The 71,727-nt window shown below is 41.0% G+C and overlaps 4 protein-coding genes and 1 long non-coding RNA gene across 11 annotated transcripts in view; 3 read left to right on the top strand and 2 right to left on the bottom strand.

Moving 5' to 3' along the window:
* LOC104116137 (uncharacterized) overlaps positions 1-19 on the top strand; it is a 986-nt gene extending 967 nt beyond the window's left edge. Inside the window, exon 2 of the long non-coding RNA XR_011409197.1 lies at positions 1-19. This exon is cut by the window's left edge and continues 119 nt beyond it. This is a non-coding gene — a long non-coding RNA (uncharacterized lncRNA).
* A 30,353-nt stretch (positions 20-30,372) lies between these two features.
* Positions 30,373-31,718, top strand: LOC104116131 (ESCRT-related protein CHMP1A-like). The gene is made up of 2 exons (XM_009626929.4): positions 30,373-30,790; positions 31,192-31,718. Exons 1-2 carry the CDS (start codon positions 30,536-30,538, stop codon positions 31,546-31,548), a joined length of 612 nt encoding a protein of 203 aa, XP_009625224.1. The 5' UTR covers positions 30,373-30,535; the 3' UTR covers positions 31,549-31,718.
* A 3,618-nt stretch (positions 31,719-35,336) lies between these two features.
* Positions 35,337-43,093, top strand: LOC117281450 (uncharacterized). 4 transcript variants are annotated; one of them, XM_070177806.1, is made up of 4 exons: positions 35,337-35,463; positions 35,603-35,700; positions 37,652-37,934; positions 39,595-43,092. In XM_070177806.1, exon 4 carries the CDS (start codon positions 41,342-41,344, stop codon positions 42,647-42,649), a length of 1,308 nt encoding a protein of 435 aa, XP_070033907.1. In that variant the 5' UTR covers positions 35,337-35,463; positions 35,603-35,700; positions 37,652-37,934; positions 39,595-41,341; the 3' UTR covers positions 42,650-43,092. The 4 variants fall into 4 exon arrangements, with proteins under 4 accessions (XP_070033907.1, XP_070033906.1, XP_070033908.1 ...); XM_070177805.1 differs by having other exon boundaries at positions 37,652-38,042; XM_070177807.1 differs by lacking the exon at positions 37,652-37,934.
* Positions 36,720-39,180, bottom strand: LOC104116130 (uncharacterized). The gene is made up of 3 exons (XM_009626928.4): positions 38,920-39,180; positions 38,642-38,833; positions 36,720-37,346 (listed from the first exon to the last, which is right to left on the bottom strand). The coding sequence occupies exons 1-3, from the start codon at positions 39,178-39,180 to the stop codon at positions 37,119-37,121; spliced, it is 681 nt and encodes a 226-aa protein (XP_009625223.1). The 3' UTR covers positions 36,720-37,118.
* Positions 43,094-46,447: 3,354 nt separating the features above from the next.
* LOC104116128 (F-box/LRR-repeat protein At3g26922-like) lies at positions 46,448-51,368 on the bottom strand. Of its 4 annotated transcripts, XM_070177804.1 has the most exons (5): positions 51,243-51,361; positions 50,722-50,836; positions 48,114-49,258; positions 47,836-48,027; positions 46,448-46,906 (listed from the first exon to the last, which is right to left on the bottom strand). In XM_070177804.1, exons 3-5 carry the CDS (start codon positions 49,254-49,256, stop codon positions 46,715-46,717), a joined length of 1,527 nt encoding a protein of 508 aa, XP_070033905.1. In that variant the 5' UTR covers positions 49,257-49,258; positions 50,722-50,836; positions 51,243-51,361; the 3' UTR covers positions 46,448-46,714. The 4 variants fall into 4 exon arrangements, with proteins under 4 accessions (XP_070033905.1, XP_009625218.1, XP_009625221.1 ...); XM_009626923.4 differs by lacking the exon at positions 50,722-50,836 and having other exon boundaries at positions 51,243-51,368; XM_009626926.4 differs by lacking the exon at positions 50,722-50,836 and having other exon boundaries at positions 48,114-49,278; positions 51,243-51,338.
* Positions 51,369-71,727: the final 20,359 nt, after the last annotated feature.

Genomic DNA, 71,727 nt, shown 5'->3' with positions numbered 1-71,727 from the left:
GAGTCGCAACCTTAGGAAATATTATGTTGTATGAACTGCAATTATTTTCATCCTAATGTCTTTGAGTTTCAGAGGTTTTCTATTTAGAGTTTATATTTAGAGTTCTTGTTGAAGTAGCTATTTCCATGGAGATCTTCTGGATTTTGGGCTAAAATATACGTTCCTTTTGGAAATTTATAAAGGTAACAGTTATTTAAAATTGTGTGCTTTTGCGTGGAGCAGTCCTTTTAAATAATGGTAGTCATTTTACATTATTTGTTAGTTCCAAAATGTCGTAGATGTGATTAATTGCTTAATACCAAATGTTACTGTTTTTGAAATGGATAATGAATTATGATGTTACTACAAGTCTACAACCTCTAACACAAGTATACGAGATTCTAGTAGGATAAGTTTTGCTTTTGTTTTTTGGGGTTATGTGAAATAAGCACAAAATTTTGCAAATATGATATTTATGGTTTATTTTTACAGTTAAATCTGATGAGTGGACTTACGAGAGGCATGATCCTCAGTTGTCAAGTGTCTTTATTTCAATATTAAGGAAGCAGGCACATGAAATATTATTGAGCATCAAAATAGTGCTTCTTTCTATTAAACGAGAAATTTTCATCCTCGTGATTTACCCCTAATGAACAACCAACTCGGTTCAGCCAAATGATTAGAGAAGTATATAACAGTATATCTTTTTTGTGAAAGAGTTGCCAAGCTTATCTACTACAATAGAAGAATACTGTTTATGCGTGGGGAGGATTTCTTCATTTATTGGCCCTTTTTTACTTATTTTTACTTATATATGTAGATAACCTTATTTCCTTTTTTCGATAAACATAACGAAATGTCTTTTTGCCAGTAGGTGGTTTAAATGTTGGAAAAAAAATTGAGCTTTAGTCCTTAGTGCTTCAAGATTGTTAAAAACAGTAGTATATTGCAAGCCTTATAAAAGGTAATCGACACTCATAGGAGTTAAGTATTTATGACAATAAAAAGCAAGAACATAAACTCAAATAACAGTGCAACTAAGCATTCAGGTTCCTTTCGGTAAATAACCCACCATTCAATTAAGTGTACTGTTCAAGTTTTTTTAGAGCATGAGAGTCAATAAATAATATTAAATTAATTCTAGGAATTATGTATGTAAAATATTTAGTTTGACGGAAAAATCATATGTTTACGTGCCCATAAATTAGACAGTATATCCACCCTTAGGCATCTCTATTTGTTTTTCACGTAGAGACACTTTTTCGAGGTTACATAAAAGTTATTGCCAACTTTTGGTCAGAGAAAATTGAAAATAGAATAATAATTAAATCATACATGAAGTACAATATTTAAGAAAATTAAAAAGGAACAAGAAAAAGTTTTGACAGGTTATTTCCACTCCCGTGTGGTAATAAATGATAAAATAAAAGGACAATGTAACCGAGAAAAAGTAAGTCTACCTATTTTCCTTTTATTATAATAATTCATGGACCATAAAAGAAAAAGAAAAGTAGAAGAAATCAACGCTAAGAAGAAATTGATTTCTGTTATAAAAATATTATGTTCATTTATTACTCCACTGTAGATAATTTTTTCGAAGTAGATTATCCATTTAGTAATCCATTGAAGTTTATCTCCAAGCAGTTGATGCAGGCAGGTTGCAAGCAACTCAATGAAATAACTTACAAAAATATCCTATTAAACAAGAAGGTTACGAGCAACTCATGCAAACAACTTACAAGCAGCTTAAGAAAAGACTCGCAACTACTTCCTGAAAAGTCTTGCAACTACTTCCTTTCTTCTATAAATAGATGAGATTTCGATTTATTATGTACATCAGTTTGAAGTTGAATAATATATCAATCTCTCTCTATATTTATCTTTAGTTTATTTACTTTATTGTCTTTATTTTATAACACCTTTGTATTGGGTAAAATACGTTACAGTACATAGCCACCAAAAAAGGGGACACATGGAATCAAAATCGGGAGAACGAAAAACCGGGCACAACTACCTCGTGTGTCACCGAGAAAGGCAAATCCATAAAGGCATTAAGCATGCTGCGCCCGATAGCATTTAATGAAGAATATTCTACAGTATTGAAGAGTAATGACTCATTACAGGAATTCGGGCATTTATGTTTACTGTTAGGCTTCCATTATCACATTTCAATAATTGTCATTAGTGGTGGGCCCGACAATTACACTCACTGAACTATAAATAATAGGCTCAACTACCATTGTAGGCGACGATTTTTCTAGATTACATTGAATACATTCTTCATAGCATTTGGATACCTTTTTTCTCTCTCTTGTTTGTTGGTCTTATCAGCATTGTGCCCGGAAACCTTATTTCCGGGCTCTTAAAATCTATCGTTTCATTCATATTTTGAGCTAAGTATCTTGCATCCAAATCGATTAATTCATTATCTTTTGGGATCAAATTGATTCATCTATCTAGAAACCACGAACAAATTCAACTGTACCGTTTTCCGAGTAAATAGTTTGGCGCCCACCGTGGGGCCTAGACAATAGTGTGGTTAGGTTGATCCTTACCTCTTCCACTCAAAAGTTTTGATCGTTCTTATCTTAGGAAAATCAGAAAAAATGGCAATCAATACCGTTAATAACGCTCGCAATCCTGAGGTTCAAGGGGAACACCCCCATTTTGAGGACTCAATCAGCGACACTCGCAATGAGGGGGAAGATGCCACGCCAATATATGACGGACGGTACCCCAGACAAGTACGGGAGACGACTCCAGATGGTGCTGGCCAGGGGCAGGTAGCAGATGCGGTAAGGATCGTGCAAGAGCAACAGGCAACCATTCTAGGCCACCTCATGCGGCAGGATCAGGTTATGATAGAGTTAAAACATGCGCTATCAGGCGCTTCAAATAATGCAAGCAGGCGAGATCCGGTTCCCCCCATTTTTCCTGCAAACCAAACGGCGTAGAGGATCGACAACAATACTCCCAAGGGTGAAGTTGGCTCCGACGAGGCTGGGGGGAGTAGATCTGGCCTCAACAACGATAACAATCCATTCAAGGAGAAACTCTTGTGGTTCATGAAGGAAGTAAATGCCCGCATGGACCAAATCCCGGGCGCACCCCAGTATTGAAAGGCTCAAGCTCGAAGAAGTACATCCAATTACCGTACAAACCGAGTGCGGCCCCAGAATTAATCCCAAAACGATTAAGAATGCCCGAAGTGCCAAAATATGATGGGACCTAAGATCCACAGAAGCGCATCACCACCTATACAACGATGGTGAAAGGAAATGATGTGGCTCCTCACGAAATTGAGTCCGTGTTATTGAAGAAATTTGGTGAGACTCTCACGAGGGGAGCCTTGACATGGTACTCATTATTTCTAGAGCATTCCATAGATTCCTTCGAAATACTAGCGGATTCGTTTATCAAGGCCCATGCCAGTGACAGAAAGGTACAAGCCCGAAAAGACAACATATTCAGGATCGCACAGGGAGAATCCGAGTTATTACGAAGATTCGTTAACCGGTTCCAGAAGGAAAGGATGTTGTTACCAGCCATCCCGGATGAATGCGCGGCTGAGGCGTTCACTAAGGGTTTAAACCCGAGGAGTTCGGATGCTTTCCGGAAGCTGAAGGAAAGTCTGTTTGAGTTTCAAGCAACAACTTGGGCGGATGTCCACAACCGGTACGAGTCAAAAATAAGGATCGAAGACGCTCAGGTTGGCTTTGCGTCATCGACCAAAGGACCGGAGAGGAACAAGGAAAAAATAAAATATGGTATTGACACGGATAGGCTGACCTCAAGGGGCTGGTTTCTGCCCTACGAGCAGACGGAAGGTCGTAACAGGAGCTTCCGAACACCGGACAAGTTCACCGTTGACAGGAGGACCGATGGTTGGCGGAACAACAGATCGTTGCAGGATAGAGAAATCTCGGGACCATGAGGTTCTTCTTATCCAAAGTTATCAGAGTATAATTTCAACATCAGCATGGTGGAGTTAGTGTCGGCCATGAGAGATATCAAAGAGGCACGATCCCCGAGATCTATAAGGTCTGACCCCAGATAGAGGGACCCAAATCTATGGTGTGAATACCACGACACTAATGGCCATCAGACTGGGGACTGTCGGCACCTCTGGGAAGAAGTGGCAATGTTGTTAAAAAATGGTCACCTCAGAGAACTATTGAGTGACCGAGCCAAAAACAATTATGGTCGGGACAGGGGCGACGCGCAAATCTCGAAAGTAGGAGAAGAACCTCCACGCCAAATGATCAACTTGATCTTAGGAGGGAACGAGATTAATGGGATCACCTTCTCGGCTGCAAAGAAGACTAAAGTATCGACAACCCATAGTAAGAGATTCCGGGAAGATGATATCACATTCACGGATGAAGAGGCGAACGGATTACTACTACCGCACAATGACGCACTGGTAATTTCTTTAAATGTGTTAAATTTCAAAATTAAACGTGTTTTAGTGGATCCAAGAAGTTCCGCCAATATCATACAATGGAGAGTTCTAGATCAAGCTAAACTCACCGAAAACATCATCCTGACAATAAAGTTCCTTGCCGGATTCAACCTCGCAAGCGTGATAACCCGAGGGAAAATTTTCCTATTTACGGATGCCGAGGGCGTAACAAAGACAGCTCTCTTCAAAGTAGTAGATGGGGACATGGGCTATAATATCATCCCGGGAAGGCCATGGTTGCACGAGATGAAAGTTGTGCCTTCGACGCACCACCAATTTCTGAAATTTTCGACATCCGAGGGGATCAAGCAAATAAGAGGTGATCAACCGGCAGCAAGAGAGATGAATGCGATCTCAATCTCTCATAGCAAGATAAAGGAACCTGCGGCATAGCAGTTATCGGAACCGGCTTCCGACCCCGAACCAGAGGAAGTTTCCTCGGGGGCAGTAGAGTCGAAGCAACATCATGTACCAAGGTATTTTCAAGTACCGGAAGAAATAAACGCAAAGAAATCTATGGCAGAAGAACTAGAGCAAGTTGCATTGTTCGAAAAATTCCCAGAAAGGAAATTCCACTTGGGAACGCTCAGGTCCGATTGTTTTGCATGGCCGCACGAGGATATGATAGGAATCCCAACGGAGATAGCCGTGCACAAGTTAAGTTTGGACTCGAGCATACCTCCGGTAAGGCAAAAAAAGCGTCCTATTGCAGAAGCAAGGAATAAATTCGTCAGAGAAGAGGTAACCTCTCTACTTAAGATTGGTTCAATCTGAGAGGGAAGATGTTCGGACTGGCTAGCTAATGTGGTAGTAGTTCCTAAGAAAAACAAGAAATTTTGCATGTGCATAGATTACAAAGATCTTAATAAGACATGCCCAAAGGACTCGTTCCCCTTGTCAAATATCGATCAAATGATTGCTACGACCGAGCACGAGTTAATGAGTTTCCTCGATGCCTATTCCGGGTACAATCAAATCAAGATGATCCCTGAAGATTGGGAAAAAACTTCATTTATAACAAATTTTGGTACATATTGTTACAATGTAATGCCCTTCGGACTAAAAAATGCCAGAGCTACTTACCAACGGCTCGTAAATAAGATGTTCGAAAGATAAATAGGAAATACTATGGAAGTATATATAGACGATATGCTCGTTAAATCTCTGGATGTAGGTGACCACCTAAGGCGTCTGCAAGAAATGTTTGACATACTGAGGAAGTACAATATGAAGCTTAACTCCGAGAAATGTACGCTCAGGGTCAGTTTAGGTAAAATTTTAGGATTCCTGGTCTCACAAAGGGAAATTGAAGTAAATTCCCACAAAATCAAAGCCATAAAAGACATCTCGGATCAACTATTCAATGTAAAGGAAGTACAGAGACTCACAGGCAGATTAGCGGCTTTGAGCAGGTTCATTTCTTGATCATCGAAAAAGTGTCACCACTTCTTCACGCTGCTCAAAAAGAAAAACAATTTCGCGGAATACTTTTCAAGCCCTCCGTTGCTCTCGAAACCTAAAGAATGAGAAACATTGCTAGTCTACCCGGCGGTCTCAGAAGTTACGATAAACGCAATTTTAGTCCGGGAGGAAAAAGGTACGCAATTCCCCACATATTACGTTAGCAAAATTTTAACGGGAGCAGAAACCCGCTACCTACATTTGAAAAAGTTGGCCTTAACTCTCGTGGTAGCCGCCCGGAAGCTTAGGCCCTACTTCCTATGCCACCCGATAACAGTGGTGACTGCTTTTCCTTTTAGGAATATACTCCATAAACCCGAGCTCTCGGGTAGATTAGCCAAATGGGTCGTTATAATGAGCTAGTTCGACGTAGAGTATAAACCAAGGACAGCAATTAAATCACAAGTCCTGGCTGACTTCGTGGCCGATTTCAGCCCTGGATTATGCCTCTGGCTACCAAAGAGGCAACAATGGTGTCAAAGCCGGCATCTGGAGTCTGGACCTTATTCACATATGGAGCTTCGAATGTAAAAGGGTCCGGGCTCGGAATAGTCCTAGTCACACCTTCGGGGGAAACCTTAAGGCAAGCCATCAAGACGGTTACTTTGACTAACAATGAAACAGAATACGAAGCTTTGATTGCAGGGCTCGAATTGGCTGGGGGGCTCGACTCCGAAGCCATCAACATCAAATGTGACTCGCAGTTGGTGGTAAATCAGGTCTACGAAATTTTTGACTACAAAGATGAGCGAATGCAATAATATGTGGTAAAGGTTCAGGCCTTATTATCATGATTGCGGGAGTGGTCAATCACCCACACCCCGAGGGAAGAAAATGCGGAAGAAGATGCATTAGCAAATCTGGGCTCATCAACAGAGATTCAAGGACCGGAATCAGGGGCGGTAGTTTAACTGATGAACTCAGCCTTAGACACGAATGGCTACTATGAGGTGAATTCGGCCAATCTGGTCTGGGACTGGAGAAACGAGATAATTGATTATCTCGAGCACGGGAAACTGCCCAAAGACCCCAAAGCATCGAGAGCGCTGCGCACTAAAGCCGCGCGATACAACTTCGAGAAAGGCCAATTATACAGAAAATCCTTTCAAGGCCCGTTGGCCCGGTGCTTAGGAGCATCAGAAGCCAACTAAGGGAAATCCATGAAGGGATATGCGGCAACCACTCATACGCAAATTCTCTGGTACTGAAGTTAGTCCGAGCAGGATATTATTGGCCCCGTATGGAACAAAATGCCAAACACTTTGTACAAAAATGTGATAAGTGCCAATGGCACGCACCACTAGTACATCAACCAGCAGAACCACTACATTCAATCCATTCCCCATGGCCATTCACGAAATGAGGGATGGACATCATCGGGCCACTACTACCGGCTCCGGGGAAGGTAAGGTTTATTCTTTAATTTTCACTAACTGTTTCTCCAAATGGGTGGAAGCAGGTCCTTATCGAAAGATCGAAGAACTCGAAGTGGTCGACTTCCTGTGGGAAAAATTAATTTGCAGGTTCGGAATCCCGAAAGAGATCGCATGCGACAACGAGCCACAATTTATCGGACATCTAAGTGCAAACGGACAAGCGGAGTCAACAAAAAAAATATTGTGCAAAACCTAAAGAAAAGGTTAGAAGCAGCAAAAGGACGTTGGCCCGAGGAATTACCCGGGGTACTATGGGCCTATCGAACAACGGCCAAATCGAGCACAGGCGAAACCCCTTTTTCCCTTATGTACGGCGCCGAATATTTGATACCAGTGGAAGTAGGGGAGCCAACCTTAAAGTATTTCCAGGCAGACGAAGAATCGAACAACAAGGTAATGCTAATCAACTTTGAACTGCTCGAGGAATGCAGGGAATTAGCGTATGCCAGACTGGCAGCGCAAAAGCAGAGAATGGAGCGATATTACAATCAAAGAACCAACCTCCATTATTTCAAAGTGGGAGACTTGGTCTTAAAGAAGGTGACTCAGAACACTCGAGAACTCAGCACCGGCAAATTATCCTCTACATGGGAAGGCCCTTACTGGGTTTTAATTATCACCGGTAAAGGGTCATACGAGTTGGAAAACCACAACGGAGACAAGCTGCCTAGCAACTGGAACATGGCTCATCTAAAAAAATATTACTGCTGAAAAACAACGGTCAAATAAAAAGCAAGGTTTTTGATGAGGCAAACAAGCAAGTCTCCACTAGTGGTTGGTCAGATAATCTTTGATTTAATTGCAGATTCCCACCGGGAAGATAAGTTTGATACTTAACAGAGGTTACCCAACCGTTCACGAGTACAAACCACTAGAGGATTGTTAGGTATCCTTTCGCTCGATAGCATGAATTCCTAAGGGAAAGCAAAATATGTTACCGAGCAAAGGGATACATAGGAATTCATTGGTGGAACCTTCGAAGATACAAGACTTCCAGTGTTCCAGCTCACATTATTTGTATTAGAACACTGGGAGGGGGGGATAATGATATGATTACAAGGATACACTAAATATCACGTCAACCGGGAACAAAAATCCGGCAAGGCAACACTGAATGCCACGTCAATCGGGAACAAAAATTCGGCAAGGCAACACTGAGTGCCACGCATCATTGGGACCGGGGACTGCATAACCAGCCCCGTAGAAACATGTTTCACAAGATATCCACAAGTCATGGAAACTTAGCAAAATGGCTATATAAACTATGAAAATAGAAGGAATGAAATCCTGTTGCTTTTATCTTGTTTCTTGTCTGAACGATGAGCTAATTTTATCATTTGAAAGTTAAACAAGTACTTCAAATGCTAGTGTCGTAATGAACAGGAGATGTCCTCTTCAAGAGCACCGTAAACATAAGAATATAAAAAAACCCTCCCGTTAAAGGGTTGGTTCCGAAAGAATATATACCCGGAACCAAAAATGCTATCGGGAAAAAATACACCCGAAGCCATATATGAAAAAGACGCAAAAGGCTGACTTGCACAAAATACTTATAAAAAACCCTCCCGTTAAAGGGTTGGTTCCGGAAGAATATATGCCCGGAATCAAAAATGCTATCGGGGAAAAATACACCCCAAGCCACATATGAAAAAGACGCAAAAGGATGACTTGCGCAAACTCTTATAAAAACCCTCCCGTTAAAGGGTTGGTTCCGGAAGAATATATGCCCTGAACCAAAAATTCTATCGGGGAAAAATACACCCGAGGCCACATATGAAAAAGACGCAAAAGACTGACTTGCACAAATACTTATAAAAAAACCCTTCCGTTAAAGGGTTGGTTCCGGAAGAATATATGCCCGGAACCAAAAATGCTATCGGGTAAAAATACACCCGAAGCCGCATATCAAAAAGACGTAGAAACCTAACTTGCTCAAATACTTAGTGAAACCCTCATGTAAGAGGGATAATTCTCGTAGACAGAAGCATACAGGAAAATATGCACAGATATTCAAGCAAAAATAAGACTTAAAAAAAATATGTCTTCATTTACAAGAATGTGCCAAAGGAAATACAAAACAGGGAAAGAAAAAGTTAAGCTACAGCATCACCGGAACGAGGAGGAAGAGAAGTATCCACATTCTCGGGAACGGTGGAAGTTTCAACCGATGGCCCAACATCTTCCCCAACTTGGTCTTCGACATCATCGCCTTCCGATTCCTCTTCAGTGTCCGAAATCTCAAAATCGGAATCAGAAGAGCCTGGAACGTCAGACCGTGCTAGGAGTCCATTTTTTGCAGCCAACTCAAGCTCGCGTGCCTTAGCAATTTTGGCATCAATATCAGTAATGCCAGCTTTGGCTGCTTCCAAGGTTTTTCTCCTCATGTTGTACATGGCATAAGTCTTTTCAACAACGAGGGAAGCTTCTCGGCGCCTGTGTTCTTCTTTGAGTTGAGTGATCTCGACATAAAGATTTTCCCGGGCAGACTTAGCAGATTGGAGACTGACATCGAGATCATAGATAGTTGAGCTATAGATCCTGTTGTGCTTGATAGTTTTCTTATACTTCTCCTCCAACCGGGCATACCTCGCCTACGCAGCAGTAAGCTCTTCGGCCTTAGAATTCAAGGTTGCTTCTAAATTAGCTACCCTTTCAGCAGCAGCAGCCTCACAGTCATTGGCAACAAGAATGGCGTTCTGGACTTCAGCCCATTTAGCCTTGACTTCATCAAAGCTAGTCCTCAGTGGCCCAATTTCCTTCCTAAGGATCTCTACTTCCTGCTCACTTATCTGCAAGCGGGTTTCCAAAACAACGGCCTCAGTGGCCCTAGTTTCTATTTCTGATAGGCGAAGAACAGTCTGGTCCCGTTCTGCCAAAAGCTGATCCCGTTAAGAAGAGAGTTCCTCCTTCTCGCGGATTAACCTTTGTAGGCCCTCTGAAGCAATAAAATTGGCCTGCTAGATAAGAAGAGGTAAAACTTAAAATGCACTCATTCAAAAGTTGAAAAATATCAGAAAAAGAAAGAAACATACCGTAACGGCATTATACGTGGCATTGTTCAACAAACACTCTCCCGAGAGTGTCTAAATCTTTTCTCAATCTTTCTCCGAAGCCAAGGGCTTCAGATAATTAGCAAACTCCACCGGCCGAGAAAGAAGGTTGCACCCGGTAGAGACCGAAAGGGTAATATTACTCATCCTCTGAGGATCATCAGAAGGGGCAGCATAATTTTCCCCAAATTCCCATGAACAGGAGACTGGGGAAGAGGAATGCCTTCAACACGGTCAGATGCGGGAGATGATGTTGTTAGGGGAAGCGAGGATGAAGATGGAAAAGATGTAGCAGTTGCTAGTGGCGAAGAAGGTGGTGATAAAGCTAGTAAAGCACTAGTTGTTGGGTGCTCACTAACCAAGGATGGAAAGGACCCGACACTCTGCCTCGCAGTACTGGGCACAATGATTAGGGCCCGAGAACGGGAGTTGACATTTTCCACCAAATCAAACTCTCCCCAAAGTGCCGAGATATCTTCCTCGGCGGATGTGACTACATCAATAGGTTGAACATCCTGTTGAGAGTATAAGGATCGTTGTCTTCTATGAAGAGAAGCTCCATCATCACTATCTTCTTCATCATCAATCACTACGGTGTCTATGACCGGCCCGGAGGGAGGACCGACCAATATCGCCACCTGGGATGATTCGGGGGCATCAATCTTTGCCTCTTATTCTTCTCCCATGCCGCAGAGGAACGCCTTTTTTTGGTTGCTTGTTCTCTGGCTGGGGACTCTATGAAGAAATATTTGTGACCGAAGTAGAACTGGAGGCACCTGTTTGAGCAAGCGCCTCCTGGAGCAGCCTCGCCGCATCAGCAGGGTCGGCCAAAACATCCTTTTCGGGAATCTCGACTGATCTCGGGGGTAGACCTAATTTGACAAACAAGCCAGGAGATTCAACCAAATTCCACATATACAAAAACTAAAGAAAGCAAATTATAGTTACCATAATTTTTGGCCTTCCACCCGTATTTAATGGATAATTCTTTCCACAAGCGGATTTCAGGCGTGGTGATATCCAAGATCTTTTGAATCCACCGGTCCAAGCCTTCTACCACCGGTGGGACCCATCGGGTCGCTATAACATACAGAAGTTGAAAGATCAATACAAGTGTAAAAAAAACATTTAGGAGGGGAAAACATATAGAAAGAAACATACGGGAACGATTCTAAGCAACCGGAAAGGATGAGGCCATTGTTGGACTAATGTCACCGGAGGTAACTGCAATAAACTGTTCCATCCACCCTCGGTAATTGTCATCATCCATGCTGAATATCAAAGCATGGTTACTACGCTTACAAAGATTTATCATCCCCCCGCGGAAGACCTTGGGGGAGTATAGATTTATCATGTGAGCCAGGGTCAGCTCTTCTATGGTTTCAAAGCACAGGCGCCAAAGGCAAGCAACCGTCCTCCAAACAAATGGGCTTACCTGTGCCAAACATACCTGGTAGCGGAGACAAAATTCTGTTATCATGGAATCAATCTCCCCACTCAAAGAAAACGTACCCAAGGTAAAAAGGTACGTGTAGAAATATGTGAAGCCGTCTCTGGGAAGGGTCACTCGCTCTGATAGGTCGGGAGCGATGATGTCCAAATTTGTGCAGCAGCAGTCTTCTTTCATATTAGGGATACTGGAAGGATGAATGGAAGATGGGTAGCAGTTAACCGCCCATGTACGGGGGGTTATCAATGGGAAATTTCTCCTCTAAATCCTTCAAAGTATTGAGCCTTTTAGGGATTATGGAACTTACTAGTGGAGGAGCATAATCTTTGTTTTTGTTCTTATTCTTCGAAGAACCAAAACGTTTAGATGAAGAATCCATTGGAAGAGGGGAAGAAAAAGTTCTGTGTTTGGAAAAATTTAGAGAAGAGATGTAGAACATGAATTCAGGTTGGAAGTTCAAGCAACTGGTAAACTAATAAGAGAAGGGAGTTGATATGTATAGGTAAAATTTTGGGCGGCTAAAATACTTGGCTCCAATTACCTCGATAACTGGCAAAATGCGTGCTAAATTGTAGGAGGACGCGTGTTCAAGGCATTAAATGCAGAGAAACAGACGTCTAATCAACCGTCAGTAACCTTCAAAAGGAATTATAGTAATTCCCGCCAAAAGAAGAATCTCACCAACTTCCCGATAACATAAATTTATGTTACCAGAAAGCAGGGGGACTATCTGTATTGGGTAAAATACATTACGATACGTGACCACCAAAAAAGAGGACACGTGGAATCAAAAATGGGAGGATGAAAAACCAGGCACAACTACCTCGTGTGTCACCGAGAAAGGCAAATCCATAAAGGAATTAATCATGCTGCGTCCGGTAGCATTTAATGAAGAATATTCCACATCATTGAAGAGTAACGACTCATTACAGTAATTTGGGCATTTATGTTTACCGTTAGGCTTCCATTATCGCATTCAATAATTGTCATTAGTGGTAGGCCCAACCATTACGCCCACCGAGCTATAAATAATAGGCTCAACTATCATTGTAGGGGACGATTTTTTTGGATTACATTGAATACATTCTTCATAGCATTTGGATACCTTTTTTCTCTCTCTCGCTTGTTGGTCTTATCAGCTTTGTGCCCGAAAACCTTATTCTCGGGCTCTTAAAATCTATTATTTCATCCACATTTTGAGCTAAGTATCTTGCATCCAAATCGATTAATTCATTATCTTTTGGGATTAAATTGATTCATATGTCTAGAAACCACGAACAAATTCAACTTTACCATTTTCCAGGTAAACAATCTTATCAGCATGAGACTCTGCCATTTTGAGCACTTACTTCGAATTAATTTCTATTTCAGTATCCATCTCCAATGTAAGGATGCGCTCTTATGTCCGTGGTTAGATCTTATTTACTCCGAGCATCGTAAGGCAGATTATATCTTTAAGGTAGTGAGCTTTTCTTCTTGACAGTGGTAATATAGATATCACTTATGTCTGGAGTGGCCAAATTTGTGAAAGTAATTTGAGCTTTTTGCTTATATTTGGTTTAATATCTTTATCGTCACTTGCTTGGTTATGTTCTACGTATACAATACTTATTTTGGTATTTGTTTTCATCCTAGTTATCTGAATAAAGGATTACAAAGTGGATAATATTGTTAGATCCACTTAAACTCTAGCAGAATTTGCAAGAAATATACAACTACCAGAAGTGGCTATATTTCGTATATATCACTATAACTAATTTTGTCAACCACCATAAGTGGTTTATGCCTATGACCACCAGAAGTGATAATTTAGGCTTGCTATGGTTTCAATTGAAGAAAAGTTAGAGAAAAATCCTTTATATTACATGTATGTCTCAGAGTAGTAATATCTTAAAGAGGTTCTAAGCTATCACAATTTGATATAGTTAATGCACGTTCAGTTAATGTAACGACTCAGGTAGTTGTTTTGAGAGTATTAGCCCCGAACCCCTATTTACAGCTCCCTCTATTTCATTTTATGGTTATGTGACTTGCCGGGAGGATTTATTTTTGGTTTCGGAGTGATATGGGATACATAGTCTCTAAATTGAAGGTTTAAGTCGTAGGAATCGACTGTAGTTTGATTTGTGTATAGATGACTCCATAATGGAGTTTCAACGGCTCCAATAGTTCCGTAGGGTGATTTTGGTCTTAGGAGCATGTTCGAATGTTGAATTGAAGGTCTGTAGGTTATTTTAGCGTTAATTGGCGAAAGTTGAAAAATGGGATGATTTTTAGGAAGATTGACCGGGAGTGGACTTTTTGATATCGGGGTCGTATTCTGATTCCGAAAGTCTGAGTAGGTCCATAAAGTCGATTATGACTTGTGTGCAACATTTGAGTTCAATCGGACTTGATTTGATAGGTTTAGGCGTCAGATATAGAAGTTTAAAGTTTTAAAGTTCATTAGGCTTGAATCGATGTGCAATTCATATTTTAGCATTGTTTGATGTGATCTAAGGGCTCAACTAAGTCTGTATGATGTTTTAGGGCTTGTTGGTAAGTTTGATTGAGGTCTCGAGAGCCTCTGGTGGATTCCGGATGGTTAACAGATAAAATTAAGACTTGTGAGAAGGGCTGAAGGCACCGGATCTGGTGTAATCGCACCTGCGCAAGATTGACCGCAGGTGCGAGCCCACAGAAGAGGCATGTTGATCATAGAAGCGGGATAGAGCAGTGTGCCCAGAGGTCGCAAATGCGAGGAAAATTCCGCATCTGCGAGACCACAAATGCCGACAAGGAGGTCGGAGGTGCGCTGGAGCTGCAAAAGCGAACTGCTTCTCGCAAAAATGTGTTTGTAGAAGCGGATAGGAGATCGCAAAAGCGGAGGTAAGGCAACCTGGGGAAAACCGCAGAAGCGGTGCATTTTATGCAAAAGCGGGACCGCAAATGCGCTCAAGTGATCCACAGAAGCGAAAACACTAGGCATACTCTATTAATTCAAGGGTTCGAGATTTTTATCATTTTGGACATTTTAAGTTCGGGTCTTGGCGATTTTTGAGAGCATTTTAGAGAGATTTATTTAGTTAAGTCCCTTGTGTTTATTTTTTATCAATAATCTTGTTTCCCCATTGATTTTCCCACCTAGTTAGTGTGTATTTAAGGTAGAATTTGGGAGTTTGATGCTAGGAATTTTAAGAGTTTAATTTGGGAATTTGAGTGGCAAATTGGTGTCATATTTTGGTAAAAATGGTATGGTTGGACTCACGGTCGAATAGGTGTTCGTAATTTGTAACTTTTACCCGATTTTGAGACATGGGCCCGGGTCGACTTTTTGGGCCGAATTTTTGATTCTTTGATAAAGTCATACTTTCATTATTTAAATTAATTTCTTGTAATTATATTTATAGTATGAAATTATTTTGGATAGATTCTAGCCGATCAGAGTTGGAAGATCGAGGAAAAGACATACTACTTGACTGCTTGAGCAAGATTTGAGGTAAGTTACTTGTCTAACCTTGTGTGGGGGAAATTCCCTTAGGATTTGGTAATGTTATGACAAATTGTAATATGTGAGCGTCGTGTACGCGAGGTGACGAGTGCGTACATGGGCTAATTGTGAAAATTTCGGTTCTTGCTGAGTTGTCTTCTTTTAAATTCCTTAACTGAGTTGCCTTAGCATATGTAGTGATTATGTTTAGCCTAGCATCGCATGTCTATGCGCCTTAACTCTTACTTGAAATTTGTGCAACATGCTTAGTTGAATTACCTGCTTCCCCTAATTGGAATTAAATCTTTTACTGTAAGATTTCTTGTTGTAAACTCGTTATTCCTTTGGTTATCCGCTGCATATTTACTTTGGGACTACGAGGCGGTTTCTCGGGAGATCCCTCTGTCTTGCATATTTACTTTGGGACTACGAGGTATTTACTCGGGATATCCCCCTGTCTTGCATATTTACTTTGGGACTACGAGGCGTTTACTCGGGAGATCCCCCTGTCTTGCAGATTTAATTTGGGACTACGAGGCGGTACCTTGGGAGATCCCCCTGTCGTGCATATTTACATTTGGGACTACGAGACGGTACCTCGAGAGCGCCCCTGTTATTTACTTCTAATTGATGTGTTGTTATTCTCTGAAGTTTCTCGTTGTTTCAATTCTCAGTCATTTCAAATATTATTATATCTTTTGCCTTATATTTCTTTTAAACTAGTAGGGCCCTGACCTCGTCACTACTCTACCGAGGTTAGGCTTGGCACTTACTGGGTACCGCTGTGGTGTACTCATACTGCATTCTGCACATCTTTTTGTGCAGATCAAGGTTCTTCCTACCAGACTAGATACCAGTGAGCTCGACGTCACGTGGAGACTTCAAGGTATATCTGCCAGCGTCCGTAGACCTTGGAGTTTCCCTCTATTCTTATTATGTTGTTTCCTTATTCTCTTTAGACTTTGATGTATAGAGACACCTTGTATTTTCTTTTAAAATCTTGTGACTTATTTCTACCAGGTTTTAGGAGTTGTAATTATTTAAAATGAGGTTTCTATTTATATATCATGTGTTGAGATTTGAGTTCCTATTGTTATTCAGTTATTTCACAAATTGTTAGGCTTACCTAGTCTTAGAGACTAGGTGCTATCACGACATCCTATGGAGGGAAAAAAAGGGTCGTGACAAGTTGGTAGCAGAGCTCTAGGTTCATAGGTGTTATGAGTCACAAGCAGGTTTAGTAAAGTCTCGCAGATCGGTACGGAGACGTCTGTACTTATCTTCGGGAGGCTATGGAACTGTTAGGAAAAGCTTCACTTCTTTGATTGTTTATCGTGCGAGATTTTGACCCCGGATTCTAAAATTTCTAACTTTCTATTCTCTCATAGATGGTGAGGACATGTACAACTGGATCAGATGACCATACACTCGCACCCCCTGCTAGAGCCGCGAGAGGCCGAGGCCGGGGTAGAGGCCGAGGACGTCCACGGGGTGCAGCAAGGGCACCCACACGAGTTGCTACAGAGGAGCCACCAATAGCTCCAGTTGGAGGGTAGGCACCTGAGATGCCTGTTACTGCACCAGCCCTCCAAGAGACTCTAGCCCATTTTTTGAGCATGTTCAGCACCTTGGTGTAGACAGGATTGATACTGCTTGCCCTTGCCACATCTCAGGCCGGGGGAAGAGCACAAACTCCCATCGTCGGTACCCCCAGTGTAGCGGTTCAGGTAGACCAGGATCTATAGATCATACCGATGCAGCCGGTAGCTCCAGTACAAGAAGTACCACCCTCCTACTTTCAGTCGCTTGGCGTCAGAGGATGCCCAGGAATTTCTTGAGTAGTGCCATCATATCCTCCGTACTAGGGGTTTTGCAGAGACTAGTGGGGTTTCTTTCACTATGTTCCAGCTTAGAGGAGTGACCTATCAGTAATGGCGCGCATATGAGTTGGATAGTCCGGCTGAGGCAACTTCACTCACTTGGACTTAGTTCTCATATATGTTTTTGAGGGAGTATGTTCCCCAGAGTCTCAGGGATGCTTGGCGCATAGAGTTTGAGTAGTTACGCCAGGGTTCTATGACCGTGTCAGAGTATGCGGTCCGATTCAGTGATTTGGCCAGGCATGCACCAGCCTTGGTTTCTACTATTTGCGAGCGGGTTCGTCGGTTTATTGAGGGGCTCAACCCCAATATCAGATTGGGCATGGCCCGAGAGTTGGAGATGGATATTACGTACCGGTAGGTAGTAGGGATTGCTAGGAGGTTGGAGGGTACGCTGACTTGGGATAGAGAGGAGAGAGAGGCCAAGAGGTTTCGAGAGTCTGACATTTACAGTAGTACTCGTGCCCCAACGGCAGCTCGTCAGGGCAGGGGTTATATGGGTCGCCCTATTCATTCAGCACTTCCAGTCGCCAGCGGTGCTCCAACCACTACTAGGCCCCAGGATCCTTATTATGCACCGCCAATGTCTAGTGTGCCTCCTATACAAGGTCCTTTTAATGGTCCGTCCAATCGATTAGGCCCGAGCCAGTCGCAGCAGCCACGTCCTCCAAGAGCTTGGTTTGAGTGTGGCGACACTCGTCATTTTGTGAGGGATTGCCCCAGATTTAGGAGGGGTGCACCTCCACAGATATCTCAGGCACCGCGTGCTCCACCTGGTCCTCAGGCTATAATTACAACACCAACTGCCACTCCATCTGCACCTCCAGCTAGGGGTGGAGGTCGGACAGGTAGAGGTCGCCCTAGAGGTGGAGTCCAGGCCAGATATTATGCCCTTCCTGATAGGATGGAGGCAGTTGCATCAGATTCTGTTATCACAGGTATTCTTCCGGTCAGTCATAAAGATGCATCAGTCTTATTTGATCCAGGCTCCACTTATTCCTATGTGTCATCTTATTTTACTTCATATTTGGGTGTATTCCGTAGTTCTATGAGCTCACATGTCTATGTGTATACACTCGTGGGTGATTCTATTATTGTTGACCATGTGTATCAGTCGTGTTTGATTGTTCTTAGTGGTTTTGAAACTAGAGCCAATTTATTATTGCTAAGTATGGTGGATTTTAATGTTATTTTGAGCATGGACTAGTTGTCGCCCTATCACGCTATCCTTGATTGTCATGCCAAGATGGTGACGTTGGCTATGCCACGTCTACCGCGACTAGAGTGGATAGATACCTTAGATCATATTCCTAGCAGGGTTGTCTCATTTCTTAAGGCTCAACGAATGGTTGAGAATAGGTGTGATGCGTATCTGGTCTATTTGAGAGATGTTAGTGTTGATACTCCTACCGTCGAGTCAGTTCCGGTAGTGAGAGGTTATTCAAATGTATTTTCGATAGATCTTTCGGGTATGCCGCCCGACAGAGATATTGACTTTGGCATTGATTTGTTACTGGACACTCAGCCCATTTCTATTCCACCTTATCATATGGCCCTAGCAGAGTTGAAAGAATTAAAGGAACAGTTGCAAAAATTTCTCGATAAGGGCTTCGTTCGGCCCATTGTGTCGCCTTGGGGTGCTCCTGTCTTGTTTGTAAAGAAGAAGGATGGTTCTATGCTAATGTGTATTGATTATCGTGAGTTGAACAAGGTTATAGTGAAGAACAGGTATCCATTACCACATATTGATAACCTATTTGACCAACTTCAGGGTGCCAGAGTGTTCTCTAAGATCGACTTGAGTTCAGGCTATCATCAGTTGAAGATTCGGGAGCTAGATATCTCGAAGACTGCTTTTAGGACTCGGTATGGTCATTATGAGTTCCTTGTGATGTTTTTTGGGCTGACAAAAGCCCAAGCAGCATTCATACACTTGATGAACAATATGTTTCAGCCATATCTTAACTCCTGACGACATTCTGGTGTACTACCAGAGTCGGGAGGATCATGAGCAACACCTGAGGACTGCGCTTCAGACCTTGAGGGAGAAGAAGTTATATGCAAAATTTTCGAAGTGTGAATTCTGGCTAGATTCCGTAGCATTTTTGGGTCATGTATTATCTAGTGAGAGGATCAAGGTAGATCCGAATAAGACTGAAGCACTGCAGAGGTGGCCCAGACCGTCCTCAACTACAGAGATCCTGAGTTTTCTTGGCTTGGCGGGGTATTACCGTCGATTTATAGAGGGTTTCTCGTCTGTTGCAGCACCTATGACCAGATTGACCTAGAAGGGTGCTCCGTTCAGGTGGACCGAGGAGTGTGAGGAGAGCTTTCAAAAGCTCAAGACTGCTTTGACTACAACCCCAGTGTTGGTGTTGCCTACTGGTTCGGGGTCATATACAATATATTGTGATGCGTCACGCATTGGTCTTAGCTCGGTGTTGATGCAGGATGATAGGGTGATTGCCTACGCGTATAGACAGTTGAAGGTGCATGAGAAGAAATATCATGTCCACGACCTCGAGTTAGCAGCTATTGTTCATGCCTTGAAGATCTAGCGGCATTATTTGTACAGTGTCCCTTGTGAGGTTTTCACCGATCATCAGAGTCTACAACATCTGTTTAAACAGAAGGATCTTAACTTGCGGCATCGGAGATGGTTGGAGCTACTTAAGGATTATGACATCACCATCTCTATCATCCCGGGAAGGCCAATGTAGTGGCCGATGCCCTGAGACGCAAGACGGAGAGTTTGGGCAGCTTAGCATATCTACCAGTAGCAGAGAGGCCTTTAGCCATGGATGTTCAGGCCTTGGCCAACCAGTTCGTCAGATTGGATATTTCTGAGCCGAGCAGAGTGTTGGCTTGTGTGGTTTTTCAGTCTTCTCTCTATGATTGTATCAGGGAGCGTTAGTATAATGACCAACATCTGTTTGTCCTTAAGGACACGGTTCAGCACGGCGATGCCAAGAAGGTCACCATTGAAGATGATGGTATATTACGGATGCAGGGTAGGCTATGTGAGCCTAATGTAGATGGGTTGCGTGAGTTGATTCTCCAGGAGGCTCACAGCTCGCGGTAGTCTATTTATCTAGGTGCCGCAAAGATGTATCAGGATTTGAGGCAGCACTATTGGTGGAGGGGGATAAAGAAGGACATAGTGGAATATGTGGCTCGGTGCCTAAATTGTCAGCAGGTGAAGTATGAGCATCAACGACCGGGTGGATTGCTTCAGAAGTTAGAGATTCTAGAGTGGAAATGGGAGCGGATTACTATGGATTTCGTTGTTGGGCTTCCACAGACTCAGAGAAAGTTCGATGCAGTTTGGGTGATTGTGGATGGGTTGACAAAGTTAGCTCATTTCATTCCTATGGTTACTACTTACTCTTAGGAGCAGCTGGCTCAGGTTTACATTCGCGAGATTGTCAGGCTTCATGGCATACCGGTAACTATCATCTCTAACAAGGGTACGCAGTTTACATCGCGATTCTGGAGAGCCGTACAGCGTGAGTTGGGTACTCGGATGGAGTTGAGTACAACATTTCACCCTCATATGGACGGGCAATCCGAGCGCACTATTCAGATATTGGAGGATATTCTTCGTGCGTGTGTGATGGATTTTGGGGGTGCTTGGGATCAGTTCTTGCCACTCGCGGAGTTTTCCTACAATAACAGTTATTACGCGAGCATTCAGATGGCCCAGTATGAAGCTTTGTATGGTAAACGGTGCTGGTCTCCAGTGGGTTGGTTTGAGCCGGGTGAGGCTAGACTATTGGGTACAGATTTGGTTCAGGACGCTTTGGAAAAGGTTAAATTGATTCAGGATCGACTTCGTATAGCCCAGTCCAGGCAGAAGAGTTATGTGAATCGGAAGGTTTGCGACATTGCATTCATGGTTGGGAGCGGGTCTTGCTCTGGGTTATACCCATGAAGGGTGTTATGAGGTTTGGAAAGAAAGGCAAGCTAAGCCCTAAGTATATCGGGCCTTTTGAGATTCTTGAGAGGGTTGGAGAGGTGGCTTATATACTTGCACTACCACCTAGTCTCTCTGCAGTTCATCCGGTGTTCCATATTTTCATGCTCTAGAAATATCACGGAGATCTGTCTCATGTGTTAGACTTCATCTCAGTCCAGTTGGACAAGGATCTATCTTATGTTGAGGAGCCAGTGGCCATTTTGGATAGGCAGGTTCATAAGTTAAGGTCAAAGAACATCGCGTCAATGAAGGTGCAGTGGAGGGGTCATCCGATCGAGGAGGCGACTTGGGAGACCGAGCATGATATGCACATCAGTTATCCTCATCTTTTCACCACTTCAAGTATGTCTCTATATTCGTTTGAGGACGAATGTTTGTTTTAAGAGGGGAGGATGTAACGACCTGGGCCGTCGTTTTGAGAGTATTAGCCCTGAACCCCTATTTACTTCTCCCAATATTTCATTTTGTGGTTACGTGACTTGCCGGGAGGATTTATTTTTGGTTTCGGAGTGAAATGAGATACATAGTCCCTAAATTGGAGGTTTAAGTCGTAGGAATCGACCGTAGTTTGATTTATGTAAAGACAACTCCGGAATGGAGTTTCGACGGTTCCAATATCTCTATAGGATGATTATGGTCTTAGGAGCATATTCAATGTTGAATTTGAGATCCGTATGTCATTTTAGCGTTAATTGGTGAAAGTTGAAAAATGGGATGATTTTTGTGAAGTTTGACCTAGAGTGGACTTTTTTATATCAAGGTCGGATTTCGATTCCGGAAGTTGGAGCAGGTCCGTAATGTCGATTATGACTTGTGTGCAAAATTTGAGGTCAATCGGACTTGATTTAATAGGTTTCGGTGTCGAATGTAGAAGTTTTAAGTTTTAAAGTTTATTAGGCTTGAATCGATGTGCAATTCGTATTTTTAGCGTTGTTTGATGTGATCTAAGGGCTCGACTAAGTCTATATGATATTTTAGGACTTGTTGGTAAGTTTTATTGAGGTCCCTGGGGCCTCGGGCGGATTCCGGATGGTTAACGGATCAAATTTGGACTTGTGAGAATGGCTGAAGGCACCAGTTCTAGTGTAATCGTACCTGCACAAGATTGACCGCAGGTGCGAGACCGCTGAAGCGGCATGTTGATCACAGAAGCGGGCTGGAGCAGTGTGGGCAGATGTCGCAGATACGAGGAAAATTCTGCATCTGCGAGACAGCAAATGCGGACAAGGAGGTCGCAGGTGCACTGGAGTCGCAAAAGCAGACTGCTTCTCGCAGAAGCGTGTCCGCAAAAACGGATAGGAGATCGTAGAAGCGGAGGCAAGGCAGTTTGGGAAAAATCGCAGAAGCGGTGCATTTTTCGCAAAAGCGGGGCCGCAAATGCGGTCAAGTAATCCGTAAAAGCGAAAACACTAGGCATACTCTATTAATTCAAGGGTTCGAGATTTTTATCATTTTGGACATTTTTAGCTCAGGTCTTGGGGATTTTGTAGAGCACTTTCAAGAGATTTCTTTAGGTAAGTCCCTTGTGCTTATTTTTTGATCAATAATCTTGTTTCTCCATTGATTTTCTCACCTAGTTAATGTGTATTTGAGGTGGAATTTGGGAGTTTGAGGCTAGGGATTTGGAGAGTTTAATTTGGGGATTTGAGTGGCAAATTGGTGTCGGATTTTGGTAAAAATGGTATGGTTAGACTCGCGGTCGAATAGGTGTTCTTAATTTGTGACCTATACCCGATTTCGAGATGTGGGTCCGGGTCGACTTTTTGGGCAGAATTTTCGATTCTTTGCTAAAGTCATAGTTTCATTATTTAAATTAGTTTTTTGTAATTATATTTATAGTATGAAATTGTTTTGGCTAGATTCGAGCCGATCAAAGTTGGAAGATCTAGGGAAAGGCATACTACTTGACTGATTGAGCGAGATTTGAAGTAAGTGACTTTGTCTAACCTTGTGTGGGGAAAATTGCCTTAGGATTTGGTACTGTTATGATAATTTGTAATATGTGAGCGCCGTGCACGCGAGGTGACGAGTGTGTACATGGGCTAATTGTGAAATTTTGGTTCTTGCTGAGTTGTCTTCTTTTAAATTCCTTAACTGAGTTGCCTTAGCATATGTAGTGATCATGTTTAGCCTAGCATCGCATGTCTACGTGCCTTAACTCTTACTTGAAATTTGTGCAACATGCTTAGTTGAATTACCTGCTTCCCTTGATTGGAATTAAATCTTTAACTATAAGATTTCTTATTGTAAACTCGTTATTCCTTTGGTTATCTGCTGCATATTTACTTTGGGACTACGAGGCGGTTCCTCGGGAGATCACCCTATCTTGAATATTTACTCTGGGACTACGAGGCATATACTCGGGATATCCCCATGTCTTGCATATTTACTTTGGAACTACGAGGCGTTTACTCAGGAGATCCCCCTGTCTTGCATATTTAATTTGGGACTACGAGGCGGTACCTTGGGAGATCCCCCTGTCGTGCATATTTACATTTGGGACTACGAGGTGGTACCTCAGAAGCGCCCCTGTTGTTTACCTCTAATTGATGTGTTGTTATTCTCTGAAGTTTCTTGTTGTTTAAATTCTCAGTCATTTCAAATATTATTATATCTTCTGCCTTATTTTTCTTTTAAACCAGTAGGGCCCTGATCTCGTCACTACTCTACTGAGGTTAGATTTGATACTTACTGAGTACTGTTGTAGTGTACTCATACTACACTCTGTATATCTTTTTGTGCAGATCCAGGTTCTTCCTACCAGACTAGATACCAGTGAGATGGACCGCACGTGGAAACTTCAAGGTATATCTGCCAGCGTCCGCAGACCTCGGAGTTCCCCTCTATCCTTATTATATTGTTTCCTTATTCTCTTTAGACTTTGATGTATAGAGACATCTTGTATTTTCTTTTAGAAGTTTGTGACTTATTTCTACCGGGTTTTTAGAGTTGTAATTATTTAAAACGCAGTTTCTATTTTTATATATCATGTGTTGAGATTTGAGTTCCTATTTTTATTCAGTTATTCCGCAAACTGTTAGGCTTATCTAGTCTTGGAGACTAGGTGCCATCACGATATCCTATGGAGGAAAATATAGAGTCGTGACAGATAATTATGTTCCATTCCTAAAGGATGAGAACTTTTGATGAATATTGATCTATTCTCTGAAGTGAATATGGAAATATTAATTAAGTTTATAAATATGAACATGCCCTTGATTGTTTGATTGTGAAGATTTTACAACTCACCTTCAGAAGAGGTAAAACAATTAAGAGAATACATCCTCAAAATCTCATACTTCAAAATTTGCTCCTGAAGTAGTAAACAATTGAAATTTCCTCCTTGAGCAGAGAAATATTATGAAGTGGTGTCTTCTTGTGCTTAAACAAAATAATTAGCTATTCAAAGGTATGTATAAAGCACATTCAAATGATTAAGTTTCATTCCCCGAAGTGAATAAAGAAATACCACAACTCGCCTCCTGAAGAGGTAGAATAACAAAGGATATAGATATTATTTTGTGCTATAACGATCATTATTGCACGTACTCGTCGTACGTCGGAACATCTTGAATAATTTGTTAGGTATCATGTAAGGAAAAAGGATACATACCTTATAGAATATTTTCTACTATAACCATATTGATATATGATAGTTAGTTGTTATTGATTTCTCCGAAGAAAATAACAATTCATGTATCTTTCCCTGAAAGTTGTAATAACTATGTGCTGGTGTCTTGATACAAAATATTCAAATGTTAGTGACATTTCTCCCTAAAGGATATATCTACCATAAAGTTAGTAGTAGAAATACTGAAATTCTTAATTTTCGTCGTTTATGAATTTAAAATTATCTTTATATTGTTTATTTGATTATGATTGTCTCTCATGACACCAAACGTGTCAGAGCAATATTTGGTAGTACATAATTTATCAAAAGCTCCTGAAGAGCTAATTATTTGTCTAGAAGACACACGACACAAGTAGTGTCTCAATAATATTTGATTGTGAAAAATACATTGAAGGCTCCCGGAGAGCTTATATGCAAATTTGTAATTATTATGGTCAAAATATATGTTAAGTTTACTAATACAAATAGTTATCATACTAAGACTACAAATGGTTGAAAGATTGAAAATCTTCATGTTTTCACAATCATAGGGGTTAAAATAATATGTAAGTGAGAAATTATCTCCTTTATTCTTTAATTTGTACTACATCATGTATCACAGTAAACTAGAAGTTTACTAATACAAAAGCAGTCACAGTAAACCAAAATTTTTACCGAGGCAAAAAATAGCCACAGTAAACTAGAAATTTATTGATACAAAAGTAGCCCCAGTAAATCACAAGTTTACTGATACAAAAGTTTATGCCATAGTAAACCAGAAGTTTACTAAAAGGTATCACATGCCATGATAAACTTGAAGTTTTCATTTTCCATCTAGTTTAAATATGATGAGCTAATTGAGAATACAGATAAGCATATACTAAAGAACTAGAAAATTCTTCAAGAATTCTCTTGTGTTGCTTGTTCTCAAAATAAAAATTGATTATACCAGCTAAAGTTGGGACTAAGACCCCTGAATTCTGGAATATATAAAAGGTAAATATGGGCTCATTCACCTATCATGTGAACCACTTATAGATCTATATATGAGATGGTTACATGTGTGTTTATTGTCAACCTGCAGTTCGGCATTTGAAAATGCTTTTCTCAATTAAGAGCATAATTTTCAGATTATGAAATCATGACAGTTCATCTTGATCATGCTGGTTTATATCTAAGCTGGTTTAGCATTGAATACCTCCTATTAATATCTAAACTATTGCTTATGAGAACAAAGCTTCCTATGTTGGTCTATGATTTTCTAAAATGCGTACAATAACACTTGTATGCATCAAACCAACAAGATATGAAGTCCTCCCCTCACAATTGGTTTAGGATCAGAAACTAAGTATTTTTACTTTCTAATAACTTTTGATGCATGATATGTGATTAATTTCTCTACCACAACACATAAATATAGGTTTCCCAGAGAAGATTGGGGATATATATTAGTTTTTTTTAACATTAGGGGGAAGAAATAAGTAGCTGAAAAATATATTATATGAATCGAATTATCATTAGTATGATCCTCATTAAGAAGATAATTCAAGTCAAATACCAGAAGCATTTATTAATCCAAAATTAAATATCATATTTCAGCTGCAAATGCTCATATTAAAATTAAAGCCCCTGAAGGATAGAGCTCATTGCACGCATGAAGCATGGTAGACCAATCGGTTCTAAAGGTAACAATCATTGAAAAGGATAGGAGCAAATGATCATAATAAGGAAGGAATTAGCTCTAGAAGTGCCCATGACATAATATTTCATGAAACGCTACCTGAAAATAAAGAAAGTGATGAGAACTCAACAAGTTATGTCGCTTGTGAACCGATACAAAATAATCACTGACTATATATTTGATATAATATAGTGTACAATATTGTAAAAAATTATGAGGATCGGACCTGTGGTCCAAACACCTGAAGATGTCATTTAAATGTAGGTCATAAACTATATGACTCATTTGATAAAATTTATATGAAGATCCCTGAAGGTTTTAAAATGCTTGAAGCATATAATTCAAAGTCTCGAGAAATATACTCGATCATATTACAAAAATCTTTGTACGATTTAAAACAATTAGGCGCATGTGGTATAATCATCTTACTGAATATTTGATGACATGAATCTCATAGGAACTCCAAAAGAGATCCAAGAGGCAAAACTTTGTCTTAGTCTGCAAATTGAACAGTTAGCAGACGAGATCTTTATCCATCAATTTGGATATACAAAAGGGGTCTTAAAACGCTTTAACATGGACAAAGTGCACTAATTGAGTACACAAATGGTTTTTCAATCACTTGAAGTGAATAAAGATCCATTCGGATCTCCAGAAGTGAATGAGGAACTCCTTGGTCCTGAAATACCCTATCTTAGTGCAATTGGTGCACTTATGTATCTTGCTAATACTACAAGGCCTGACATAGCATTTTCTGTTATTTACTAGCAAGATATAGCTCTTCTCCTACACGGAGACATTGGAACGTGATTAACCATATATTGCGATATTTAAAGAGAACCCTTGATATTGGTTTATTTTATACTAACAAAGGAAGTGCACATCTTGTTGCTAAGCAGATGCATGTTATTTATATGATCCCCATAAAGCTAGATCTCAAACTTGGTATGTGCTTACATGTGGAGGTACTGTTATATCATGGCGCTCCGCAAAGCAATCTATTGTTGCTACTTTTTCAATTCATGGTGAGATAATAGTTATTCATAAAGCAAGTACGGAATGTGCATGTTTGAGATTAGTGATTCATTTCATTTGAGAAAAATGTGATTTGGAATGTGATAGAAGACCCACAATTTGATACGAAGACAATGTTTCATGCACAACCCAATTGAAAGGAGGATTTATAAAATGAGATAGAACGAAGTATATTTCACCAAAATTATTCTACACACATGTTCTTCAAAAAAATGGTGATATTGATGTGCAATAAATCCATTCAAGTGCAAATCATGCAGATTTGTTCACCAAGTCTTTGCCAATTGCAACCTTCAAGAAGATGGTATATAAGATTTGAATGCGGAGATTTGAGTATTTGAAACAACGTCTTTATCAGGGGAAGTAAAGTATGCACTGTACTCTTTTTTCCCTTGCCCAAATTTTTTTCCACTGGGTTTTTCTGGAAAGTTTTTTCATGAGGCATCTTGCAATGTATATTCTTAGCGTACTCTTTTCCTTGACTAGGATTTTTTCCCACAGAGTTTTTCCTAGTAAAGTTTTAACGAGGCACTTAATTATGAACATACAAATGAGAGTGTTATGAGAATATTATTGTGGATGTTCATTTATTACTGCACTACAGATAATCTTCCTGAAGAAGATTATCCATTTAGTACTCCATTGAAGTTTATCTCCAAGTAACTGATACATGCAAGTTGCAAGCAACTCAATAAAATGACTTGCAACAACTTCTTATTAAATAGGCAGATCGAGCAGTTCATGCAGACTTCTTACAAGCAGCTCAAGAAAAGCCTCGCAGTTGCTTCCTGAAAAGCCTCGCAACTGATTCTTTTCTTCTATAAAATAGAGATTTCACTTTTTTATGTACATTAGTTGAAGTTGAATAATATATCAATCTCTCTCTATATATTTATCTTTGGTTTATTTATTTTATAACAATTTCTTAAATACTACGCAAGGAAGAAGATGGTAAGGTTTTGGTGGAAGAGGCATGTATCACGCGTAGATGGCAGGAGTACTTCCATAGGCTCTTGAACGAGGAAGGGGACAAGAACATCGTGCTAGGTGAGTTGGAGAATTCAGGGAGTTAGAGGAATCGTGCTAGGTGTAAGGCTATTAGGCCAGACAAGATCCTAGTGAAATTTTGGAAAGAAGTGGGTCGGGCAGGCTTAGAGTAGCTTACTAGTTTGTTTAATGTCATTTTCAGGATGAAGAAGATGCCCGAAGATTGGCGTCGGAGTTTGATGATCCCGTTGTATAAAAATAAAGGTGATATCCAGGACTGTAACAACTATAGGGGTATCAAGTTACTGAGTCATACTATGAAAGTTTGGGAGAGGGTGGTGGAGATGAGGGTGCAGCGTAATGTTACTATTTTCGAGAACCAGTTCGGATTTATGCCGAGACGATCTATTAAAGAATCCATTCACCTTGTGAGGAGGTTGGTGGAGCAGTATAGGGAGAGGAAGAAGGATTTGCATTTGGTATTCATCGACCTAGAGAAGGCCTATGATAAAGTCTCGAGAGAGGTCCTATGGAGATGTATGGAGGCTGGCGGTGTCCCGGCGGCGTATATTAGGGCGATTAAGGACATGTATGAGGGAGCGAAGACCGGGTGGGGATTGCGAGAGGAGACTCAGGATCATTTTGCAGTGGAGATGGGTTACATCAAGGATCGACTCTTAGCCCGTTTTTGTTTGCCTTAGCGTTAGATGTGATGTCGCAACACATACAATAAGAGGTGCCATGGTGTATGCTATTTGCTGATGACATAGTCCTAATTGACGAGACGCGAGGCGGAGTTAATGCTAAGTTGGATGTTTGGTGGCAAACGCTAGAGTCTAAAAGTTTCAAGTTGAGTAGGTTAAAAACTAAGTACTTGGAGTGCAAGTTCAGTAATGGGATACATGAAGAAGAAGTGGAAGTGAGGATTGGTACTCAGGTCATCCCTAAAAGAGATAGTTTCAAGTATCTTAGGTCTATTATTCAAGGCAACGAGGAGATTGATGAGAAAATTACTTATCGTATTGGAGCGGGGTGGATGAGATAAAGGCTCGCCTCGCGGTTTTTGTGTGATAAGAATACGCCACCTGGACTTAAGGGCAAGTTCTACAGAGTGGTGGTTAGACCGACTATGTTGTATGTAGCTGAGTGCTGACCCGTCAAGAAGTCCCATGTACAGAAGATGAAAGTAGCTGAAATGAGGATATTGAGATAGATATGTGGGCATACTAGGAAAGACATGATTATGAATGAAGTTATTAGGGACAAGGTAGGAGTTGCATCTGTAGAGGACAAGTTGCGGGAATCGAGGCTGAAATGGTTCGGGCATGTGAAGAGGAGAGACATAGATGTTCCGGTCAGGAGGTGTGAGAGGTTGTCCATGGCAGATTTAAGGAAGGGAAGGGGTAAGCCTAAGAAGTATTTGGGAGAGGTAATTAGGCAAGACATGTCATTGCTTCAGCTTACAGAAGATATGACTCACGATAGGAAGGTGTGGATGTCAATGATTATGGTTGTAGGTTGATAGTAGTGTGTTCCTCCTAGGTCGACCAGTAGTACTATGACTATTTTTGTAATTTTCTATTTATGGTCCTTTATTATGTATGCTGTGACATTCACGCCTGTTACCATGGTACATTGTTGTTAATATTCTTTGCTACTTGGTTGCTTTATCTTCACTGTTTCTTGAGCCGATGGTCTATCGGAAATAACCTCTCTATCTATGAGATAGGGGTAAGTTTTGCGTACACACTACCCTCTCCCGACCCTATTTATGGGATCAAAAATGGGTTTGTTGTTGTTTTAAATCCTAGTACAAAAATGAGTAAGAATAAGCTTCGAAGCTGAAGTCATATTTTTTGGGCCCATCATATTCGTGATCAGAGATCGAACGGCTTCATTTGTTCCTGGCCCTACAAGGTGAGTTGCATATCCAAAATCGAAAAAGAGAAGGGAATACAAACCCTAACTTATATTGATCCAAGGGGAAAATTTGTGAAAACAATCGATTTCCTCTCGATAAATCACTAAATCGAAAGGCTCTTTCATCAAATCTAAGAAAATGGGGAACGCTGAGAAATTGATGAATCAGATCATGGAGCTGAAGTTCACATCGAAGAGCCTTCAACGCCAAGCCCGAAAATGTGAGAAGGACGAAAAAGCGGAGAAGCTTAAGGTCAAGAAGGCTATTGAGAAAGGAAACATGGACGGCGCTAGAATTTACGCCGAAAACGCCATCCGCAAGCGCAGCGAACAGATGAACTATCTTCGTCTCTCCTCTCGCCTTGACGCCGTTGTCGCTCGCCTCGATACTCAGGTAAAACACCGATCCGAAATATAAGCTGTCGAAAACTTGCATTTCACTATCTCGATCTCGGAATATATTATGTAATATTTGAAATTAAGTTTATATTTGTGCATAATATGTGTAGTTTCGACCCAGGACTGTCTATATACAAATATTGTAAAATATCTGATAATAGTTAGATATTAAATTTAGAGAAAACTTTTTAAAATAGTATATTTACTGTCTGAAATTCCGATATGTATGTGCACACATTATATGTCGTAAATTAAAAATAAATAAAGAACGTGTAATATTGATCCTGGACTACATATGTAATATCTCGATTGTAAGTTTTAAGATATTTTAGTGTGTATATATATATTAAGAGGTTTCTTTACTTTCTTGAAATTGGGATATGTCTGTGTACGCAGGCGAAGATGGCGACTATTAGCAAGTCAATGTCGTCGATCGTGAAATCACTAGAATCATCTCTCAACACAGGGAATTTACAGAAGATGTCGGAGACAATGGATTCATTCGAGCGTCAATTTGTTAATATGGAGGTTCAAGCTGAGTTTATGGAGAGTTCTATGGCTGGAAGTACTTCCCTGTCAACTCCAGAGGACCAGGTCGGCAGCCTGATGCAGCAGGTGGCTGATGATTATGGGCTCGAGGTGTCTGTGGGGCTTCCACAACCAGCTGCCCATGCTATATCTTCTAAGAACGAGGAGAAAGTTAATGAGGATGATCTGTCCAGACGTCTGGCTGAGCTCAAGGCGCGTGGGTAATTGAGAAACTAAAAATTCTTGTGTTAGTACAGAAGTGGGGGTATTGATGTAACATGATATAGTATGTGAAGTTTTATTTGATGCTCACTCAAAATTGAACAGCTTTAATGTACATTTTATTCTCCTGTGATTGTGTAGTCAATTTGCTTCTATCTGACGAGCTTATGACATTTGTATCTTTGCATTATTGTGTGCTTGTTGATAGTGTATAGACAATTCGGCATCATCTTAAGACCACTCATTTAGGTAGGGATTCATAAAAAGAAGATACCTTTAGTGTGGGAAGAAAATAAGAATTGTTGCATTTGGTTTATTATAAGCTTGAGTTTATCATGTCAAACTAATTAGTTGTAGTAGTTTGATTGGCCGTCCACTTTTTTTGACACTGTATCTTTTGTGAAATATGATAATATGAAAATTTAGTGATATTGTATGAATTCTGAGGGCTCTCTTCATTTTTGTAGTGGGAGGAGATATCATAGTTGATAAATTTAAGAAAGTATGAAGTGCGACTCTTAGTTTATCATGCATGGCTTTGGACTACTGCAGAAGTGTTTGATATTGGGTGAAGCCCTATAACATTGCACGGGGATGGTTGTGAATACAATTTATTATCATTTTGACTAGAAAGAATCAGATATTGTGTTGATTTTATCATTTGCCTTACTGGATTGAGCTTGCATGCATGTGACAGGAGTAGATAACATAGTCCTGAGGTGCATATTCCTTCGCTAAGTGTAGAAATTGGAAGATCTTTAGGTTGACTCGATAGTAATTCTGTATCCTGTTAATTTATTTTCTGAGAGAGCACTGTATGTTCTCAAACTCAGCAAGGTCTATAGCATCATGCAAACAGGTGACTGATAAGTGACAAATATTACTGGTACTGGGTTTCAACCGCCCGCTTGGCATGCTGTATTTGCAAGAACACCTTTCCTATCTCATGAGTCACCCTGCTTGGTTACCCTCAGTTATATAACTGTATGATCAGTTTAAGGTTTAATGCAGTAAAGAAGATGTGCAATTCTGTCTGAGGATGAATGATTTGTGAACCTTTATCTCTTATATGTTTATGCATCTCGTTAGTGATAGCCTATTGCTGTGGGTTGCATGCATTTTCATGTTTGAGTATTCACAAGTAGATTTGGGGATGTGGTGCATGCTAAACCCTTCTTCATAAATAGTCGGGGATGCTTAATGTTTGATGCGAATTGATACTGGCTGACATTGTTGAGAATCTGTGATACTATGCTATCATGAAGATACATGTAGTACATGGAGTCTAGATCTTTTTCCTGATGGCCTTTGTTTTTGTAAAGGAATACTAAACTGAACTGACTTCATAGTTGCAGAACTGTGGTTCGCTTTGGGGTTTCCTCTGTTGTAGATAAGATTTTGAGTTCTGTACATCTAAGTTTCTAATGCTTAATTCATCAAAAATAGAAGTTTCTAATATGTAATTTTTGATACATCGGTGAATGCGCTCTGAAGAAATTGAGAGAGGTTTGAGGTTAAACGAAGTTGATTATTGAGCTTGATACTCACAGAAGGTGAGAGCTGTTTAATTAAATTTGTGTCATCCCTAAAGCTCTCTAAACCCAATGATATGAACTTCTGAATTAGTTGTGGTGCTTGGGGATGATGAAGACCGTTTACAGTTCCTATATGTATTGGGGTTTTTTCCTAAAAGTCAAATGGTCTGTATTTCGTTACAGTAGGCTCTTGGGGAGGCATGAGACTTTTTATAACATTCCCAGTAGATTTGGGATGCTCTATCAGCTCGCCAAGTAATCAATTTGAGTTTAGCCCAAATGGGTTTATGTTATTCACATTTAAAAAGCTGTCGTGTTATACACGTTAATGTTTTGATGGACTAGTTAACAAGGATACAAAAATGCTCACACTTATATATGAGCAACTCCAGTACCAAATCAATCCAATAATTAGAGTGACAAATAAGTTGCACACTTTACATATATAAACATAATATAATAAACATAAAGATGTTATGGTATTTGTATAAAATGGAGTTGCTAATTGTCAATGCACAGCCACTCTGTATCAAATAGAAGTTCCAACAGCTGCCTCTGTCACTAAACAAGGGATCAATATCTAGGGGCGGAGCTACGGTAGTGGGTGCGGGTTCCGGCGAACCCAGTGACTTTTTATTTGTATTGAAAAATTTACTGATTCTATATAAATATATCATGCCGAACCTAGTAACAAAAGGGCTCTGGGTTCAATGATAAGAGTTCTGGGTTCGCTTGGAGAAGGCGCGGGTTCGAATCACATTGAAAGCAGTGAGCTATTTTATTATTTTTTACAAATTTTTTTTTAAGAAAGCATAAATTAAACGACATCGTAATTCCGAAAAACTCCAAAGTCCAAACGACATTGTGCCTTCCTTTAAACTAACATTTATACTTTGTAATAAATAAACGGAAAAGGGTCAAAATTGTCCTCGAACTATCGAAAATAGCTCAAATATACCCTCCGTTTATTTTTGGTACCAAATTTGTCCTCGCCATCTAAAAATTGGACCATTATTGTCAAAAAAAAAAACTAACGGTTGCCACATCAGCTTTTGGACATACTTAAATATTACGGAAAAGGATCAAAATTGCCCTCGAACTATCGAAAATAGCTCAATTATATCCTTTGTTTGTGTTTGGTACCAAATATGTCCTTGCCCTCAAATCTAACGGCTGTCACATCAGCTTTTGGACCTATTTAAATATTATAATCATGTTGACATGCCAATGCAACATGACAAAAAAAAAACCTTCTCCACCCCAAGAACCCATTTTCTGCGAGGGTTTGCTGCATTTCCCGTGAAGGCGCAGTGAAACACTTCAGGTGGCCTGCTAGCTAGGCAAGTGAGGAGGGGAAGGATTAGGTGGTGTCTACAAAGTGTATCTTTTTATGAAGTTTTGGGTCTAGGTCTTATTTGCGGTCGGTCTTCTTTTCCTTTCTGTTGATGAAGGCTGGAAGTGGAAGGGTATAGTATTTTAGATGATGGTCTCATTCTAATGGTTTTCGAGTTTTTTATGAGAGTTGTTTTTAAAAGGATATATCTCTGCAACTAATTTGTGACCTTTTTGAGCTATGAGCTTAGATAGCTAGCCATGGGAATACTGCAATATGCAACTTTTGTTGTTCTCCACCATTTTTGTGATAAGATTTCTGATTTTAAATGATAAAAGTTGGTATTTTATTTCTTGTGTAGTATATTGAATTTTTTTTTTACATATTTGTGAATCTTAAGAATAGCCCAACTAAATTTCTCATAATAAGATTGGTGTACCTTTAATTATTTGGAAGGAGCAACACTTAGATGAGTCAACGAATGAAAATGGAGAAAGAAATTTTATCCGTGGGGACTTTTGTCAAGATGGAGGACAGTCTGTTGGAGATAGACTTTTATTGTTCACATGAGCTCATGTGACAACCGTTAGTTTTTAGGGCAGTAATGGTCCAATTTTTAGACGTCAAGGACATATTTGGTACCAAACACAAATGGAGGATATAATTGAGCTATTTTTGATAGTTCGAGGGCAATTTTGATCCTTTTTTCATAATATTTAAATATGTCCAAAAGCTGATGTGGCAGCCGTTAGTTTTTAAGGCAATAATGGTCCAATTTTTAGACGGCGAGGACAAATTTGGTACCAAAAACAAAAGGAGGGTATATTTGAGCTATTTTCGATAGTTCGAGGACAATTTTGATCCTTTTTCCAATAAATAAAACATAAAACCTTTCTTTCTAATAAACAAATCCTTCTCTAAACAAAAACACGTCTTCTCATCTTCTCAATCCCAAATAAAAAAAGCTAGGGTTCTGCCTCTGTTGATCGCTGGCGCTACTACCATAATATGCCGAATCCAGACACCTTTCAACTCTCGTTGTGTATCAATGTATGCTCTTTCTCCCTTAGAAGTTAGACCCTTCTTCCTTCTTCAATTCTTCTTTCTTGATTTTTTTCCTTCATGTTTTCCTCTTACATTTTATATTTGACAATTTAAACAAAATCTAATTTTTAATTTTTGATTCTAGGGTTGTCCCACGTTTTGAACTTCATTCTCTTTGTCAATTTGTGCTTTGGTTCTTTCCAAAAGTTCATACTTGGAGTGTCCGACAAGCCGACAGACAAGGTATGTGGTTGTTGTCCTACTTTCTTGTTTTTAGTTTCTTAGTGAGACCAACTTGCATTCATATGGAGTGGCCTTATGCGCTTGTTAAGAAGAAAACTTTCATATATAGTCAGGGCGGAGCTACAATAGAGCTACAGTAGAAGAAAACCCGGTGACTTTTTCCGAGACCCTGTATTTATAATTTAGAATTCATACACTTTCAATCATAGCTCCGCTTCTGTCAATATCTTAATATTTGATACAAAATAGAAGAAAACCAGTGACTAATTTGCACTACAATAAGTCAGCAAACGCGCAGAAGGGCATAAGACAAGACTGTAAAATAGATTATACGTTAAAGTTATCAAAGCAGGCCAAAAAAGAGAATTCATTGCTCTTTTTCCACGAATTTATTCTTAGGAGCAAGATTTCACTTACTTTTTGATTTAGACTGTCACCATATTTGCTATTTATATAACCCAAAACTCATCAACCAACAAGTTGCAATGAAAAGATGCTAGTTCAGATTGAAAACCGTAAGATGCATAACTGAAAGAGAGATCCAAAGCTGCAATTTGAAACTTCAAAAGTAGTGGCAGAGTCAGGAATTCTAACGAGAAGATTCAAAAAAATTACAAGAATGGCACATTCGAACTTGCTACCCGAAGCAAATTTTGACTTTGAGTCATATTTTCGACCATATAGCTTCGTCCTGTTCACAAAGGTGAATATGGAAATTGACAGCAACTTTTCCTCAGCAGAGGCCTCCCAAAACTTAAACACAAACTAAGGCATCACAGACGCCATAAATATGTTTAGCATAGTAGTTGAGGTCAAAGATCAAGGCAGTAAGACACTATTACAACCCATACTAACTATAGAAGTTTTTATGAAAGGTCACGTTTTACTCGCTGCATAATTTCTACTCTTCTCAAAGAAACAATGATGTCTGCTCTGGACCAGACTCTCTCTAATCTGTAATCTCTCTCAGTTACTCGGATTAATACTAAAAGCCACTCTCTCTAATCTCTTTGAGTTTTTCGACTTGCTGTTATGTTCTTCCATTTATTGGCTGCAGTTTATTAGTGCTTCCACATCTTGTATCCAATGAATAGTTGTTGGCCACAAGTACAACCAGCACAGATATATGAACAAAATGCATATCCAAGTGCAATGATGTGACTTCCACATACAAAAATAAGAACATGACACTCAAACAGAGAATGCTCTAGGATAATTTTGCATAACATTTGGAACTTAAAAACCCAAAAGAATATATTAACAAAACAAAAAAACACAAATAAGAAGAACAAAAACAATATCATTGCAAACAAATGTCGCCCCGCAGGAGTTCTCCCATCATCAAAACAGGTCATGAGCAAATTTATTCAACAAATAACATTACCTAGACGCAACTACACCGAAGGAACCATGGAAACTTATGTAAGGTAGATCCAGTGAAATGAAGTATAAATGTTGCATCCTGTTGGATCTTCAATTATCTCCGGTGTATTATTTGTATTTGTGAGAAAGTAGTTTCTCAACTCCTGCAGCTCCATATTTTCAAAATTCTGCAATTTAACATTCTTTAACTCATGCCTCCAACATTTCCAAGGTAGAGATGCACAACAAGGTTTCTCATCTTCATCTTCATCTCTGTATGTAAACTACAAAACCAAGAAAACCACAACAGGAACTAAGGTAATATTGAAAGGTTCAAATTCTTTGGTATCAGCTTATAAATGATGTGAAATCCCCCACCCCACCCCCAACCAAAAACCTGGGGCCAAAGAAGAAAAAAAGGAAACAGTGACTGTGAGGGGAAGGGGAAGCTTTATACAATTAGGTATATCAAAACAATTTTCAGTTTGAGCAGATAACATGTGTATATGTCATGTATAGTGTAGAATATTTGTCCCTACTTTTCCATTATTATGAACTAAATCCTTGTGTTTAACATTGTTTCCTGAAGGTGACCAAGCATGCAACAACAACAACAATTACTAATACGCCTCAATCCCAAGAAAGTTGATACGACTATATGAATATTTGCTGACCATGCCGCTCCAATTAGTTCATCTTAGACCCAATCATAATCTACACCTGATTGAATCCATGTGCATGAGATTTTTATAGACTGGGGGCAATGAGGTGACTAAGAAAGCATAATTAGCTTGGGAAAGAGTTTGCTATCCTAAATCAGCCGGAGGTTTTAATGTTATTGATATTTGCCATCTGGAACAGGGCAGCAGTGAGTAAGCATTTCTGGAACCCATGCAAGAAGGATAGATTGTGGATTCACACCTACTATGTTAAAGTCAAACAATTGTGGGAAATTAATCCTGCACCAGGCTTCTTGGATGGTGACTACTAGAAGTTCTTTATATTTTCTACCGACATATATATCTTAGATAGGATTAAAAGACTCCTTACAAACATAAGACCTAATAAACGTACTATCTTGACTAAAGTATAGTCCCAACTAATAGGTCGAGCACACAGAAGTTTAAATTATCCAATGTGATACATTTTTTTCTGAAGTGTTTACACATCATCCAAGAACTCCTGACCCTTAACCAGTCAATAAACCAAATATTTCTGCAAAAAAAGGTTTATATAAACAACTTTAAGGGGCTATAGAGAATTTTGTAACCTTGCTAACCTATATAATAGACTTCAAAATGATTAGTTAGTAGGTGATGCTTTTTTGCTTATGGTGGGATTCACTAACTATTACTTTTGGCTAATCTGCTAGTACTATTGGAGTCATGTTAGGTAAATAAAAAAATCGAAACCAAGTATGAAGGATTTGTCACTAAAACAAAGAATTAAGGGCATGTAAAAAAGTGAACTAATTGCAAGGAGATCATACATAAAGAATAAATGTGCAAGAAACATTAGTAACCACTAATTTTTTCTGTACATACTACAAAGTTAGTGCCTTGAAAGAAACACATATTACCTTGATCAGGCTCTTTAAATCTCTAGTCTGGTCAAAAGATAGGGTGTCCAGTTGAGGAGACATCCAAAGCAAACAATCAACAACGTCCACAGCTGAAAAATTATACCGATTCCTCATTTTTATGTGCAAAATCTTAGTAGCATAAAGTGGAGGAAGCAAGTTTTCTCTCATGTATTTGGGTAAAACTATCTCCTGCACAAACAAAAAGAAGAAATATGAGAAATCCAGAACCACTTCTTCAAGCAGGGGCAAGTAGACAATTTGTTGCACGTATATACCTTGTCATTCTCACAGCGCAGTGCAATAGCCTTGGAATGATTAAAGTTACCAAGAGACTTCATGAGCTTAGTGTACCAGTGAGTGTCACGGGTTTGTGGGATCAAATTGAGATTAGCTTCCAGCAGATGTGAAGCTTTCATTTTGAACGTTGGCAAGGGATCAACAATATCTTTTCCATAATGAACATCAGATGAGAATCCTTTCGGCCACAGGATATAAAACATCACCAAAATTTGAGGAGGGGAGGGAAGTCCAAGCATTGTTACAAGCCTTGGACAATACACTTGTTGTGAACCGGCGTGACCCGGTATGGGATTATGAGCCAGAAGTGTGCAACAAGGCCGATCCAGTTAGTAGTATAGTTGGTAGTATTGGGCTTGGAGCTAAATGGAGAAAAGAACCAATGACTAAACACCCGAATAGAACGTTAAGGCATTATATTTGGGATCCAGACAGTATACAGGCAATGTGTATTGTCATCATGCTTAGGCAAAGTCTGCTTTCTCACCTCCTCTTCTGAATATGTCTAATTCCTCATCTCTTTCTGATTACCTATCATATTTCTTAAGTTGTTCTACAATTACTGTTGTTGTTTACGTTCTAGAGCTGTAATCTTACAGTTGTTGAGAGCAATATAGTATATAATACTTTAGTATTTGTGTTGAGTAATTCAGGTTGTAGCATTGGTGATTTCATCTATCGGACTCCAACAGTGGCGATGTTTCTACCTAGATTCAGTGGCGACGGCAACCCGGAGAGTTGGATTTTTCGGGCCGAGTTATACTTCACATACCTTGGCTTCGCCAAGAAGGACTAGCTGCCTCTTCCAACCTTCTATCTAGAAAGTGATGCCCTCGCGTGGTTCAATTGGTTATTTCGCAACCACCAATTTTATGATTGGAACCATTTCAAGGAGAAATTTCTTATGCATTTTCAGAAACGGACCTTCATTAATTCGAGAATGGCAGATATTTCACAAGCTGGGGTTGACTACGTCAATTGTGCTACATTGGTTCGATCGGCGACCTATGAGTCTGCATCTCCCGAAATTCATGAACTCAACGCTCGTCTAGTTGATGGAGAAAAGTATGCGACTATCGTAGATGAGGTGTTTGATAAAAATCCCCAAAGTAATGAACCTGTTGTGCATTCTCAATTTTCAAAGGATGAAGCTCAATTAGTTCCTCTTGTTGGACGAGATTATTTCATGCCTCAAGAGATTGAACAATTTGAGATTTTGTCTATAGACTCTGAGGGACTTTTAGATGCAATGAAGATAAACTCTGATTCCGACGATGGAAAATCAGAGGAGGACCAACGAGGCTGCACTAAGGTGGAGGAAAATTCAAGCAATACTGCAGCTCAGGTGTTTGCTACAAATACCACCACACAACTCAGCCATATTGCAACTATGATTTTGGATCCCTTTTCTAGCTTGATCCCAGATGTTAAGTTTCCTGTTGGTCGAATACTTGTTGTGCCTGTTAGTGTCAATTTGGACGATTGTCGTATGCTTGATACTTGTTATTGCTGTCAAACGAGGGCTTATGCATCTCTCCACTATGTGTCTAGATCAACTATAGGGACTATTCTATTTTATAGTTGTGTGGACAATTGGTTCGACACAGGGCAAGATTTCAAGGCTGATGTATATGTACTTTTATCTTATTTTATAGTTGTGTGGACAATTGGTTCGACACAGGGCAAGATTTCAAGGCTGATGTATATGTACTTTTATCTGTTCAATCTGAAGATCTAACTCACATTTTACATGAGGAACCATGGCTGCTACTTTTTCTTAGTTGTGAGTTTGTCCTGCAGCATGATAAGAAGTTCACGATGGCTAATGAGGTGATAGTTTTGAGTTGCATAGTATTGCATTTGGAGTGGCTAGTGTGGCAGATTGTTGAGGTTGTAGGAATTTCTAATATCAGCTATTCATGTGATGCAATTGGTTTACTCGTACGACGTGGAAACCTTGAATGGCATAGTGGACCATCATCTTCTGAGGACATGTTTTCTATGCACCTTGTGCTGGAACTTTGGGCAGGAGGGGACCTGTTTGATGGAACCATTGCCCTCGGATATTCGTTAGTCAAAGAAACTACTGATATTTTTGGACAGCTTCTAACTGTAGTCCGTAATTACCATTTCATGGGTGATGATCGTTGGAATCAATCATTGGCTGGACACTCCGGAAAAGTCTACCCTCAACGTGGACTTGAGCTTGCTCAACGTTTGGAGGAGTTGCCTTGTACTCTTTCCGCTTGCATTTGTGACCAGTTTATAAAGAGAAGTACATTTGACTCATGTAGTGCACTTGATCATGCTACACCTCTTATAGATTTACATCAATTTTTCCTTGATCAGTTCGGATTATAGTTTCCATTTGATCCCGGTGAGTCTGTTCTTCCATCCATTATGTTCGAAAGCTTGGATATACATTTCAATATACCCCACAACTTGCCTAGTGCATTGTATTCTGTTGCAGTTGGCCTCAATGGTACTATGGAAGGTGGCAAGCTGTCTAATGAAATGTCCAGTTGCATGATGGATGTACAAACTGTTCCACCTCGGCCACCACGACCACTTCCAAAATCGCATTTCTTGGCCCAAGTCTCGCATTCTGTTGCAATAACAACAAACCTCAACTCTAATGGGCTTGTCATAATTGGTGTGGATGATTCCAATATATATGCTCGTCTTCTTGCTGCAAACTTAAGTAGTAAAACGCAACCTGCAGCAACTGCATTTGCTGCCATATTACAGGAGCGAAAAGTATTAAAATTAAGGAGTGGCTATAAGGTGAAGCTTCACTCTGTGCACCTTGCTGCTTACACATTTTATGGTGTCATTAAAATGATAGAGTTGGTTGTACATCATAGGTTTCATCATGGCTTAGGGCATGCATTAGTGTATGTTATCCTCTTGAACAAGTATGTGATTGCAGGGCAGGTTATCATTGAACTCAATTTGATAATGCTGATAAATTTTACTGTAAACCAAATAGAACATGGTTGGTTGATAGCAGTAGCAATGGAGAAATTTGGTGAAGAGAAAACTGCTAAAATTGTTCATCTGTACTTCAAGATGGATAATTCTAGCTTCGACGGGTCCGAGCATGTTAAGAAGTGTTGTATGTCTTATGTTTCACATGCTTTTGGAGATCCTTTTGATCATAGTAGTACTCTTGAGAGATTTCTTGGCATCCAATTATCTGAGACTATTACTAACATTGTGGCGTATCATATGACTATTTCATTTGATAGAGAGGGAAATGCCTCTACTAATACCAAGAAGGTTTTCAATTGGCCAGCAATTTCGTCGGTGCAAGCTAGTCCACTTGTTCTTGTCCTTTCATCAGGAATTGATGCTGAAAGAGAATGGAGTGAAAGGGGCATTGCAGCTATTGTTGGCCATATATGTGCGGCGTTGTTAGAAAGTACAACAAATTCCCCTCATGTTGCTGAGAAAGTTTATGGGACAGGCAATATTGCTTCTAAGATCAGAACCATGCCATATGAAAGCTTGAATGACATCATTAGGTGCTTTGTGTTTTTGAACACATCTCCAATTATTACACATTGTTGTCATGTTATCTTGAACAAAGTGGTTATTCTACAGAAGTTAGGCGATAATGATGAAACCAAGTCGACACTACCCCCAAGCTGCCAACCAAACTATGATATTGTTCCTAGTGGTTTTTGCCTATCGCAGCCATGGATTTAGCTCTCGAAGTTGCCTTCCTGACTTGAACCTTAGAGGACAAGGTTCTTTTTGTGGGTGGAAGTATTGTTGTGAACCGGCCGTGACTCGGTATGGGATTATGGGCCAGAAGTGTGGAACAAGGCCGATCCAGTTAGTAATATAGTTGGTAGTATTGGGCCTGGAGCTAAATGAAGAAAATGCCCAATGACTAAACACCCGAATAGAACGCTAAGGTATTATATTGGGATCCTGGCGGTATACAGGGCATGTGTATTGTGATCATTCCTAGGCAAAGTCTGCTTTCTCACCTCCTCTTCTGAATATGTCTAATTCCTCATCTCTTTCTGATTACCTATCATATTTCTTCAGTTGTTCTGCAATTACTGTTGTTGTTTACGTTCTAGAGCTGTAATCTTATAGTTGTTGAGAGCAATATAGTATAAAATACTTTAGTATTTGTGCTGAGTAATTCAGGTTGTAACACTAGTTTTGGCAGCATCTTTAACAACAAGAAAAGACAGAATGTGCTCCAAAATTGGCACCGGCAGTTCAGGAATTTTATCTGTCCCTTCCAACGTTGCCTTAATATTTTCTATAACCTTTAATAAAAGGAGTTACCTGACAAAAGAATAAATAAATAAAATAATATTTGTATGAGTGACATGCATCCTAAACCGAATAGTGAAAGGATTCACAAAGTGTAAAGAAAAGAATAGTTAACGGATTGAACAAGTGTGAAAACCAAATTACCCACAAGAAAAAGGGAAAGCCAAAAGCAAGAGGAAGAAAGACAAACCATATATATTATACAGAGTCCAAACAACTCTGCTCCTTCTTAATAGGTTAAACTGCCAAAAGATCCAGAAATCTCTGCCATTTTTAATAATTGACCCCCTTCTCTTCCTAAAGTTTTATATTGACCCCCGTACTGGATTTTCCTATTGAGTAGCGAAATTTTTGCATGCGGATTTTTTTCCTATTGGACGAGGTAACGGAAAGGGATAACAATAATTTTTTGTAAAAAAAAAAAAATTGGTTCAATTTTGCAAAAAAAATCAAATACATGCTTCAACTTCAAATGAATTCTTCCTCTTTTATTTTTTTTAATCAAAATACATTTGTCCTTTAAAGTATCAATCATCATCTATGAAAATTATTTTGTTATGTGATATCTTAATTATTTTTTAAACAAGTGCTTCCATATAATTCAAATGTTGTCATACAACAACATACCCAATGAAACCCATATGTGAGGTCTCGGAGGGTAGTGCGTAAGCAAACCTTACCCCTATCTTGTGAAAGCAGAGACGTTGTTTCCGATGACTCTCGACTCAAGAAAAGCATAATTTCAGCAGTCATGAAAAAGAAATACAGCTGTGGAGAAGCCACGAAAAAAAGAAGCAATAACAACAAGAAAAATAAAAAAATCAAAGCAAAAAATAATAGGTAGTAGTAGAAAACTAAGAATAAGAAAATACGGGAGTAGTACTAATACTATCGGTATATGGGAAAGAAAAACACGCGACTACCTACTAACTCACTACCTTAATTCTCGACCTCTACACCCTCCTATCAAGGTCATATTCTCAGTAAGCCGAAGCCGAAGATGTGTCATGTCCTACCTAATCACGTCTTCCCAATACTTTTTTGGCCTACATCTCCCTCTCCTTAGACCCACTATTTCTAACCTCTTACACCTCTTTATTAGGGTATCTAACGCATCTCCTCTTCACATGCCCGAACCACCTCAATCTCGCATCTTGTCCACTACAGAGGTCACTCCCACCTTGTCCCAGATATCCTCATTCATAATCATATCTCTCCTAATATGCCTGCACATCCATCTTAACTTCTTCATTTTCGCTACTTTCTGTATAATCCCATTAGTGGGGTCTGGGGAGGGTAGTGTGTATGCAGACCTTACCCCTACCCTGGGGTAGAGAGACTGTTTCCGATAGACCCTCGGCTCCCTCCCTCCAAGAACTCCCCACCTTACTCTTGAGGTGACTCGAACTCACAACCTCGGGTAGAGAGACTGTTTTCGATAGACCCTCGCCTCCCTCCCTCCAAGAACTCCCCACCTTGCTCTTGGGGTGACTCGAACTCACAACCTCTTGGTTGGAAGTGGAGTGTGCTTACCACTAGAGCAACTCGCTCTTGTCTCAATAGGACTCATTGTATCATTATCAATAAATAGATTTTTCTCCTGTGCATTCTCACATGGTATCAGAGCTTCAGTGAGAAAATTATCGTTGTGCGTCATTCCAGTGACATTCGGGAAGAAAGATCTCATCGCCGTGCAATTTTCCGGTAACTTCGCCTTGTTCCCAAGGTTTATCACTGCTACAGTGGTACTGTACATATATCAGTACCACTATCAGATACGAAACCCTTGTGCGACCAAACCCTAGAAATTCCAGTCTCATCGGAAGTCACCGTGCGTCTTTTCGGTTGACGACTCAAGATTGATTTGCATTATTTACTCATCGGTAAGTATTGTGCGAAAACCAACACTACTATCTTGTTCGAAAAAATCAGGCTACAAAACCCCAGGCTAGAAATTATTTTATAAGTTTATTATAAAATCTATCACGACATTACAATCCTTCCATTATTAACGATGCATTCCAATCCTTACACAACCTGCGTCAAAACCAAACAATCCTTTACAGATCGACAAAATAAACATAAACTTGTTTCGTATTTGTATTGAATGGAGTTTCTAATTTTCAATACACAATAACTCCGTATCAGTAAGACTGTCACTACATCCCAAAACAAGGAATAAAGCAATGCGTTCTAGCAATCGCCTCAGAGTTGAGTCATGACTCATGAGCATATAATTTATTTCATTAAAAAGATCCTTTTTAGTCGTTAAGATGAACAAGAAGTCAGAGAAGAGTTATCACGAAAAGATGTTTATAAACCCGGACAAGCTATTCTAAACAAAAGATTCAACAGTTCTAGTGAGTTTTTTTTTCAAAAATAAGTGTTTGTTTGAACTGTTGTTGCTACTTATAAATTTGCAAACTCTATTTTTGGAAACTTCAGAAAAAGAAAAAACCGCCTAAATGTGCTTCTTCTGAGTACGAGAACTGAATGGAGACCCTCAACTCGTGGTTTGCAATCTCTTCATATTAAATTCCCTCGAAGTCTACAGTTGATTGAATAACGGAGTCTCCTTATAACAACTCAAAACTGAAGTTACTAAACAAGATGGAATCTCATGGAGTTGCTTGTTACTTTGCATTACTGTTGATCAGTAAAAGTCTGTATTATCACCAAATCCTCTTTCCTTTCCTTTCCTTTCCTTTTTTTTGTTGTTGTTGAGTCCCCATGTATTCTTATTAATCAGGTCTGGAATGCTAACAGTTACTGTACAAAAGCTTCCAGAAACATAATAAAAAGGTCTTTGACAACAAAAATGTCAAGTTGTAGCCTACTTGTATAACATGCAGACCAATATAACCATCTCAGTAAAGCTACTAAAAATGGAAGTACTACAAATGCTGATGAACAAAAGTATAGCAAATGCAAAGATGTGATTTCCACTGCATAATTACCCTTGTTCTCAAAGAAACAATCTTCAGGGAAAATCCAAGCCACCTAACAAAACTTTGGACATCAAATCCCCACTTAAACAAAACCAAGGGGCTCCATAAGTTCATGAATCACGAAAAAATTCGGTACGCCTGGCCCTTTCTAACCTCAGTTGTTTCTCCGCCAGTTCATTTGCCCAAAATTGCACCAGAACAATCATACACTGAATGTTCCATAATTTGAATAAGGTTTGAACTTCAAAAGCAAAAAGAAAAAAAAAACAATAAGAAAATAGAAACAATAACATGGCAGACAAATGTCCAAGTCCAACATGAGATTGCCCATCATCGACAAGTACATAAGACATCAGCAAAAAAGGTCATGAACTAATTTACTCAAAGCATAACATGAGCTAGACGCAACTACACAGAAGGAACCATGGAAACTTTAGTTAAAGGAAATCTACTTAAATGAAGTACGAAGGCTCAATTATGGCGGATCTTCAATTATCTTCTCCAATATATCTGTATTAGGGAGAAGGCTCCTTTATGGTGGAACTTCAAATATTTCCTCCAAAATGTCTGTATCTGTGAGAAGGTAGTTTCTCAACTCCTGCAGCTCCATACATGTAAAGTTGTTCAATTTAACTTTCTTTAGCTCATGCCTCCAACATTTCCAAGGCAGCGATGCACAACAAGGTTTCTCATCTTCATCATCAGCTGCATCTCTGTATGTAAACTACAAAACCAGGAAAACCATGACAGAAACAAAGGTAATAAATATCTCCATGAACAATCAATCATGAAACTAACATAGAAAGGTTAACAGTCACTGTGAGGGAAGAGGAAGCGTCATCGAATTAGGTATATCAAAATAATGTTCAGTTCGAGCAGATAAGACGTGCATATGTCCCTGCTTTTCCAGTATTATGAACTACATTCTTGTGTTTAGATTGTTTCTCGAAGTTGACCGAGCACACAACAACAATAATAATAACCACCACAACAACAACTAAACCTCAACAACAACAGCAATAATAATAATAACCACCACCACAACAACAATTAAACCTCAACTGAAAGCAAGTTGGAATTGGTTATATGATTCTCACTTACCATGCCGTTCTGATTAAGTTCATCTCAGACTCCTATTTTACGAGAATTCTCTATATTTTCAAATGGCATGTACATAAATCTCATATAGGATTAAAAGACTCCTAATAAACATAAGACCTAAACTAAAGTGGCTAAGTCTTAACTAATAGACCGGCGACACATAACTTTAAGTTTATTAACTTGGCACAATTTCTCTAACCGTTTACAAATCAATCGAGAACACCTGGCCCTTAACCAGTCAACTGACCAATACGTTTGCGGATATTAATGGGAAGTAATTTATACAAACAACTTTTATAAGGGGCAACAAAGGGTTTTGTTACCTCGCTAATCTTTATGTATGTAGGTGATTGCAGTTTTGCATATGTTGGTTGACTAACTGTCAGGTTTTGGCTAATCTGCTCATAATTGTACTATTATGTAAACAAAAGATCTTAAACCAAGTATGAAGGTTTTGTCACCAAAAAAAAAAAAAAAACTCAAAGACATGTAAAAAAGGGAACTAACTGACAGAAAACCACACATGAAGAATAAAGGTGCAAGAAACCTTACCTTCAGGGTCTTTAAGTCTTCAGTCCCGCAGCCAAAATATAGGCTGTCCAGTTGAGGAGAAATCCAGAGCAAACTATCCACAACGTCCACAACTGAATGATTCAATGGATTCATAATTGTTACACGCAAACACTTAGCATCATAAAGTGGAGGAAGCAAGTTCTCTCTCATGTCTTTTGGTATAACTATCTCCTGTACAAACAAAAAGAAGAATTATGAGAAATCCAGAACCACGTCTTCAAGCAGGGGCAAGTAGACAACGTGTTGCACGTACGTACCTTGTCATTCTCACAGCATAGAGTGATAGCATTGCAATGATTAAAGTTACCAAGAGACTTTATCAGCTTAGAGTACCAAGGATTGTCAAGGGTTTCTGGGATCAAACAGAGACAAGCTTCCAGCAGACTTGAAGCTTTCAGATTGAATGTGGGCAAGGGATCAACAGTATCTTCTCCATAACGAACATCACATAAGAATCCTAGTAAGTTAGGAGTATCTAGATCAACCTCAATCAGATTATTGCACGCAGTTACTTGGAAATACTTGAGCCGATCACTTGAGATATTCACGGTCTTCAACGACGAGCAACAAGATAAGTGAAAGATTTCAAGGTTGGGTATATTTGGAAGAAGCTCCTCTAACCATTGGTCAGTGACAGCCTCAACAGTCAAGAGCTCCAAATGCTTTAGGGATTTGCAAGCAGTTATCTTAATTACATGTAGGTCCTCACAAAATGAGCTAATTTCAAGGTCTTTAAGATTAGGTGCTGCAATATCAACCATCTGAAATTGATCTGGGCAATCTTCCAAATATACCGCCCTTAGTTTAGGTAAAGTTCCTGCTACTTGTAAACTGATTGGTCCATGAAATCCACTTAAAGACAAAACTTCTAAATTGCTACAGCTTGCGCATAGAGCTTGAAGTAATTGCTCGTCCAAAAACGAGTCAGCAAGGTATAACTCTCGCAAAGATGAAAATTTTATGCCATTAGAGGGTAGTTCGAGATTAAATCTGCCTAAACGAAGCACGTTTAGAGATTTGGAAGCGAAGATTGCTTCAGGCAACTTGATGTAAGTGTGTGTGCGTTCAACCTCTATAGACAACTCTTTGATATTACAGGCTACCAGTATATTAATCCAATTATCCACGTAATTAGAGGTTAACGAAGCATATGGTAACTTTACCATGAACCTTTGTATAGAGATGTTCTGCTTTTGCCGATCTGCTAGAATTTGACTCACAATGTTTTTTGACTTGCTGAAAATATCATCACCAAAATTTAAGCAGGAGAGGGAAGCCCAAGCACTGTTCCAAGCCTTGGACAATGTACTAGTGTTCAGAGCATCTTTAACAACAAGTAAAGACTGAATGTGCTCCAAAATCGACACTGGCAGTTCCGAAATTTGATCTGTCCCTTCCATTGCTGCCAAAATTTCTATAACCCTTTAACACAGAATAAAAATAAAGAATAGGAGTATATATGTGACACATACATCTTAAACATATTAGTGAAAGGATTCGAGAAGTATAAGGAAAGGGAAAGTTCCCTTCCAAAACCAGGCTGTTAAAAGATTTAGGTAAGTGTAAAAGCCAAACCCCACAAGAATAAGGAAAGCTAAGAGCAAGAGGAAAGATTATTTGTTTCAACAAATGAGTTTGCAGCACGCTCACTTTGAATCGAAATGATGTCAGTTGCAATAATTCACCTGAGCTTTTTGTGGGTTAAAATTATTTATTTTTTTCCCAGTTTTGCTTAAATCAGATTCCTGCTTCAACTTCAAACGATAAACATTCTTCCTCTCTTTTATCAATCATCTATGTAAATTATTTTTGTATTATGATATTTTAATTAATTTTGTCACAGTACTTTGGATATAATTAAAATGATGTCAAACTATATTTTAAAATTATTTTTAAGTCATTCAAAAAATATAAATTGAAAAATTAGTTCATGAAATTGTTATAAAATCTACCTATATTTTATATAACTTTCATTACATATTCGAGCCCCTCCCCCCCCCCCCCCCCTCTCTATCTTTTGAATTCAAACTTTCGAGATATAATTTTAGTTTTTATCACTACATTACTTATGTTAAAATTTATTAGATATATAAGTAATTTCATTAGTGAAAAATATATATATGTAGTCCAAAACCAATAATTATAAGCATGAATAACACATATACAGACAAAAAAATTGAAAAAGAATTACGATAAAATGAAATATTAATTGTTTAGTGTCGCCTTTTTAGGATTACACTCATTGGCAAGGAAAAATATGCCTTAGAACTTTGATGCGACGCTAAAGCGCCCCCAAAGCGAGGCGAAGCGCTCAACATGTTTTGAGTCTCACTTCAGGGCTTAAGCGCGCCTTTGACAACACTATAAAACACGAGAGCGATGTTGGATATATAAGTAAACAAACCTTAGACTCTAGTGACGCATTTTAAAGTCGCACGGGCATGGACCCAAAGCGCACAATATCATTAGTGGGCTGGGCTTTTACATATGTTATCAAAGCCACTCCACGTGCAACCTTGAACAGTGGTGGGGCAAACCTGGCAAACCTAAGCGAGGACGCTGAGTCCCTACGAGGGGGTGTATGTGACATAAGACGAATCCCACATCGACAAAACACAGAAGAGATTCTGGGTGTATAAATAGACATGCCTTAGACTCTAGTGACGCGTTTTAAAGTCGTACGGGCCTAGGCCCAAAGCGAACAATATCTCTAATGAATCGGGTTGTTACATTTGACAACTATCTAAACTGGCAATAGGTTCCATAATAGCGCCAAAGATATGCTTAACAACAAATACAGGAAAAAACAAAAGTAAAGGAAGGTCACTCAGTCATACAAGAAGCTAACCTCTTCTACACACTCACATTCAAAGCAATTAGTAACACGCTTTTTTTAATAACCGTGGTGTCCAGCCAGCTTGATCGCACCTTAATTTCACCAGCTTGATCGCACCTTAATTTCACAAGTGCCTGCTACCTCCTACCAGCACAGTTACTCGATAGCTCAGGAGCAATTAGTAATAAGCTTTGCAATTATATTATGTTTTTTCTTGTAATAAATGAAAAGAAATTATTCGTTCTGCATGCACTACGGCCCAAATTCAAAATAGCCAAGCAACAAATAAAAACAAAATTGAAAAGAATTCAAACACAATCACCATAAGCCAATTTTAACGGCCCAGAAAATCCGAAAAAGACAACACATCCAATTATTTAACAGTAGAAAGCCCCAAAAAATTCACAAATTCCAGATTAAATTGGAGAAAATCGAACATAAACTTGCATTTCCGTGAGGTAGGGGGACGGGGGAAGGAAGAAATGTAGAAACAGATGTCAGATGGTGAAAGAAAGAATCGAACTACACTGAAGAATTGGAGATTTGGTACCAGCGATTTGTACGAGGTTGGCTGATTCTTCAATGTTCCCTACGTCACTGGGAGTGAGTCATGAAACCGGGGTAGAGGTTTTGCTGTTTCGAAAAAGAAAATAAGAATGCTTATATCAGAAAAGGGCCTACGCCAAAAAATAAATACGGGAAAAGGGCCAAATTTAGTCCTTTTACTTTCGAATATTGGCTATATTTACCTTCTGTTACACTACTATTTACCAAATGGTATTTTGATAGTAGCTCAACTTTTATTTGTGCTATACTATGGGCATATAATTCAAAGTGTTGCGCCACCAGCTTGCACCAATTCAGGCTCAAAGCAGCACACTTGAGTTGGCCCGGCTATTTATTTTGTACTTAACCTTTTGTACTAGTTAGCCATTCTTTATTAATATAGTATAGTGGTTATTCATTTAGTAGTTAGCTAATTTTACATTGTATAAACAAAGTATAAATAGAAAAGGCCCCCGCTATTAATAGTTGGCCGGTTATTTCTCAACACTCTAGAAAACCCAACCTCCAGTAACGACCTGATCGGTCGTTTTGAGTTCTAGCGCGTCGTTCGGCGGTTTGATTCATTGAGTAGTTTTTCTTCATGTATTTATGACTTATACGTGTAGTCGGATTTGAATTTCGGAATTGATTTGGAAGAAAAATTCTCAATTTGGAAGCTTTAAGTTAAAAGAGTTGACCAAGGTTTGCCTTTTGAGTAAACGACCCCAGAATCGGGATTTGAAGGTTCCAATAGGTTCGTATGATGATTTTGAACTTGGGCGTATGCTCGGTTTAAGTATCGGATGGTCCGGGAGCATTTCAGCACTTATTATGGAAAGTTAGCATTTTGAAAGTTTTAGAATTTCCTAAGTTTGATTTGAAGTGGACTTTGGTGTTTATCGATGTCCGTTTGGGATTTCGACACTTGGAATAGGTTCGTATTGTGATTTGTGATTTGTAACTTGTACGTAAAATTTGGTATCATTCTGGAATGTCTAAGTGGGATTCGGACGCGTTCGGTGAAGCATGAAGGTTTGAAAGTTAAGAGAGTTTAAGAAATTGAGTTTGATCTTTAATACTTGATTTTGATATTGTAATTCGTGTTCCGGGCCTTTGAACAAGTTTACACAGGGCATATAAACTTGTTATAATGATTGGACGGGATTCATCGGACCTCGGGTGAGTTTTGGGATGGTTTCAGACCACTTTTAGGCCCTTTTAAACTGTTGATATCTAATGCTAGGAGTGCTCTTCGCGATCGGGGAGGTCTGGGCCGCGATCGCGAAGAGCAAAGTGTTGTTCCAGGCCTTGTGAATCGCGATCGCGGAAAGAAGGTCGCGATCGCATAGAAGGAATTTATGCTGGTAGTGGTCTAACTTCGGGAGTTTAGCATTTTTTAAAGTTTGAATTGGAAGGTGATTCGTGATTTTAGCATTTTTTTTATGTGATTTGAGAGCTCGACTAAATTCGTATGGTATTTTAGGACTTGTTGGTATGTTTGATTGAGGTCCCGGGGGCCTCGGGTGAGTTTTGGATGCTTAACGGATCACTTTTGGACTTTGGAAGATAGCAGATTTCTGGTGTTCTTTTGCAGGCATTTTCGTGCTTCGCGTTCGCGATGGACATCCCGTGTTCGCGAAGGGTCAAGCTGAGTGGTCTACGCATTCGCGACATGTGCATCGTGTTCGCGATGGAGGATTTTGGGCCGAAGTAAATTGTACTTCACGAACGCGAGGGTGTGGCCGCATTCGCGAAGAAAGACGCGTCTGGGCAGTATTAAAGTTCCAAAAAACGGAGGTTATGCCATTTTTATCAAAAGTTTAAGTTGGGAACTCGGATTTTGGACGAGGGATTGAGGCCTTTTCAGAGATATCGATTGGGTAACGATTCTTAACTCATTTATGGTTATATTCCACTAATATATGCTTGAATTCATCGTTAAATTTCGGATTTGGGGTGAAAAATTGAGAAAAATTCTTAGGCCGAATTTTGGGGTTTTGATCGAGATTTTGGTATCGGATTTGAGCAATTTTGGTACGAGTAAACTCATGAGTGAATGGGTGTTCGTATTTTGTGACTTTTACCCGATTACGAGACGTGGGCCCGGGGTGACTTTTTTGGGTGTTTTTCCTAATTTTATGCTTTAGCTTTGAATTAATTAGCTAAATTAGTTGCGTGTAGTTATATTTACATTATGCAATTTATTTAAATAGATTCGGGTCATTTGGAGTCGGATAATCGTGGCAAGAACGTGTTATCGAGGTAATTTGAGCAGTTCGAGGTAAGTGGCTTACCTAACCTTGTGTTGGGGACTTTTTCCTTAGGATGTCTTGATATTATTTGGTGTGTGGGTGCCGTGTACGTGAGGTGACGAGTACGTACACAGGCTGTTATTGCAAAAATTCTGTTTATCCTTTTTAAATCATAAATTGCTTCTCTTATTAAATTGCACTAATATGCTTAATTGTTTAGTTTAGACTAGAAGAGCATGCTTACGTGTTTTAACTGCCTATTTGATATTCTGTGCACCATGCTTAGTTAAATTATAATTTTCTTTGTCTGTGTTCAGTATAAACTGTATAACTCGATGCCATACCTGCCATTTCATCTTGTGTTGCATATTTAAATTGGGACTACGGGCGTATTCCGAGAGATCCCCCTGTCTTGCATATTTACTTTGGGACTACGGACGTATTCCGGGAGATCCCCCAGCACTGCATATTTACTTTGGGACTACGGACGTATTCTAGGAGATCCCCCAATACTGCATATTTACTTTGGGACTACGGACGTATTCCGGGAGATCCCCCAACACTGCATATTTACTTTGGGACTACGAACGTATTCCGGGAGATCCCCCAGCACTGCATATTTACTTTAGGGACTACGGACGTATTTCGGGAGATCCCCTTGTACTGCATATTCATTCGAAACTACGGGACGGTATCCCGGGAGATTCCCCATTGTGTTTACTTTGTTCTGAGCCGAGGGCTCCCTTTTCCTGCACATGTTTTCGTGTGCAGATCCAGGTGCGAGCTATTAGCCTCGGGGTTAGTACGTGCTGCTGATTTTAGGAGACTTCAAGGTACTACTGCTTGCGTCCGCAGATCTTCGGAGTCCCCTTCTACTCCCTCGCCGAGAGACTTTCTTTGTTATCTTTAGACTTTTGTACAGAGCTACATAGATTATAACAGCTTGTGACTTAGTGATATAGTCTTGGGAAATTATTTTGTATATGCCGAGTGGTACTATTCTTGGCTATTTATAATATGTTGTTTATCTTTAAAATATTGTGTTTTCTTTATATTTTTCGCAATATTAGGCTTACCTAGTCATAAAGACTAGGTGCCATCACGACACCTTACGGGGGGTTAATTTGGGTCGTGACAAGTTGGTATCAGAGCACTAGGTTCGTAGGAGTCGCGAGTCACAAGCCGATTTATTAGAGTCTCATGGATCGGTGTGCAGACGTCCGTACTTATCTTTGGAAGGCTATGTAACTGTTAAGAACAATCATATTTCTTTGATCTCCTTGTCGTGCGAGTTATTGACATCAAAAATTCTAAGATTCTATTATATTCTTTCTCACAGATGGTGAGGACCCGTACCGGGAGGACCGACGATCAGGCACCCGAGCCCCTTGCCAGAGCCGCCAGAGGCCGGGGTCGGGGTAGAGGACGACCACGCGGTGCAGCCCGAGCACCTGCGAGAGCTGCGTCAGAGGAGCCCCCAGCAGCTTCAGCTGGAGGGCCGGCACCGGAGATCCCTATTGCTACTCCAGCCCTCCAAGAGACTTTAGCTCAGCTCTTGAGCATGTTCAGCACTCTGGTTCAGGCTGGACTATTTCCGATAGCTCCCGCTACATCTCAGGCTAGGGGAGGGGCACAGACTCTCGCATCCCACACTCCTGAGCAGAGGGTCCAAGTTGATCAGGCCCCAGAGTATATTCTTATGCCCCTAGTGGCTTCGGTTCAGCATGAGATCAGGGTAGCTGCTTCTGAGGCAGAGCAGCTCAGACTTGAGTGGTACAAGAAGTACCACCTACCTACTTTCAGCGGACTAGCTTCAGATGATGCTCTGGGTTTTCTTGAGGAGTGTCATCGTATTCTCCGCACTATGGGCATTGTGGAGATGGGTGGGGTTTCTTTCACCGCTTTCCAGCTAAGGGGAGCGGCATATCAGTGGTGGAGTGCCTATGAGCTGAGTAGTCCAGACGAGGCAGCCTCACTCACTTGGACTTAGTTTTTAGAGATGTTCTTGCGTGAGTATGTTCCTCAGAGCCTCAGGGACGCTTGGCGCGCAGAGTTTGAGCAGTTGCGTCAGGGTGCTATGACTGTGTTGGAGTATGCAGTCCATTTTAGTGAGTTAGCTCGCCATGCGCAGGCTCTGGTTGCTACAGTCAGAGAGAGGGTTGGTCGCTTCATTGAGGGACTCCACCCCAGTATTCGGACCAGTATGGCCAGAGAGTTGGAGATGGACATCACTTATCAGCAGGCAGTGGGCATTACTAGGAGAGTGGAGGGCATGTTTGCCCGGGACAGGAGAGAGAGGCCAAGAGGTCTCGAGATACTTCATTATTCAGGAGCTCGTGCACCAGCAGCACGCATGGTAGGGGATTTGTGAGTCGCCCTGTTCATTCAGCTCTTCCAACAGCCAGTGGTGTTCCAGCTCCTCCTAGACCTCAGGAGCCCTATTATGCACCACCGGTATCCAGTATGCCTCCTACTCAAGGTGCTATTACCAGCCAGTCCAGTAGGCCAGGTCCGAGTCAGTCTCAACCGTCGCGCCCTCTGAGAGGTTGTTTTGAGTGTGGTGACACTCGTCACTTGGTTAGAGATTGCCCCAAAGCCAGGAGGGGTGCACCTCCACAGACTTATCAGCCTCCACGTGTTCCACCAGGTCCTCCGGCCATTCTTCTAGCACCAGCTGCCACCCCACCTCCTCAGCCAGCTCGAGGTGGAGGTCGGGGAGGTCGAGGTCACCCTAGAGGGGGAGGCCGGGCTAGGTACTATGCCCTTCCAGCCCGTTCAGAGGCCATTGCTTCAGATTCAGTCATCACAGGTATCATCCCTATCTGTTATATGGATGCATCAGTATTATTTGACCTAGGCTCTACGTATTCATATGTGTCTTCTTATTTTGCTCCACATTTGGGGATATCTCGGGATTCTTTGAGTTCCCATGTTTATGTATCTACTCCTGTGGGAGATTCTCTCATTGTGGAGCGCGTATATCGGTCGTGTTTGATTACTCTTAGTGGTTTTGAGACTAGAGTCGATTTGTTATTACTCAGTATGGTAGATTTTGATGTTATCTTGGGCATGGAATGGTTGTCGCCTTATTATGCTATTCTTGATTGTCACGCTAAGAGCGTGACGCTGGCTATGCCAGGCTTGCTGAGATTAGAGTGGAGAGGTACCTTAGAGTATACTCCCCGCAGGGTCATTTCATTTCTTAAGGCTCAGCGAATGGTTGAGAAGGGGTGTGATGCGTATTTGGCCTATGTGAGAGATGTTAGTATTTATACCCCTACAGTTGAGTCAGTTCCAGTAGTGAGGGACTTTCAGGATGTGTTTCCAGTCGATTTTCCGGGCATGCTGCCCGACAAAGATATTGATTTCGGCATCGATTTGTTGCCGGGCACTCAGCCCATATCTATTCCTCCTTCCCGTATGGCTCTTCCTGAGTTGAAGGAGTTGAAGGAGCAGTTAAAGGAGTTTCTTGATAAGGGTTTCATCAGGCCCAGTGAATCACCTTGGGGTGCTCCGGTCTTATTTGTGAAGAAGAATGATGGTTATATGCGTATGTGTATTGATTATCAGCAGTTGAACAAGGTTACAGTGAAGAACATGTATCCTTTGCCTCGCATTGATGATTTATTTGATCAGTTACAGGGTGCCAGGGTGTTTTCCAAGATTGACTTGCGTTCTGGCTATCATCAGTTGAAGATTCGGGAGCCAGATATCCCGAAGACTGCTTTCAGGACCAGATATGGTCACTATGAGTTTCTTGTCATGTCATTTGGGCTGACCAATGTCCCAACAGCCTTTATGCATTTGATGCACAGTGTATTCCGACCCTATCTTGATTCCTTTGTCATTGTGTTTATTGACGATATCCTGGTATATTCCCGGTCTCGGGAAGATCATGAGCAACACCTGAGGACCGTGCTTCAGACTTTGAGGGAGAATAGGTTATATGCAAAATTTTCTAAGTGTGAATTCTGGCTTGATTCAGTGGAAATTTTTGGGCCACATAGTGTCTTGTGATTGGATCAAGGTAGATCCGAAGAAGGTGGAGGCAGTGCAGAGTTGGCCTAGACCATCATCAGCTACAGAGATCCGCAGTTTCCTTGGTTTGGCGCGGTATTACCATCGCCTTGTGAGGGGATTTTCATCTATTGCAGCACCTATGACCAGGCTGACCCAAAAGGGTGCTCCGTTCAGGTGGACCGAGGAGTGTGAGCAGAGCTTTTAGAAGCTCAAGACAGCTTTGACTACAACCCCAGTATTAGTATTGCCTACAGGTTCGGGGTCCTACACTGTCTATTGTGATGCCTCGAGGATTGGCCTTGGAGTGGTATTGATGCAGGATGGTAGGGTGATTGCCTACGCGTCTAGACAGTTGAAGGTGCATGAGAAGAATTATCCGGTTCATGATCTCGAGTTAGCAGCTATTGTTCATGCCCTGAAGATCTGGCGTCATTATTTGTATGGTGTTCCCTCTGAGATTTACACTGACCACCGGAGTTTGCAGTACTTGTCCAGGCAGAAGGACCTTAATTTGCGTCAGCGGAGGTGGTTGGAGCTACTTAAAGACTATGATATCACTATATTGTACCATTCGGGGAAGGCTAATGTAGTGGTCGATGCCTTGAGTCGCCGGGCAGAGAGTTTGGGGAGTTTGGCATATCTTCCGGTAGCTGAGAGGCCTTTAGCCTTGGATGTTCAGGCCTTAGCCAACCAGTTCGTGAGATTGGATATTTTAGAGCCTAGCCGGGTATTAGCTTGTATGGTTGCTCGATCTTCTCTTTTTGACCGTATCAGGGAGCGCCAGTATGATGATCCTCATCTTCTAGTCCTTTAGGACAGGGTTCGGTGAGGTGATGCCAGAGATGTGACTATTGGTGATGACGGTGTGAAGAGGATGCAAGGCCGGATCTGTGTGCCCAATGTAGATGGGCTTCGGGAGTTGATTCTCGAGGAGGCCCACAGCTCGCGGTACTCCATTCATCCCGGTGCCGCGAAGATGTACCAGGATTTGAGACAACACTACTGGTGGAGGAGGATGAAGAAGGATATAGTTGGGTTTGTGGCCAAGTGTCTCAACTGTCAGCAAGTTAAATTTGAGCATCAGAGACCGGGTGGGTTACTTCAGAGGTTAGAGATCCCACAGTGGAAGTGGGAGCAGATCACCATGGACTTTGTGGTTGGACTTCCTCGGACTTTGAGAAAGTTCGATGCTATTTGGGTGATCATGGATCGGCTGACCAAGTCAGCTCATTTTATTCCAGTGTTGACCACTTATTCTTCTGAGAGGTTGGCTGAGATTTATATCAGAGAGATTGTCCGCCTTCATGGTATTCCATTATCCATCATTTCAGACAGAGGTACACAGTTCACATCACGGTTTTGGAGAGCCGTACAGCAGGAGTTGGGTACTAGGGTGGAGTTGAGCACAGCCTTTCACCCTCAGACGGACGGGCAGTCCGAGCGTAAGATTCAGATTCTTGAGGATATGCTCCATGCCTGTGTGATGGAGTTCGAAGGGTCATGGGACCAATACTTGCCACTTGCAGAGTTCGCTTACAACAACAGTTACCAGTCCAGCATTCAGATGGCACCGTATGAGGCTTTGTATGATAGGCGGTGCCGGTCCCCAGTGGGATAGTTTGAGCCAGGCGAGGCCCGATTGTTGGGTACAGATTTGGTTCAGGATGCCCTGGATAAGGTGAAGGTGATTCATGAGAGACTTCGCACAGCCCAGTCCAGACAGAAGAGTTATGAAGACCGTAAGGTTCGTGATTTGGCATTTATGGTTGGTGAGCGGGTCTTGCTTCGGGTATCGCCTATGAAGGGTGTCATGAGGTTCGAGAAGAAGGGCAAGCTGAGCCCGAGGTTTATTGGTCCTTTTGAGATATTGTGACAAGTTGGGGAGGTTGCTTATGAGCTTGCCTTGCCTCCCATCCTAGTAGGAGTTCACCCGGTATTCCACGTGTCTATGCTCCGAAAGTATTACGATGATCCGACTCATGTATTGGATTTCAGCTCAGTCTAGTTGGACAAAGATCTATCTTATGTTGAGGAGCCAGTAGCCATTTTGGACAATCAGGTCAGAAAGTTCAGGTCAAAGAATATTGCTTCAGTAAAGGTCCAGTGGAGGGGTCAGCCGGTCGAGGAGGCGACTTGGGAGACCGAGCAGGATATGCGCAGCCAGTACCCTTACCTTTTCACAGTTTAAGGTATGTCTTTATACTCGTTCGAGGACGAACGATTATTTTAAGAGGGGGAGGATATAACGACCCGGCCGGTCGTTTTGAGAGTAATAGCCCTGATCCCGTATTAACTGCTTTTCCCAAATCTATTTCTGCTATTGTGACTTGCCAGGATGATTGGTTTTGAGTTTCGGAGTGTTTTGGGACACTTAGTCCCTAAATGAGAGCTTAAGCCTTAGGATTTGGACCGTAGTCGAAACTATATGAAGACGACTCGGGAATGGAATTCTGTCGGTTCCGTTAGCTCCATTAGGTAATTTTGGGTTTAGGAGCGTGTCCGGATTGTGTTTTGGAGGTCCGTAGCTCATTTAGGCTTGAAATGGCGAAAGTCAAATTTTTGGAGTTTTGGGCCGGTAGAGGAAATTTTGATATCGGGGTCGGAATCTGATTCTGGAAGTTGGAATAGGTCCGTAATATCGAATTTGACTTGTGTGCAAAATTTAGAATTTTAAAGTTTCAAGTTCTTTAAGTTTGAATTGGAAGGTGATTCGTGATTTTAGCATTTTTTTGATGTGATTTGAGAGCTCGACTAAGTTCGTATGGTGTTTTAGGACTTGTTGGTATGTTTGGTTGAGGTCCCGGGGGCCTCGGATGAGTTTCGGATGCTTAACGGATCACTTTTGGACTTTGGAAGATAGCAGATTTCTGGTGTTCTGTTGTAGGCATTTTCTTCATCGCGTTCGCGAGGGAGTCCTCGCGTTCGCGTAAGGTATCTGGGAAGGGCAGCTGAATTACTCTTCGCGTTCGTGATGTCGCTCTCGTGTTCGCATAGGTGTGGAACCTCGAAGCTACGCATTCGCGACATGGTCCTCGCGTTCACGAAGAAGAATTTTCGGCCGAAGTAAATTGTACTTCGTGAACGCGAGGGTGTGGCCGCGTTCGCGAAGAAGGACGCGTCTGGGCAGTATTAAAGTTCCAAAAAACGGAGATTATGCCATTTTTATCAAAAACATAAGTTGGGAACTCGGATTTTGGACGAGGGATTGAGGCATTTTCAGAGATATCGATTGGGTAACGATTATTAACTCCTTTATGGTTATATTCCACTAATCTATGCTTGAATTCATCGTTGAATTTCAGATTTGGGGTGAAAATTTGAGAAAAATTCTTAGGCCGAATTTTGGGGTTTTGATCAAGATTTTGGTATCGGATTTGAGCAATTTTGGTACGAGTAAACTCATGAGTGAATGGGTGTTCGTATTTTGTGACTTTTACTCGATTCCGAGATGTGGTCCCGGAGTGACTTTTTGGGCGTTTTTCCTAATTTTACGCTTTAACTTCGAATTAATTAGCTAAATTAGTTACATGTAGTTATATTTACATTATGCAATTTAATTGGATAGATTCGGGCCATTTGGAGTCGGATACTCGTGGCAAGAACGTGTTATCGAGGTGATTTGAGCGGTTCGAGGTAAGTGGCTTGCCTAACCTTGTGTTTGAGACTTTCCCCTTAGGATGTCTTGATATTATTTGGTGTGTGGGCGCCGTGTACGTGAAGTGACGAGTACGTACACATGTTGTTATTGCAAAAATCCCGTATATCCTTTTTAAATCATAAATTGCTTCTCTTATTAAATTGCACTAATATGCTTAATTGTTTAGTTTAGACTAGAAGAGCATGCTTACGTATTTTAACTGCCTATTTGACATTTTGTGCGCCATGCTTAGTTAAATTCCTATTTTCCTTGTCTGTGTTCAGTATAAAGTGTATAACTCGATGTCATACCTGCCATTTCATCTTGCGTTGCATATTTAAATTGGGACTACGGACGTATTCCGGGAGATCCCCCTGTCTTGTATATTTACTTTGGGACTACGGACGTATTCCGGGAGATCCCCCGGCTTTGCATATTCACTTTGGGACTACGGATGTATTCCGGGAGATCCCCCACCACTACATATTTACTTTGGGACTACGGACGTATTCTGGGAGATCTCCCAGCACTGCATATTTACTTTGGAACTACGGACGTATTCTGGGAGATCCCCATGTAGATCATATTCATTTGGAACTACGGGACGGTATCCCGGGAGATTCCCTATTGTGTTTACTTTGTTCTGAGCCGAGGGCTCCCTTAATTGTTAAATTTCGAGAATCTCTTTAAATGTGTCACCATAAATTTTACTTATATCTTTTACTGTTTAATTTATTATATTTACTCTGGTAGGGCCTTGACCTGATCTCGTCACTACTCGATCGAGGTTAGGCTTGGCACTTACTGGGTACCATTGTGGTGTACTCATGCCCTTTCCTGCACATATTTTCGTGTGCAGATCCAGGTGCGAGCTATCTGCCTCGGGGTTAGTACGTGCTGCTGATTTTAGGAGACTTCAAGGTACTTCTGCTTGCGTCCGCAGATCTTTGGAGTCCCCTTCTACTCCCTTACCGAGAGACTTTCTTTATTATCTCCAGACTTTTGTATAGAGCTACATAGATTATAGCAGCTTGTGACTTAGTGATATTCCGAGTCTTGGAAAATTATATTGTATATGCCGAGTGGTACTACTCTTGGCTATTTATAATATGCTTTTTATCTTTAAAATGTTGTATTTTCTTTATATTTTTCGCAATATTAGGCTTACCTACTCGTAAAGACTATGTGCCATCACGACACCTTACGGAGGGTTAATTTGGGTCGTGACATTCTTTAAGATCATTTTCGCCATATATGATGAGGTAAGTTATTTCCACTTATTTTAAGATAAATACATGGATTATATATGGATTTAAACATGGAATTTCTTAAAAATTAGAGGATTTTGGAAGAAAACCTAGAATTTGATATTTTTTTATTTTGACCACGAAACTGGACATGAAATCGGGAATAAATTATATATTTTAGTTCGTAGTGTCATGGGTAATATTTATCTTCTAAAATCTTTGGAATCTAGGCACGTGGGACCGATGGTTGACTTTTCGAGCGGAGTTGAAATTATTATAAATTGTTAAGTTATGAGTATTGAAATATATATTGATTGGTTTGCACGTTGCTTGGATAGTTTCTGATCAATGGGCATCGATTTGAGGTGTTAGAGAGGTGTTGAGGCCGGTTATCGGATTTCAGAGCGAGGTAAGTCTCATGTCTAACCTTGTGAGGGGGAAACTACCCTGTAGGTATTAAATTATTATGTGCTACTAGTTGTGGATGCTATGTATGCACGAGGTGACGAGAGTCCATACGTAGCTAAAAGCATGTTTATGTCCGGGTAGACTTAGGACTTTATCCTATAATATTTGAATTATTTGTACTCAATTTTCTAGCTAAATTTATTGAATTTATAATTAAAATTGATTTGAGAATATATTAGGCTGAGCTTTATCTCCTTGAGTTATTTGGCGAGATATTTTATAAATGATAAAAGTCATGTTTACTTAGTGCTCATGTACTTGTGTCACGACCCAATTTCCCCTCCGTATGACGTCGTGACGATACCTAGTCTCTACAACTAGGTAAGCCTAACATTTTGCGGAATAATGAAATAAAAATATGAATTTAACCAATTATTCAAAAATACACAACAAATCCCAAAACCCGGAACATCGTGAATCACAAACTACAAAAAGAAAAATCTAGCGTCTCTATACATCAGAGTCTAACAAGGAAAAATACAGAAGATAATGGACATGAGAAAGAGTAGAAGGGGACTCCGAGGTCTGCGGACGCGGCAGATATACCTTGAAGTCTCCAAAGCTCTCCCGACTCACTGATAGTGTGGCTGATAAGGTACACCTGGATCTACACATGAAAAAGATGTGCAGATAGTAGCATGAGTACACTACAATCGGTACCCAGTAAGTGCCAAGCCTAACCTCGGTCGAGTAGTGACGAGGTAAGGTCAAGGCCCTATTGGTAAATATGTAATAAAATAATATAGAGTGTAATACCATAATAAAATAAAGGCTTAAATTTAACAACAATGAAATCATAGAAGGTAACAGCTTAGTACACATAAACACAACAGGGGATCTCCCTAGATACCGTCCCTTAGTCCCAAACGTAAATGTGCAGAGGGATCTCCTGGAATACTGTTCAGTAGTCCCAAAATAAATGTGCAGGGGGATCTCCCGAAATACCGTTCCGTAGTCCCAAAGTAAATATGCAAGACAGGTTGATCTCCCGGAATACCGTTCCGTAGTCCCAAAGTAAATATGCAGTACATGGGGATCTCCTGCAATACCGTTATGTAGTCCCAAAGTAAATATGCAGCGCGAATGATAGAAATACAACTACATCACGAAATTCTTACAATTTAGACTAAGTACCAGTCAAGGAAGAAGCAGGAAATTCATTAAGCATGCTGCACATAATTCACATAAACAAGTAAGACACGTAGACATGTTGTATTAGACTAAACATGATAGCTACACATATTGGAATAACTCAATTAAGAATGAAAATAGATTAGTACTCATTAAAATGGTATAACTCAAAATAACAGGAAAACATGTTGCTGCTCAGTAAGAAAATTGGGTTTTCCACAACTAGCCCGTGTATGTACTCGTCACCTCACGTATACGGCGCTCACATAGCACAATAGCTCCAAATCTTAAGGGAATTTCCCCCACAAAGTTAGGCAAGCCACTTACCTCGAACCAAGCTCAATCAATCGGTCACAATGCCTTTCCCACGAATATCCGGCTCCGAATGGCCCAAATCTAGCCAAAAGCAATTACATATCATAAATACAACAATAATAGACTCATCTAATTAATGAAATCAACACTTTAACAAAAATCCCGAAATTAACTCAAATATTGCCCGTGGGGCCCACGTCTCGGAATCGGGTAAAAGTTACAAAATAGGAACGCCTATTCCACCACGAGTCTAACCATACCAAAATTACTAAATTTCGATACCAAATGGACCTCCAAATCCACAAATCAAACTTCCAAATCCCTAGCCTCTAACTTTCAATTTTCACCTAAAATACACACTAACTAGGTGGGAAAATACATGGCAAAGCAAGATTATTGATCAAAAATAAGCACATACCTCAACAAATGCTTCGAAAATGCTCTCAAAAATCGCCCTAAACCGAGTTTGCAAAGTCACAAATGACAAAAATCACGAAGCCCTTCGGTTTTAACCACTGCCCAGGTATTTCTGCACCTGCGGAACCTGGGCTCGCACTTGCGGGTGCGCTTGTTCGGAAATTGTGCACATCTGCGCAATTCACTTGCCCCCTCTGCCTTCGCACCTGCGATGAAAGGGCCACATCAGCGCGTGCGTGCCTGCGAAATTCCCTTTCGCTTCTGCGGACCTTGCGCACCTGCGAAGACCCCTAACGCATCTGCGGGCATCGTAGATGCGAAAATCACCTCGCACCTGCGACCGCTGGCACTCCTCCATTTTCCCACTTCTGTGCCAATTTGCTCGCACCTGCGGGCAGCCTTGCACATATGCGATTACAGCAGAACCAACATAAGCACTAGATTTTCCTAAGTCCAATTTCATTCTGTTAAGCATCCGAAACACACTCGAGGACCCCGGGACCTCAACCAAACCTACCAACCAATCCTATAACACCATACAAACTTAGTCGAGCCTTCAAACTACATCAAACAACACCAAAATCATGAATTAATCAAGGATTCAAGCCTAAGAACTTAGAATTTTCTAAATTCTACAAACGACGTCGAACCACGTCAAATCTAGTCCGAATTACCTCAAATTTTACAAACAGGTCACAAATAACACTACGAACCTACGGCCACTTTCGGAAATCCATTCCGAGCTCGATATCAAAATTTCCACTATCGGCCGAAATCGCCGAAAATCTAACTTTTGCCAATTCAAGCCTAAATCTACTACAGACCTCCAAAACACATTCCGGACACGCTCCTAAGCTCAAAATCACTCAACGAAGCTAACAGAGTCGACATAATTCCATTCCGGATCTGTCTTCATAGAGACATACCTGAAGTGGTGAAAAGATGAGGATAACGGTTGCGCATATCCTGCTTGGTCTCCAAAGTCGCCTCCTCGACCGGTTATCCCCTCCAATGAACCTTCACGGAAGCAATGTTCTTTGATCTTAGATTTCTGACCTGCCTATCTAAAATAGCCACTGGCTCCTCAACATAGGATAGATCCTTGTCCAATAGAACTGAGCTGAAATCCAACACATGGGACGAATCGCCGTGATACTTTCGGAGCATAGAAACATTGAATACCGGATGAACTCCTACTAGAGTGGGAGGCAAGGCAAGCTCATAAGCAACCTCCCCAACTCGACGCACACCTCAAATGGACCAATAAACCTTGGGCTTAGCTTGCCCTTCTTTCCAAACCTCATAACGCCCTTCATAGGCGAAACCCGGAGCAAGACTCGTTCACCAACCATGAATGCAACATCACGAACCTTACAGTCCGCATAACTCTTCTGTCTGGACTGGGTTGTGCGAAGTCTATCCTGAATTACCTTAACCTTCTCCAAGGCATCATGAACCAAGTCCGTACCCAATAATCTGGCCTCGCCGAGCTCGAACCAACCCACTGGGGACCGACACCGCCTACCATACAGAGCCTCATACGGTGCTATCTGAATGCTGGACTGATAACTGTTGTTATAAGCAAACTCTGCAAGTGGCAAGAACTGGTCCCAAGCACCCCCAAAATCTATCACACACGCACGGAGCATATCCTCTAATATCTGAATAGTGCGCTCGGACTGCCCGTTCGTCTGAGGGTGAAATGTTGTGCTCAACTCAACCCTAGTACCCAACTCATATTGTACAGCTCTCAAGAACCGTGATGTAAACTACGTACCCCGGTCAGAGATAATAGATACTGGTACGCCATGAAGCCTGACGATCTCACGGATGTAGATTCGAGCTAGCTGCTCGGAAGAATAGGTAGTCATCACAGGAATGAAATGAGCCGACTTGGTCAACCTATCCATAATCACCCAAACTGCATCAAACCTCCGCTGAGTCCGTGGGAGTCCAACAACAAAATCCATAGTGATACGCTCCCATTTCCACTCTGGAATCTATAACTTCTGAAGAAATTCACCTGGTCGGTGATGCTCATATTTTACCTGCAGGCAATTCAGACATCGAGCCACATACTCTACTATGTTCTTCTTCATTCTCCTCCACCAGTAATGCTATTTCAAGTCCTGATACATCTTTGCGGCACCCGGATAAATAGAGTACCGCGAACTGTGAGCCTCCTGAAGAATCAACTCACACAAACCATCTACATTGGGCACACATAGCCTGCCCTGCATCCTTAATGCACCATCATCTCCAATAGTAACCTCCTTAGCATCACCGTGCTGGACCGTGTCCTTAAGGACAAGCAGATGGGGGTCATCATACTGACGCTCCCTGATACGATCATAAAGAGAAGACCGAGAGACCACATAAGCTAACACTTGATTCGGCTCAGAAATATCCAATCTCACAAACTGGCTGGCTAAGGCCTGAACATCCAACACCAATGGCCTCTCTGCTGCTGGTAGATATGCTAAACTCCCCAAACTCTCTGCCCGGCGACTCAAAGCATCGGCCACCACATTGGCCTTCCTAGGGTGGTACAAAATAATGATATCATAATCCTTAAGTAGCTCCAACCACCTCCGCTGACGAAAGTTAAGATCTTTCTGCTTAAACAGATGCTGCAAACTCCGATGATCGGTGTAAATCTCACAAGGAACACCGTACAAATAATGCCGCCATATCTTCAAGGCATGAACAATAGATGCTAACTCAAGATCGTGGACATGATAGTTCTTTTCGTGCACCTTCAGCTGTCTGGACGCGTAGGCAATCACCCTACCGTCCTATATCAACACCGCGCAGAGACCAATCCGCGGTGCATCATAATATACAGTATAAGACCCCGAACCTGTAGGTAATACCAATACTGGGGCTGTAGTCAAAGTTTTCTTGAGCTTCTGAAAGCTCTCCTCACATTCCTCTGTCCACCTGAACGGAGCACCCTTCTGGGTCAGCCTTGTCATAGATGCTACAATAGATGAGAATCCCTCTACAAAGCGACGGTAATACCCCGCCAAACTAAGAAAACTTCGGATCTCTGTAGCTGAGGACAGTCTGGGCCAACTCTGCACTGCTTCAATCTTCTTCAGATCCACCTGGATCCCCTCACTCGATACTATATGATCCAAGAACGCCATTGAGTCTAGACAAAACTCACACTTTGAAAAATTTGCATATAACTTCTTTTCTCTCAAGGTCTGAAGTGCAGTCCTCAGGTGCTGCTCATGATCCTCCTAACTCCGGGAGTATATCAGAATGTCGTCAATAAACACAATGATGAATGAGTCAAGATAGGGCCGGAACACACTGTGCATCAAGTTCATAAAAGTTGCTAGGGCATTGGTCAGCGCAAAAGACATCATAAGAAACTCATAGTGACCATATCTGGTCCTGAAAGCAGTCCTCGGGATATCCGGCTCCCGAATCTTTAACTGATGATAACCTGAACGTAAGTCAATCTTGGAAAACACTCTGGCACCATGTAACTGATCAAATAAGTCATCAATACGAGGCAATGGATACATGTTCTTCACTGTGACTTTGTTCAACTGGCGGTAATCAATACACATCTACATAGAACCATCCTTCTTCTTCACAAATAAGACAGGGGCACCCCAAGGTGATACACTGGGCCAAATGAAGCCTTTATCAAGCAATTCTTGTAACTTCTCTTTCAACTCCTTCAATTCAGGAGGAGCCATATGATATGGAGGAATAGAGATGGGCTGAGTTCCCAACAATAAATCAATGCCAAAATCAATATCTCTGTCGGGCGGTATGCCCGGAAGATCAGCTGAAAACACATCTCGAAAGTCCCTCACTACTGGAACTGACTCAACTGTAGGGGTATTAATACTGACATCTCTCACATTAGCTAGATACGCGTCACACCCCTTCTCAACCATTCGTTGAGCTTTAAGAAAAGAAATAACTCTGCTGGGAGTATACTCTAAGGTACCTCTCCACTCTAACCACGGTAAACCTGGCATAGCCAGCGTTACGGTTTTAGCGTGACAACCAAGAATAGCATAATGGGGCGACAACCAGTCCATGCCCAAAATAATATCAAATTCCACCATGCTGAGAATTAATAAATTGGCTATGGTCTCAAAACCACTAAGAGCAATCAAACACGACTGATACACACGGTCCACAATAAGAGAATCTCCCACGTGAGTAGATACATAAATAAGGGAACTTAAAGAATCCCGAGTTACGCCCAAATACGGGGCAAAATAAGAGGACACATAAGAATATGTAGAGCCTGGGTCAAATAATACTGACGTATCTCTATGACAGACCGGAACAATACCTGTAATGATAAAATCAGAAGCAACTGCCTCTGTACGAGCAGGAAATGCATAATATCTGGCCTGACCTCCCCCTCTAGGGCGACCTCTATCTCCCCGACCTCCACCTTGACCTGGTCGAGCAGGTGGGGTGGCAACTAGTGCTGTAATCATAGCCTGAGGACCCGGTGGAGCATGCTGTGTCTAAAAAGTCTGTGGAGGTGCACCCCTCCTAATCCTGGGGCAATCCCTGACCATGTGGCGAGTGTCACCATACTCAAAACAAGATCTGGGAGGGCATGGCTGCTGTGACTGGCTCGGGCCAGGTCTGTTGGACTAGCCGCTAAGAACACCCCGTGCAGGAGGCACACTAGATACTGACGGTGCATAATAAGGATCCTGGGGTCTAGAAGGATCCGGAACACTGCTGGAGGCTGGAAGAGCTGAATGAACGGGGCGGATCACATAACCCCTACCATAGCGAGCTGCTGGGGCACGAGCTACAGAATAATAACCAGCCTCTCGAGACCTCTTAGCCTCCTTCTCCTCTCTATCCCGGGCAAACATGCCCTCGAATCTCCTGGCAATACCCACAACCTGCTGATAAGAAATATCCATGTCCAATTCCTTGTCCATACTACTCCGGATGCTGGGATGGAGACCCTCAATAAACCATCGAACCCTCTCTCGAACTGTGGCAACTAAGGCCGGTGCATGTCGGGCCAAATCACTGAAGCGAACTGCATACTCTGACACAGTCATAGCACCCTGGTGTAGCTGCTCAAACTCCGCGCGCCATGAGTCCATGAGGATCTGAGGGACATACTCTCTCAAAAATATGTCAGAGAACTGAGTCCATGTAAGTGAAGCTGCATCAGCCGGACTACCCAACTCATAAGCACGCCACCACTGATAGGATGGTTCTCTAAGCTGGAATGTGGTAAAAGAAACTCCGCTCATCTCCGCTACGCCCATAGTACGGAGAATACGATGACATTCCTGCAGAAAACACTGAGCATCATCTGTAGCCAATCCGCTGAAAGTAGGTGGGTGGTACCACTTGTACCTCTCAAGTCTGAGCTACTCCGCCTCAGAAGCTGCTGCCCTAACCTCGGGCTGAGCTGGAGCTACCAGTTGCATTGGTACAATCTCTGGAACCTGGTCTACCTGAACCCGTTGCTCTGGAGTACCGGCGGCGGGAGTCTGTGCTCCTCCCCCGGCCTGAGATGTGGCAGGAGCAAGTGGAATCAATCCAGCCTGAGCTAAGGTGCTGAACATACTCAGAAACTAGGCTACAGTCTCCTGGAGGGCTCGTGCAGCAACAGGTATCTCAGGTGTCTGCCCTCCAGCTTGAGCTACTAGGGGCTCCTCTGTAGAAGCTCGTGCGGGTGCTCTGGCCGCACCACGTGGACGTCATCGGCCTCTACCCCGGCCCCGGCCTTTCGCAGCTCTAGCAGGGGGCGCGGGTGCCTGTTCATCAGACCCGCTTGTACGTGTCCTCACCATCTATGAGAGAATAGAATACATAAATTTAGAATCTCTGAAGTAAACAATTTTCGCACGACAAGGAATCAAAGTAGTGAAATTTTTTCCTAACAATTCCATAGCCTCCCGAAGATAAGTACAGACGTTTCCGTACCAATACGCGAGACTCTAATAAACCGGTTTGTGACTCACGACACCTACAAACCTAGAGCTCTGATACCAACTTGTCACTACCCAATTTCCCCTCCGTGTGACGTCGTGACGGTACCTAGTCTCTACAACTAGGTAATTCTAACATTTTGCGGAATAATAAAATAAAAATAAAAATTTAACCAATTATTCAAAAATACACAACAAATTCCAAAAACCGAAACATCGTGAATCACAAACTACAGAAAGAAAAATCTAGTGTCTCTATACATCAGAGTCTAACAAGGAAAACTACAGAAGATAATGGACATAAGAAAGAGTAAAAGGGGACTCCGAGGTCTGCGGACGCGGCAGATATACCTTGAAGTCTCCAAAGCTGTCCCGGCTTACTGATAGTGCGGCTGATAAGGTACACCTGGATTTGCACACAAAAAACATATGCAGAGAGTAGCATGAGTACACCACAATCGGTACCCAGTAAGTGCCAAGCCTAACCTCGGTCGAGTAGTGACGAGGTCAGGTCAAGGCCCTACTGGTAAATATGTACTAAAACAATATAGAGTGTAATACCGCAATAAAATAAAGGCTAAAATTTAACAACAATGAAATCATAGAAGGTAATAGCTTAGTACACAGAAACACAACAGGGAATCTCCCGAGATACCGTCCTGTATTCCCAAACGTAAATACGCAGGGGGGTCTCCCGGAATACCATTCCGTAGTCCCAAAATAAATGTGCAAGGGGATCTCCCGGAATACCATTCCGTAGTCCCAAAGTAAATATACAAGACAGGGGGATCTCCCGGAATACCGTTCCGTAGTCCCAAAGTAAATATGCAGCGCGAATGATAGAAATACAATTACATCACAAAATTCTTTCAATTTAAACTAAGTATCAGTCAGGGAAGAAGCAGGAAATTCATTAAGCATGCTGAACAGAATTCACATAAATAATTAAGACACGTAGACATATTATATTAGACTAAACATGATAGCTACACATATTGAAATAACTTAATTAAGAATGAAAATAGATTAATACTCATTAAAATGGTATAACTCAAAA

Source organism: Nicotiana tomentosiformis, chromosome 6 (genome assembly GCF_000390325.3).
Source record: "Nicotiana tomentosiformis chromosome 6, ASM39032v3, whole genome shotgun sequence".
Taxonomy (NCBI): domain Eukaryota; kingdom Viridiplantae; phylum Streptophyta; class Magnoliopsida; order Solanales; family Solanaceae; genus Nicotiana; species Nicotiana tomentosiformis.
Note: the sequence above shows the minus strand (reverse complement) of the source record. Positions and strands in the feature narration are given on the sequence as shown.

Bases quoted from the DNA above. Each gene is read 5' to 3' on its own strand.
- LOC104116131 (XM_009626929.4), top strand. From the start codon at position 30,536: ATGGGGAACGCTGAGAAATTGATGAATCAGATCATGGAGCTGAAGTTC. The intron at 30,791-31,191 runs GTAAAACACCGA...CTGTGTACGCAG, and splicing joins TCGCTCGCCTCGATACTCAG to GCGAAGATGGCGACTATTAG.
- LOC104116130 (XM_009626928.4), bottom strand. From the start codon at position 39,180: ATGCTTGGACTTCCCTCCCCTCCTCAAATTTTGGTGATGTTTTATATC. The intron at 38,834-38,919 runs GTATATACGTGC...TTGTTTGTGCAG, and splicing joins TGCGCTGTGAGAATGACAAG to GAGATAGTTTTACCCAAATA. The intron at 37,347-38,641 runs GTAATATGTGTT...TTGGTTTTGTAG, and splicing joins ATTTAAAGAGCCTGATCAAG to TTTACATACAGAGATGAAGA.
- LOC117281450 (XM_070177807.1), top strand. From the start codon at position 41,342: ATGTTCGAAAGCTTGGATATACATTTCAATATACCCCACAACTTGCCT.
- LOC104116128 (XM_009626923.4), bottom strand. From the start codon at position 49,256: ATGGAAGGGACAGATCAAATTTCGGAACTGCCAGTGTCGATTTTGGAG. The intron at 48,028-48,113 runs GTACGTACGTGC...TTGTTTGTACAG, and splicing joins TATGCTGTGAGAATGACAAG to GAGATAGTTATACCAAAAGA. The intron at 46,907-47,835 runs GTAAGGTTTCTT...CTGGTTTTGTAG, and splicing joins AAGACTTAAAGACCCTGAAG to TTTACATACAGAGATGCAGC.